At 42.6% G+C, this 72,089-nt stretch overlaps 1 protein-coding gene across 1 annotated transcript; it reads left to right on the top strand.

Annotated features, from left to right (window-relative positions):
* The first annotated feature begins 45,192 nt into the window (after positions 1-45,192).
* Positions 45,193-47,735, top strand: LOC138948383 (ankyrin-3-like). The gene has a single exon (XM_070319914.1). The coding sequence runs from the start codon at positions 45,201-45,203 to the stop codon at positions 47,733-47,735; it is 2,535 nt and encodes an 844-aa protein (XP_070176015.1). The 5' UTR covers positions 45,193-45,200.
* Positions 47,736-72,089: the final 24,354 nt, after the last annotated feature.

Raw genomic sequence — 72,089 nt, 5'->3', positions numbered from 1 at the left:
CGGGTTGCTATTTCATGTGCCTGTTTCCTTGTTTATTTCCGTGTTTTTGTTCCTTGTACGTGCGCGCGATAGCTGTCGCGGTGTATGAGTGCGACTACACGTGCCTTGGCGTGTGTGTGCGAGTGTGCGAGGGCTGTATTTTGTATATTTTTATTTGATACATGTATAAATGTGTCTCCAGGAATATGTTTTGTTTTAATCTTGTGTCGATACTATTTAGTTCTGCCTCGTTATTAGCCATTGAGTATAACTGTTTTATCATCATTGCTTTGTTGTTGTTCTTTAGCCATTTACGTTGAATGACTTGTTATACATTGACATTGATAGTTTTATTCTTCTTCTTCTTCGTCGTTCGCTAGTTAGTTTTTATCATAAGAACCTTTTTAAATTCCTATTTATACATAAATGCATATTTTATATTGTAAAGCAGTATGCATTGTTAGAGGATTTTTTAGTAGCAGTGTTTAAATGTCGAAGCTGCTTTTCCCAGTTTTACCAAAGAGACCGACTGTATATTGTGTTATTGTATTTGTCAGACTTGATTGTACCAAGTCCCTACACATGTTGTAATGCGCTTAGAGCCAAATATTTTTGTTTTTTGTAAGGGATAGGCGCAATATAAATACACTTTATTATTATTATTATTATTATACACACACACACACATGCTCGCGCGCGCGAGCGTGCGCTCGCATATCTACACACAAGCACATGCTATCATTTCATACCTAAAATGAACAGTATCTAATCAAAGTATTAAACTAGTAAAACATCAAAATAATGGTCGAGTATAAACATAAAAAACAAAACACTTAAGAGCATTGATACATTATCCGAGTACACAATGGAAACTAGACATCAGGGGCAGTTTATAGTGTGCTCAAATATGTGTGCAACTGCCTTTTAAAGGCCTTTAATGATGCGGATCGTTTGATTTCTATTGGCAAAGAATTCCACAGAGATGATCCTGAAAAAGCTAAGCTGGATTTATAAAGATCTATACGAGGAATTGGAGGAAGTAAATTTTGAGACCCATACCTCTTCGTAACATGTGTAAAATAGAGAGAGAGAGAGAGAGAGAGAGAGAGAGAGAGAGAGAGAGAGAGAGAGAGAGAGAGAGAGAGAGAGAGAGAGAGAGAGAGAGAGAGAGAGAGGGAGAGAGAGAGAGAGAGGGAGAGAGAGAGAGAGAGAGAGAGGGAGAGAGAGAGAGAGAGAGAGAGAGAGAGATACATTGAGAGCTCGAGAGAGAGACAGAGAATCAAGCAGAGACAGATAGAGAGACAGCACGACATAGAGAGATAGACAGAGAGACAGAGAGCCAGAAAGAGATGGACAGAGATACAGGGAGAGAGAGAGAGAGAGGGAGAGAGAGAGAGACAGAGAGAGACAGAGAGAGAGATAGACAGAGAGAGATAGAAACAGACAGACAGAGGGAGACAGACAGAGACACACAGAGGAAGAGAGAGAGACACCCCCCCCACACACACACACACACCAGATACTAGTAAGTAAACAAAACACATACTTTAAAAGAAGATAGAACAGTGAAATCCCAAGATCTAACAGTTGATTGCACTAGTTGAAGATGAGAGGCGTGTGTGTACAGGTACGAAGTTAGAAGTCTGGCAGACGGGTTTTAACTGAATCAAAACGTTGGCTAGAGTCCAGTCATGTTGGACTGTTGCCAATATTGGACAAGGTACAGGCTATATTTTCCTCAGGAACTCTCGTGACGTGGTGACTAGATTCACAACACAAAGGCAAGTCGGGCGCTTTCTTATTGTTTGTGCGAGGTTACTTGGCTGCATAATTATGAGCGTATTGGGACCCAGAGTGAAGATTACCAAAATAAAACTGGCCTTTGTAGTAATCACTGTCACTACCACTAACACCTTGTCCATCCCCCAACCTGCAGCCTATTGTGGTACACAAACTACAGTTACCTATGTGTTTATAAATGATATTAACAAATCATATTTTTTCCGGATTATTGATTTGACTGCATTATTACGGTAGTTTTTATTTTGTTTGCTTCAATTTTCGAGAGGCTTTACTGGCCCTGCCGAAATTAAAGTCTAACCTGTAATGATCTTGCAACATATATCCGTACCTGATAGAAACTCAACATTACAAAAATCACTTTAGGCGCTAGAAAGGACACAAGCAATCGTAGAACACCCATTTTACACCGGGAACTCCCCCTCTCCCGCTAATCAATAAGACACATCAATATGCCCCCCAAAAGGAAGTGAATCGATTTTACAAGCTTGGTAAGCCTTATGTCAATGTTATTGCGCACTGTTTGCGCCGGCGGTTTCGAGCGTGTGTTAGTAATCGTCATGCCGACCGTGTAAACAAAGGCAAGTACATTGATGCCCTTCTTTGGCCAGGCTTGATATCCCTACACTCTGGACTGAGCTGTGGGCAACGTTAGGAGCACAAGGCGTGTATAGTGACAGCCAGCTCCGTTCTTACATCAACTCTTTTTAAGAAACAATGAGGCAGACAAAGAGGAGATGCAAACAATGGGGATACTCATCCTTATCGGATACCAGCACCTGGAACACTTACTGACTTAACAGACAATTACACAGCCAGGTAGGAACGGGGTGTTTCGTACTTTTTAACCTCTCTCTCTCTCTCTCTCTCTCTCTCTCTCTCTCTCTCTCTCTCTCTCTCTCTCTCTCCCTCTCTCCCTCTCTCTCTCTCTCTGCCTCTCTCTCTCTCTCTCTCTCTCTCTCTCTCTCTCTCTCTCTCTCTCTCTCTCCACAACCGTAATAAGTGTCACAATATAGTAAGGGTCTGTCGTCCAAACTGACAGATCAATCACATTCTCTCTCACACACCCACACCCTCACACCGACACACACACACACACACACACACACGCGCACACACACACACACACACACACGCACACACACACACATACACACACCACCACCCCCCCCCCCCCACAAACACACACACATGCACACTCTCTTTCTCTCCCTCTGTTACGTGTCGACCGCATACTGACATTTATTTGCGGGATGTGTAGACCCATGTCGACAGAAAACCTGTTCTGTTCTAAGTATATTGTATCTCTAATGTTTGTATGTCTCGGGTTTTGAATTCGAAAAGTTTAAGGTCAGATCTGTATCATGTATCTTAAAGGCACAGTAAGCCTCCCGTAAACCATCACAGAGCTCCCCGAGCGTCTAAATACAGTACAAGCATACTTCCATTTGAACGCTCACCGAACGGGAACATCCTGGCTGCTTTCTGTCGAGCGTGAGACATTTTCCAAGAATTTATTTTCGTAGACTTGTTCCGTTAACAACAACGGCGCCTCGTTTTTGCGCTAGACCTAACTTTTAAAATCTAAATAATAAATTGACAGCTTGTTACACAAACATTCTTTAATCATAAAAGAATTCGTTTTTCATCAAGACAAGATCAGAACAATTCGAAGTTGTGAAAGTTTAAAAAAGAAAAGCCCGGAAGCAGGGTCACGCAAGGGTCGTAGCAGACGACGGCCGGTTTATCAGTGCAAATCGCCGTTCCTCTCAACAGTCAAAAGCCATCGCTAGAGTTCTTGTGAACCACAGCCGTTGTTTCGTGCATAAAAAAAACGTGCTATTGTAGATAAGCTCACGTCGAGTCGCATTCAAATGACTAACTATGACGACTGCATTGTGAAAAGGGAAAACTGGATCACACGGGTTCACGATGGCTCAGGGGTAAGATAAACCACGCAAAAATAAATTCTTTGAAAATTGTTCGCTCTTTACGGAGGGCACCTAGGATGTTCTCAATTGGTGAGTGTTTAAATGAAATGGTGTTTGTACTGTGTGTAAAAGCCTGACCGTATCTGTGATGGTTTACGGGAGGCTTACTCTGCCTTTAACCCCTTATTGGTTCATAAAATTATTGTTTCAATGTGCTAAAAAATAAACAGAAATATGGAAATGCAGAATAGTTTGCCTTCCGTCTTTCAAATGTAAAAGCGAACTGTACAAGAAGGGAGCAGTTGGTTTAAACAAAATGTTTTCAGAAAATACAGGGTGCCATGTATAATAATACGATATGAGCATGTGTTACCACACAACAAGCTAAGCTTATACTAAGTGTGGCATCGAGGCTTGAACAATCAATAAATACACAGTTCCAAATGATAACATTATCATGTGGCAAACACATTTCAAACGTATGCGCAATAAGGTGACTTCATTTTTCGAGAAACAAAATTGATTGAAAATGTGGTCAAGCAATGTTTGACTAGGTCTACACTTTTGGATAGCATTTCAACTCGGTAACCTAGCAATTACTTAATCAATGTGTTATGTAATTTTGTGGAATATTTTAATCAAAATTGAAATGAGCTTAAACAATTATCGCTGTCTGTTGTGTATAATTCCTTAACTGCAAACATATATATAGATATGTCATGATTGTTTTCTCAAAAAGAAAGTGTGTAAAACAAATAACAATCGGTTTACGCAAAATATGTCATGTGTCTCGTCAAAATTGGGCCAGCCAAGCCTTGCTAGTCTCGATGATGACTGATCCGGGGGTTGGGGTTGCAGTGCTGCTTTCTACACTTCGTCAAATTGTGTCTTAATGTTTTAATATCGACTGGAAATCGAGACGAGCAAGGCTTGGTGGTTGTGGTGATGTTGGTGTGTGTGTGTGTGTGTGTGTGTGTGTGTGTGTGTGTGTGTGTCTGTGTCTGTGTGTGTGTGCATGCGTGCGTGTGCATGTGTGTGTGTGTGTGTGTGTGTGTGTGTGTGTGTGTGTGTGTGTGTGTGTGTGTGTATGTGTGTGTGTGTGTGTATGTGTGTGTATGTGTGTGTATGTGTGTGTGTGTGTGTGTGTGTGTGTGTGTATGTGTGTGTGTGTGTGTGTGTGTGTGTGTGTGTGTGTGTGTGTGTTTAGAGCGGATTTCAGACAACTACTCGACATATCTTCATGAAACTTTACATACACATTCTTTCAGATAATATTCCCAGAGAATTCTTTTTCCTTTTTTTCGATTACTATTTTTGCTAATGTCATATCCGACTTTTAGTGACAGTTGTGGCGGCACTGTAACGTACTCATTTTTCGATCAAATTCATTGACATTTTGGTCAAGTAGTCTTTGACCAATTCAGACGATGGGATTGCATTTCATTTTTGAAGCTTAAACATTTTGCTCATTTAAAATGTCATTTGAAATTTCACAAACAGATTTAAAAATGATTCATTGTATTCCTTATGTTCTCCTGAATCCAAAAACGTATAAATATGACATATTTAATCTGAAAATGTGCTCAGAATGAAAGAAAATCTTTCTACGTTTGCATGCTCCGCCGAAACAAGCGCAATCCGTCTTGGCCATTGGGCCTCGGCTAGCCAAGCCTTACTACAATCATGTAGTCCTAGTGGTTCAAGCTCAAAACAGCTCTCTTCTTGTCCTGGCTCCATAAACAGATGGCGGTATATCGTGTGTGTGTGTATGTGTGTGTGTGTGTGTGTGTGTGTGTATGTGTGTATGTGTGTGTGTGTGTGTGTGTGTATGTGTGTGTGTGTGTGTGTGTGTGTGTGTGTGTGTGTGTGTGTGTGTGTGTGTGTGTGTGTTAAGAATATTGTTTTGGATAACGTGAACCAATATAAACATCTTGGCGTAATCTTGCAGAATAATTGTAAGTGGAACTTCCAAGTGGGAAGCATCGTAAAAAAGGTCACTTTATTAATTAATTGTTTAAGATATTATACATACAGATTAAATCGTAAAAGCCTGGAAACTATGTATAAATCTTTCGTTCTTCCACATTTTGACCACGCATAAATCCTATAGGACAACTGCACCGAGTACTGGTCAACTGCACTGGAAAAATTACATTTGGAAGCCATTCGGACTATAATCGGTGGTGTGCGCGGCACCAGCCACGAAAAGCTGTATAAAGAAAGCGGATTTTGTAACCTAAAAGAAAGACGGAGCAGACACAAACTGATTGTATATTACAAGATGGTGTATGGCAAATGCCCTCATTACTTATCACATCTCTTGCCACCTTTAACTTCCGATGTTAACCCCTATCATCATAGAAGACCATTAGAAAGAAGAGTCCCCATGTGCAAAACTGAATTATACCATCGATCTTTTATACCATCTACTACCGTCCTGTGGAACACCTTGCCAGACAACATCAAAACAACTAACTCAATCAGCGATTTCAAACGCGATGTAACTGCTCCTGATTATAACGTACCTGCCTATTGTTACTGTGGTAAAAGACTGGAAGAGATTCACCACTGCAGAATGCGCCTAAACATGAGTAATTTGAATTCTGACCTGTGTAAACGCCACTTACAGTGCGCTTGCGGCTACCTGAACGAAACAACTGACCATTATTTGACACATTGTCCTTTGTACGTAGATGCTCTCCTGTCTACAATAAACGCACTTCCTGTAAATTACAGACATGTTGAAATATTGTTAAATGGTAGCGAAAACCTGTCTCTTTGCACCAACAAGCTTATTTTTGAAAGTGTCCAATCGTTTATCCATGAATCTGGTCGTTTTTGTTGATTTGACTCAGTACCCATATTCATGCCAACAACCCTTATTTTATATGCATTTTTCAAATATATATTTAGCGAGCTACTGCTTATTTGCCACAGGATTATGGTTTGTAATGTACTATGTATATTCTTTTGTGTATGCGCTAACCACCGTCATCTTTTATAATTATGTACCTACCGTTCTTTCCTCCCACCTCCACCCTCCCCCCTCTTCCTTCTGCTAGCTTTTTCTTATTCTTTCTGATTTCCTTTAACTCTGCTTTTCATCTAGATAGTTCCACAATTTATAAGTAATGCTTGTCCGACATCATATTTGTGTTATTGTCCTACGTGTCCCTATTGTTTATCGTTGTATTATTGTATCATGTTTGATTTAATAAAACATTATTAAAAAAAAAGAGAGAGAGACTGATGATGATGATGATGAAACTTTATTTTTCAAGGATAGAGGTTTAAGGCTACGCCTTTTCTTACAACCGGTCCTTACTTCTAATACAAATGTCTAATAAATGATAAACAAGTAAAACAACATGACAAATAAACAAATTAAACAAACGTGACAAACCAGCAAACAAACAATCGGACAAATAAGCAAACAAGCAAATAAACACAAACAACACAATGCCAAAGTAAGCATACATAATTTTTTTTTAACATACATATCGAGCCAGCGAAACATGCAACATGTCAATTGAGGTTACATGCAAATGTAAAGTGATCGACGGAAAAATCACACGATACCAACGTTGACACTAATGCTTACAATGATTAGATGGTGTAAATGATGATGATGATGATGATGATGATGATGATGATGATGATGATGGTGATGATGATATGAGAGAGAGAGAGGGAGAGAGAGAGAGAGAGAGAGAGAGAGAGAGAGAGAGAGAGAGAGAGAGAGAGAGAGAGAGAGAGAGAGAGAGAGAGAGAGAGTCAATAATGTTCAATATCATGAGACAATGTGAAGGCTATACTTGGAGAGAGACACAGAGAAGAATTTACTAGAGCATTTGGATGTTTGTCTGATTGAAATGTTGGCCTGCTATCCTCAACTCAACAAAGCTGATCGGAAAAGACCAAATATGACATGACTCGATCTCTGAAAGACTTTTATTCAACCGCTTGCGTACTCTCGATTACTTCAAAATACAAAGGCGTCTCTTTGTGCCAAACGTCGAGACTGTGTGGATTGAGAAGCTTCTCCCTACTTCACAGTCGCAATGATGTGCTTTAGTCTCGGGAGGGGGTGGGAGGTCTTTTCTTCCTGCTTTCCTGCAGTAGCGTTGACTGATCCTAACAGTCATGTATATGTCTGTTCCACTACTTTTGGCCAGGATATTGTGATGTGGACATAATGTTTTGAGAGTTGTTTGTTCCGACAGCAGTCGTGCGAGCTGACATGCTAGACCAGGCTGGTGTCACGTGACCATGACGTCTCCAGGCGCGACAGGACCTTTGGCGCAACAGCGTGATGGAGGCCTGCAGACTCTTTCAGGTAAATAGAGGTTCGAGTAGGCAATTGATTGTGAAGGTCAAGCAGCTCTTTCCTCGAGTAAAGGCCATAATTATGGCATCGCATGAAGATACACTGTTTTGTTCTATGAGTTGTTTCACTTTTTCACCTCGACATTTCTTCACTGAAATGCGTGGCCGAGGGGTGGATCGACATAAGAACATGCTCAAAATAGTGCCCCTATCCTTACTTGCTTCTTCTTCATCAATTTTGTTCTTGCAATTTCAGAACTCTGTTTGTACAATTTGGCGGAACAGAATCTGTCCAAACGCTAGCTCTTTTTGTTGATGTGAACGACACTAAAAGTTTCAAAGCAATCCACCGAGTCAGTGCAGGATGGCATAAGGCAAGATAACTAATCAAAACAGTTCTGGATAGATAATTGATTTGACTTCCTCCCGGTATGTAAAAGTTGTCAAGTTGAGGTTATTCTGATTTTTTGTCGATATTTGAATTGGTACCTTACGTTTTTGCTGGGCTGAATTTGTGTCTATATTTGCATTGGTCCCTTGCGTTTTTTGTTGGGTTGATGAGCGGCGGCCAAGAAATCTTAAATCCAAAAAGTGTGCCTGATCGCAACGCTGAGTGCCTTAAACGGTATGGAAAGTTGAATGAAATGACAAGAAAATGAATGCTTAAGTTGGGGTATGAAAGTTGTTGCAATATTATTTTTGCACAGTTTAGCTTGATATTTTTCTTGTAAATTTCAACTTTATTTTTGACTATTTGTTTTAGCTTATTGGTTTACTTGTACGGAATATTGTTTTTTGTCAGTTTGATTCCCCCTGAACGGCTACTTTTTCTTGGTCTTGAAAGATTATTTCTGAATGTTACAGCGGAAAATGGCTCCACGGGTTTGGATCTCATTTGCTCTCAACTACAAGGAGCTGAAGCTAGCTTCCTGCAGGGTAATGTCCGTCTGTCTGCCTGTCTGCCTTCTTTTTATTGATAGAATGGCGTCGATATACGAGGATATATGTGACCCTTCACCACGAAATGAGTCGCAAGTCACCTCACGCGGTTCTGCGCAAGGCATACTATAAGTCCGGGGGGTGTCTATAGTAACAGTGTGAGGGTCACCTTTGTCACAGGCTTATAACTCGAAAAGTGTTTACTCTTTTCTAAAACGGTTTTCATCACTGGATAGATAATAAGCAACTCTTTAAGAGAATGTAAACATATAAAAATCATGAAAAGGTGACATGCGACTCATTCCGTGGTGGAGGGTCACATATTTCAGTTCAAGTTTTACAACCACTTACTTTGAATTACCCATATATATATACGTACCTGTGGAAAAGTCGTTTCGTGTTTATAGCACTAACAGAAGCCGCCTTTGTCTTGGTCGGCAGCAAAGATGTTGCTCGCCAAGTTTGAACTTTGTAACTTTGCCCGTCTGCAAACATCGTGTCTGCAAATCTGGCCTACGGATTATCTATGGTCCTACAGAAATGTCTCTTTCATTTTGTCACTCTGTCGTGAGATTCGAGACATGTCTGTAATTGAAACAATGGAATCAGGTTTGCACTAAAGCGAAAGAAAAGACTAAAGAAAGAAAGACAGAAAGAAGCAACCATAATGTCGAGTCATGTTAGTTCATTCCGTGGTATGGTTTAGTTGTCCCCCTTCAACAAACAAGGATCTTCCCAGAACAGGGACACTCGAGCCAAGATGCTTCCTGTTTTGATGTTGCATGGACAACCAAAAGCATGTCGGTAAACAAACTTCAAAAGGTGACGGTTGACGAACGGAAGGTACCCAGAATTAAAAGAACAAATATTTATTGACTGTAATAACTTCTTGTCATAATGTCTTAGAATCATTCATGAGACTTGCCAAACATAGCAGGTTGGTGGTGGTAGTGATGATAAAAAGTACCAACCATCCACAGGGATATTGGCCTTAAATCCCATTAACTGGTCAATTTACTTCTTTAGATACGTAAAAACGTGTGCAACGTTTAAAAACAAAGGCATAGAATTAATTGCTGTTCTAATATGAAAGAAAAGAAAGAAGCTATGTTTTCTTTTTCTTCAGCAAACACTGATGTCACCGCAGACAGCGAGAGATCTCAGTGCATTCAAACAGACGATCTGGAGGAGGCATCAGACATCCTTCAAGAGACAGGGCGAGTCATCCTGTGTGGGTTCCCAGGAACTGGCAAGACCACTGTGGGACACGCCCTCTTGAGACGCTGCAGAGAAGAAGGCTTCAAGCCCTACATCCTGTCCAAGCTGGAGGACTGGCACGCCCACATTGGACCAGGGAGGCGGAGCTTTGTCTTGATTGACGACTTGATGGGCGTGGTACGTGTGAACAGACAGCAGTATGAAGAGTGGACAAAGATTCTGCGCAACATGCTTGAACTGATCAAGACAGGAGACTGCAGGGTGGTGGTCACGTTGTATCCCCACGTGCTGCACGAGCTGCAACAACTGGAGACTGACTCTCAGAGCCCTCTGTTGGACACTTCTGCAGTGGTGAGGCTGATGACGGATGATCTGGACACAGAGGTGAAGAGAGAACTGCTTGAGTTTCACCTGAAGCAGCTTCCCCTTCAGCCTTCACAGCAGCAGGAGGTGGTGGAGAGAATTGTGCAGGCAGACACCAGCGGCCCTGCGTTTCTCTGGTGCTGTCGTTACATGGTGGACCATTGGCAGGCTGTAGAGGACCCCGCTACTGTCTTCACGTCACCGGCTGAAGCGAACTCAGTGCTGTTAAAACAGATGTGTCTGCACGAAACACACGGTGACAGCTTTGCAGCAGTGTTTGTGCTTACTATGCTGGGTAAGGGTCGGTTCCTTCACAGGAAAGTGAGAGCACAGGCTGAACTCTTGGAGCATGGGTTTCAAGGACATTGTGACGATCATCTGGCAAAGTATGAAGATTTTCTGCTCGGTTCTGTGCTGGCAAGTCAGGGTCATGGATTTATCAGTCGCGTTATGTATGATGCTGCGGGATTCGCTCTCGGTCGCTCGTTTCGCTTGCCTACACTTCTAAGAGTGTGTGACGTCACCTTCCTCGTGCAGCATGTACGTGTTATCGTGAAAGTAGGGCAGTTGATGAGAGCGAACAAAATCTTGGATATACAGGTTGGGTCAAACTGGTTTGACACTGAGGCCCGTAAAACCCCAGATGTTCTGGAAAACTGTCAATCACTAATAGAACGACTGCACGAAGAAGTCATGAAGGGGAATTTGAGAGAAATTAGCCAACACCCCGCCCTGCAGTGCACTGAGTTTCTGCTTGAAATGGAGAAATACTGCAAGAAGGAAAAACACAGTGAACATCACCTGCTAAGGGCCCTGGATACAGTGTACAACTTACCACTGATTTACTGGTCTGTCCGTAACAAATGTCACGGTCTGAGTGAATGGTGCATAAATAAATTGAACGCTGATCAAGACTTACACCAGACACTGCATGACACCCTGCTGGCGTGTTGTCTCTTCCCGCATTTGGCTCATGAATTGGGACATAAGCCAGCGCAACTGTCATTTCAAGGCCTTTTGGCAGCAGATATCTGTCAGTTTTTTACTGAGAAAAAGGTGTTGTCACGCGAATATATTGCAACACATTTTGTTGAAAAAACTGCAAACTTTCACGGAATGATGACTGGGACAAATAAATCTTGGCAACATTACTACCTGTGTGACACATTTACAGATCTTCCCATTCCATTGGACCTGCTCACAGTACAGATGCCAGATAACAAACCAATGTCAAATGATTCCCCTATAGCCAGTGTTCATGTGTCAAACAACTCAGTCACCGTGCAGGTGAGGGACAGAGGGGACTGGTACCTGGTGCTGAGACTGCTGGCAGACAGGGAGGTGGACGAGACAGACCGTGACGGCAACACGCTGCTTCACATCGCTGCCGACAAGAGAAACCTGGAGGCCATCACACTGGCCGTGAAGAGTGGAGCTTCCTTGACAAAGACAAACAACAAGGGACTGACACCCTACCAGTTGGCACAGCGACGGAGAAAGGAGTTGAACAACGCGACAGACAGAAACAAAATGGCATTCGATCTGTTTTCTGCAATACGTGGCGGTAACGACGTGAGAGTGAAGACACTCCTGTGTCACGGAAGCAGTGTTCATGACAAGGACGATGCAGGAAGAACAGGCCTTTTAGTAGCGTGTGAAGCGGGACAAGGAAACATCGCTGATCTGCTGATTGACCTTGGTGCTGATGTCAATGTCAGCGTAACTTCACAGTGGGACGGTCCTCAAACACCGTTGTTCTTTGCTTGCCATAGGGGTCTTATACGTACAGTTGAGCTGCTCTTGAAACACAACGCCGTCATCGATGCTATAAATAAGTGGAAACAGACAGCCCTTCACTGGGCGTGTGTGTGTAAGTCCCCCACAGCCAGCGCCGACATCACCCGTCTCCTGCTGGACGCTGGGGCTGATGTCAATGCACAGGATAGGTGGGGCAGGACACCGCTACACTACGCGGCATGGAATGGCAATACGGAAACTCTGAGACGGTTGATTCATCATGAAGCTGACCTGAATGCAACAGACAATGAGGGCAGAACGCCCTTACACAGCGCATACACGGCAAGCAGACCTGGTATCATCACCCAGCTGGTAGAAGCAGAAGCGGAGATAGGCCGCATTCACCAGGCAATGGTGCGAGGTGATGTTGACGCCTTGATGACTCTCCTCCAACAGGGAGCTGACGTGAACCAGCACGACACCAGTATGGGCTGTAGTCCGCTGCACGCTGCCTGTCTGAAGGACATCGTTACCTGCCTGACTCAACACGGGGCGAAGGTTAATGATGTGGATGACATGAAGAGAACACCTCTACACTACGTCTGTGCTGCTGGTCAAACACATGTAGCGCGACAACTCATTGACGAAGGAGCCGATGTGAATGCAAGGGACAAGTCTCAGTCAACACCCCTTCACGAAGCTGCTGGTAAGGGAAACATTGAGATAGTTGTCTGTCTGTTAGAACATGGTGCGCAGGTTGATGCAACTGATGATTATGACACCACACCGCTACACACAGCCTGTGAGAATGGTCACACTGAGACAGCGCAGTGTCTCCTGCAGCATGGAGCCAACGTAAACGCTGTATCAACGTTAGGCACACCGCCACACAAAGCCTGTGAGAAGGCACTGAGACAGCGCAGTGTCTCCTGCAGCATGGAGCCAACGTGAACGCTGTATCAGAGTGGAATGAGACACCGCTACACACGGCCTGTAGGAGAGGTCACACTGAGACAGCACAGTATCTCCTGCAGCATGGAGCCAACGTGAACGCTGTATCAAAGAGGAATGGCACACCGCTTGACGTGGCCAGAAAGAACCCACAGCACTGTGACGACTTGGTGACGCTGCTTGTCCAACACGGTGCTGTCAGCAGAGATCAGGTCACAAGGACAACACGAAGTGGCCGACACATGTCTGCTTTGTTTGGTTTCCGTTGACTGGATGACATTTGTTACTCTCTTTTACTGCGTTCAGGGATCAGGTTAGGTTCTAGGTGCTAGGTCCCCCCTTTCCCCGTGCCCTATCCCACCATGTTTTGGAGTCTCCATCCATTAAATCACAAATAACACCAATAAAACATGTGATATTTTTCCCATCGTGTACATTTGTTTCTGTACATTTTAGAGCTATTGATCGACTTTGAATACCTGTTTTATACGACCCCCCGCGGGTTAGGGGGAGTCCCATATTGGTTGGGACGAGACAGAATTTACCCGATGCTCCCCAGCATGTCGTAAGAGGCGACTAACGGATTCTGTTTCTCATTTTACCCTTCACCCTTCGGTTTTTTGGCAAACACAAAAGTGTTTAGGCTTATTTTAAAGTTTGATTTCTCCTCTTTAAGACACAGTTTATTTTTTCTCGATACACAAAGGCATTCGTGAGATATGTGCTTTCAAAAAAGGTATGTGTGTGTGTCAACACAACACAAAATTGCATAACAAATCTGCACGCGAAACTTTCATCAAAAATCGCGCATCAGACACACTCTGTTTATCATAACTTTATTACATGTTTACCAATTGTCTTTACATTTTGCACACTTATTCTTTGATGTGGTATCCATGGCCGGTACTAAAATCAAGCAGATTGAAAGTAAACAGAGAAAATACAGGTATTTGTCTTTTATTATTGTACTAATATTTTTGCCAAAATTTAGCCCATGCGTTATGATAACAGTTCTGATGAGTACAAATAAGATTTTGGTACCAGCCACAGGCAAGACAGTCAAAAGCAGTCATGAAAAAAATCAGACATGCTGATATAAATCCAAAGCCACTATGTTTCTCACAATTATGGCTTTTTTTGATTTTTGCACAATACAAAATACATGTTTATTATAAATGTTTACAAAAAAGCAAAGTTATATCACCAATTAGACTGTACAGATTTATTTTAGAACCCTTCCTGTAGGTCTTGGCCAAATTTGAAATAAAAATACCGAATAGAACCTGAGATACAATTTTTTGCAATTTTGGTACCGGATTTTGGGTGACCCTGCCCCCAGGCACAGTAAGCCTCCCGTAAACCATCACAGATACGGTCAGGCTTTTACACACAGCACAAACACCCTTTCATTTAAACACTCACCGATTGAGAACATCCTAGGTGCCCTCAGTAAAGAGCGAACAATTTTCAAAGAATTTATTTTTGCGTGGTTTATCTTACCCCTGAGCCATCGTGAACCCGTGTGATCTAGTTTCCCTTGTTCACAATGTAGTCGTCAGTTAGTCATTTGAATGCGACTCGATGTGAGCTTATCTACAATAGCACGTTTTTATGCACGAAACAAACGGCTGTGGTTGACAAGAACTCTAGCGATGGATTTTGACTGTTGAGAGGAACGGCGATATGCATAAACCGTCGTCTGCTACGACCCTTGCGTGACCCTGCTTCCGGGCTTTTCTTTTTTCAAACTTTCACAACTTCGAATTGCACTGATCTTGTCTTGATGAAAAAAGAATTCTGTTATGACTAAAGAATTTTGTGTAACAAGCTGTCAATTTATTATTTAGATTTTAAAAGTTAGGTCTAGCGCAAAAACGCACCACGGTCCAAAAACATTCTGATAATCATCGATCCGCGGCTATCGCCAGTTTAAGGGAAGTAACTAATTTTTGACCTGAGTTCAGGATGGGTCCAAAAAGTGTTCGAGACAATCTACAAAATTAATTCTTTAAAAATTGCTCGCTCTTTACGTAGGGCACCTAGGATGTTCCCGTTTGGTGAGCGTTCAAATGGAAGGGTGTTTGTACTGTGTGTAAAAGCCTGACAGTATCTGTGATGGTTTACGGGAGGCTTACTGTCCGGGCGTGATTTCCGGTATTGACTCATTCATAACAGCCGTCCAGCACCAAAACGAGGCGCCATTGTTGTAGAGGACCAAGTCCACAAAAATAAATTCTTTGAAAATTTCTCACGCTCGACAGAAAGCAGCCAGGATGTTCCCGTTCGGTGAGCGTTCAAATGGAAGTATGCTTGTACTGTATGTAGACGCTCGGGGAGCTCTGTGATGGTTTACGGGAGGCTTACTGTGAATTTAAGTGTTTCTTGTATGGAATATAGTCAATTTTTGTAAAGATCTTAGTCAAGCAGTATGAAAGAAATGTTAAGTCCTTTGTACTGGAAACTTGCATTCTCCCAGTAAGGTAATATATTGTACTACGTTGCAAGCCCCTGGAGCAAATTTTTGATTAGTGCTTTTGTGAACAAGAAACAATTGACAAGTGGCTCTATCCCATCTTCCCCCTTCCCTCGTCGCGATATAGCCTTAGTGGTTGAAAACGACGTAAAACACCAAATAAAGAATGTTTTATACGGAGATAATTTCCTTTCACTAATATATGGTCAATTTTACTACCCAACACAGTTAGTTGTCTCTCTGTTCCTCAAAAACAGTTCGTGTTTTGAATTATTAATTAATTTATTTATGCCAACATTTTTATTCTGTATGAAATATCAATAAATATGTTGCTTTTTATATCAGATTAGCATATCGAACACTAATTTGTATTTACAACTGTGACAATTTTACTTTGGGTGCTAAAATACCCCCGCCCCAAGTATGGGACGATGGGCACGAGAGGGAAGGGGTTTTACATCATGACACGCGAGAAATGCACAGTGCACAGAGACACATATTTCTCTTATTTTCAAAACAATTAATCATTGTTGTCCGGAAACAATTCTCCTGCATGATTTTGACCAGATGTTTGTGATTGTGTTTTTCACCTGTTTTTCTACAATGGCGTATTTCGGACCTGGAAGCCAAACACCATGAAACACGCTTCAGTGCACTCTTATGTTGAACATCTGCAAACAAAAGTGTCAGAACAAATCTTGCTCAGCATGTTCAATTTCACCCAACACAGGTATCCACATGTAAAAAGGAGAATCAGTGTCCTGAGTGTTTCAGACATATGTTGCTTTGAGTGGAACTGGCGAGAACATTGGTCATGACACACCCTTTTCATGTGAAATGCCGATGTTTTGTCTTCGATCTTTGCACCGTGCATCAGAGCTTGGTTAGCCAGAGTTCTGCTAGATGATCGAGCCAATCATATCTGACCTCTTCGCCTGGTGAGTGCCAGAATGGAGCTAAGCGGGCAACCAGGCCCTTGACGTGAGGCACCCCGCCGATAGGCTCTGGTAATACCGGGACAGCTTGCCAGGAGTTCCACAGTGGCCTTGTTGACTGCTTCGGTGATTCTGAGCAAATGCCTGATTTCCTGGACTCTGATATCCACAAAAGGCGAAAATAGTCGATCACCATCTCCTTGAACGAACGGCTATGGGGTTAACATCTTGGTCCGTCAGGTCAGCTCGTCCTGTTGTTTTGTCATGAAGGGATGTTAGATTTGCAACAAGACGACGAACTGATTTTGACCAACCTTTTGCTGTCTGCAGTTGATGTACTCATACTGCATTATACACACATGATCTTTACATGGGTAAGTTTGGGGTTGGAGCCGGGGTGTTCTCTCCCGCCTAATAATGATACCACATACTTGTACAGTGAGTGTCAGGATTGCCAGTGGTGCAGTGGTGATGCAAGTGATTAGTTCCAGCCAAGATAGAAAGACACTAGTTCATTTCACTCTAACGCGACTGCAGATCTGCAAGGAAACTTATGGCAGGGGAAATAAGCTTAACTGAAGACGAATAAGTGGAGTAACCGTTCTTCAACGGATTGCTCTCACTGATCTAAACATTTAGGCTTAGATCAGTGATTGCGCTGTTTGTCGTCTGCTAGTCTGCTATTAAGTAGTCTTCGGTTATGTGAAAGTCACATCTATTTCGAGAGTGTGCATCGATCCGTGTAGTGAAATGATCTTTGTTGATTTGGCAACATAACTTCCCTAAATGTGCTTCGAGTGTATCTCCCCGTTAACCATTTAAAAACGTCTTTTAACAAGACCATGTTTCGAAAGCCCAGACGGGGAAGATCCTCGATGGCTCTGCTTTATGAAAAGCTATATTTCACAAACAAAACTACAGATTTGAATTTTGACCCTTTTCCCCCTTTCTGTCACCAGTACTGAAGAACAACTCACTTAGCCTACGTATCACATTTCTTAAAATGCTTATTTCCAGAAAATGGGAAACATTTCAACAACAACAAAAACACACAAAGCCAAAACCGCTATTCATGAAAACGGACGAATTTAATCGAACTAACTGCATGGAGCAACAGGATCAATGATTTGCCACCGATGCAGTGTGTGCAGGGCCCCATGCCTGCGAAGTATGCCTCAATAAATGATCGACGCTTAGTCGTATTTGTGTCTAAATAAATACCCCGTTGTAGCACGCCGGGAACTGACTAATTGTTTGCTTCTTGAAAGGTTCCTTCCACTTCCAACATGCTTAAATCGCCATGCACGTTGACAGACAAGGAAGATAGAAAGTGCTTAGAGCCTTGTTTTAGTGCATGTGAAACCCCCACCCCTCCTGTGCCCATCGTTCGATATATGGGACGGTACTTTATGCATACACTACTTCGCGTGCAATTGTTTTCTACACATTCTGAGAGATATAATTTTAGATAATTGCTGTATCTTTATGTTTCGTTATATTAAGTGTTCTTTACAAAACATGAAAAATAAAAGAACGGCAGCTTTTATCTTTTTGTATTCGCGACTATCACATGTTTTCCACAAAATTGCAAGAAAAGGTCGCCTCCTCTCTCAAACGGAGGGGAGTCTGCAAACCAAACTCACTGATTGGAAACAAGTAGACCCTCTTGATACATTCAGCAGACCAGGGTCTGGAACCTGTGCATTGTTGAGACATAGAGCCTCCGAATAAGGTGCGTCCCATATATGGGACGATGGGGATAAATGGGTTGCCGGCCCCCACCTCTACCCCTCCCTAGCGGCTTATATCACTGAGAAACTGTGGGGGTACTTAGATCAGTTTATGCTCCACATTCTACCACAGCAAGTCAAGATACTGTGATTTTTTCACAGGTTGACAAGTGTTTTTCCTCTGATAAAAATGTCATTGACAGCCTTTCACTTGTCATGATGTAAACGAGAGAAACTTAATATCTGTGATTGTTTTGTTGTTTTATTCCCTTTTATTGGGGGGGGGGGGGGGGATGTGTTAAGTGGGGGAAGGTGGGTATGTGGTCTTGGTCCACGAACTGAACAGATTATCTTGTTGCACTCGGTAGGGAAAAGAGCGCTATTTCAAAAATAGTGATTGTATTCAAACACATAGAGGATATAATATGTAAAAGCAACTTACCCAGTTTTTGTTTTTATGAGCAGTACAAGTTTTAGTTATAAGGCAACATAACAAACAACCATCCAATAGCTGTGAGGGGTGATGATAACAAACAACCATCCAATAGTTGTGAGGGGTGATGATAACAAACAACCATCCAATAGCTGTGAGGGGTGATGATAACAAACAACCATCCAATAGTTGTGAGGGGTGATGATAACAAACAACCATCCAATAGTTGTGAGGGGTGATGATATCAAACAACCATCCAATAGTTGTGAGGGGTGATGATATCAAACAACCATCCAATAGCTGAGAGGGGTGATGATATCAAACAACCATCCAATAGTTGTGATGGGTGATGATATCAAACAGTATAGCGCATTGTCTTCCTATCCCTCTTACCGTGACCACAATGCGTGGTGCTTTACTGGTTTGTTTTACTCTCCTACATTTCATTTCACCATAGGTTAGCACCCGTCCCTCTTACCATGACCACAATGCGTGGTGCTTTGTTGGTTTGTTTTACTCTCCTACATTTCATTTCACCATAGGTTAGCACCCATCCCTCTTACCATGACCACAATGCGTGGTGCTTTGTTGGTTTGTTTTACTCTCCTACATTTCATTTCACCATAGGTTAGCACCCATTCCTCTTACCATGACCACAATGCGTGGTGCTTTGTTGGTCTGTTTTACTCTCCTACATTTCATGTCACCATAGGTTAGCACCCATTCCTCTTACCGTGACCACAATGCGTGGTGCTTTGTTGGTTTGTTTTACTCTCCTACATTTCATTTCACCATAGGTTAGCACCCATTCCTCTTACCGTGACCACAATGCGTGGTGCTTTGTTGGTTTGTTTTACTCTCCTACATTTCATTTCACCATAGGTTAGCACCCATTCCTCTTACCGTGACCACAATGCGTGGTGCTTTGTTGGTCTGTTTTACTCTCCTACATTTCATTTCACCATAGGTTAGCACCCATTCCTCTTACCATGACCACAATGCGACCGGCCCCCGTAGCGCAGTGGTTAGCGCATCGGGCTGTGGGCCGGGAGGTCGTGGGTTCGAATCCCATCAGGGTCATGTGGGTTTTTCGGGCTACGGTCGGCTCCTACCCAGAGTGGAAGTGCTATGGTTCCTATGGGAAGGCTGGGATCACACAGCCGAGTGTCATTCACTTAATGAATGCGACTTTGAGGGTGCTCAGGTTCTGTTTACCTAACCAACATTGCAGGCGCAGCAGTTCTCGGGCCTGGTTGACACCAGGATATAAGCGAAGAGTGCTGCCCTGTCACGTAGTCTCAAACCAAATTGGAAATCCATAGCATCATCATTATAATCATCCTCATCTCATTAATCATCCAAAATTATATAAATTGTCCTTGCTCTTGTGGCCCTTCATGCCCGGAGCTCTCATGGTGACCTTGGTCTCAGTGTTCCTGTTCCATCCTTCCCTGAATAGTACTTCTGCTGTCAGTCTTCAACGTGTGACGTTCTGGGGGGTCGACGGAGGGACGTGGTGGCGGTCTGCTCTCTGGAGGGGACGCTCACTCAGTCTGGCTCCGCGACTTAGCAGTCAATGTCGTTAGTAGGGGGCTTAGTAGGTGGTGGGCTGCGTCCGTTGGCTCGGGACAGACCCACTACTGAACACCGTCGAAGTGACTCAGCAGAAGTGCAGTGTCATCTTCCGAGGGTAGCCTACCGCAGCGACCCGACATCCCTCCCTGGAGCGTCTGTAAAATCGACAAGTCTGGCAGCGGAACGGAATTTCAGATGTGGATGGAGCAGTGAATACAGGGACGGGGCGGCGTGAGAGCACACCGGGACAAGGAACAGGTGTAAGGAAAAAAAAAAAAAAAAAAAAAAAAAAAAAAAAAAAAAAAAAAATGACCACAATGCGTGGTGCTTTGTTGGTCTGTTTTACTCTCCTATATTTCATGTCACCATAGGTTAGCACCCATTCCTCTTACCGTGACCACAATGCGTGGTGCTTTGTTGGTTTGTTTTACTCTCCTACATTTCATGTCACCATAGGTTAGCACCCATCCCTCTTACCATGACCACAATGCGTGGTGCTTTGTTGGTTTGTTTTACTCTCCTACATTTCATGTCACCATAGGTTAGCACCCATTCCTCTTACCATGACCACAATGCGTGGTGCTTTGTTGGTTTGTTTTACTCTCCTACATTTCATTTCACCATAGGTTAGCACCCATTCCTCTTACCATGACCACAATGCGTGGTGCTTTGCTGGTTTGTTTTACTCTCCTACATTTCATTTCACCATAGGTTAGCACCCATTCCTCTTACCGTGACCACAATGCGTGGTGCTTTGCTGGTTTGTTTTACTCTCCTACATTTCATTTCACCATAGGTTAGCACCCATTCCTCTTACCATGACCACAATGCGTGGTGCTTTGCTGGTTTGTTTTACTCTCCTACATTTCATTTCACCATAGGTTAGCACCCATTCCTCTTACCGTGACCGCAATGCGTGGTGCTTTGTTGGTCTGTTTTACTCTCCTACATTTCATTTCACCATAGGTTAGCATCCATTCCTCTTACCGTGACCGCAATGCGTGGTGCTTTGTTGGTCTGTTTTACTCTCCTACATTTCATTTCACCATAGGTTAGCACCCATTCCTCTTACCATGACCACAATGCGTGGTGCTTTGTTGGTCTGTTTTACTCTCCTGCATTTCATTTCACCATAGGTTAGCACCCATTCCTCTTACCGTGACCACAATGCGTGGTGCTTTGCTGGTTTGTTTTACTCTCCTACATTTCATTTCACCATAGGTTAGCACCCATTCCTCTTACCATGACCGCAATGCGTGGTGCTTTGTTGGTCTGTTTTACTCTCCTACATTTCATGTCACCATAGGTTAGCACCCATTCCTCTTACCATGACCACAATGCGTGGTGCTTTGCTGGTCTGTTTTACTCTCCTACATTTCATGTCACCATAGGTTAGCACCCATCCCTCTTACCATGACCACAATGCGTGGTGCTTTGCTGGTCTGTTTTACTCTCCTACATTTCATGTCACCATAGGTTAGCACCCATCCCTCTTACCATGACCACAATGCGTGGTGCTTTGCTGGTTTGTTTTACTCTCATACATTTCATTTCACCATAAGTTAGCACCCATTCCTCTTAACGTGACCACAATGCGTGGTGCTTTGCTGGTTTGTTTTACTCTCCTACATTTAATTTCACCATAGGTTAGCACCCATTCCTCTTACCATGACCACAATGCGTGGTGCTTTGTTGGTTTGTTTTACTCTCCTACATTTCATTTCACCATAGGTTAGCACCCATTCCTCTTACCGTGACCACAATGCGTGGTGCTTTGTTGGTTTGTTTTACTCTCCTACATTTCATTTCACCATAGGTTAGCACCCATTCCTCTTACCATGACCACAATGCGTGGTGCTTTGTTGGTTTGTTTTACTTTCCTACATTTCATTTCACCATAGGTTAGCACCCATCCCTCTTACCATGACCACAATGCGTGGTGCTTTGTTGGTCTGTTTTACTCTCCTACATTTCATTTCACCATAGGTTAGCACCCATTCCTCTTACCGTGACCACAATGCGTGGTGCTTTGCTGGTTTGTTTTACTCTCCTACATTTCATTTCACCATAGGTTAGCACCCATTCCTCTTACCGTGACCGCAATGCGTGGTGCTTTGTTGGTCTGTTTTACTCTCCTACATTTCATTTCACCATAGGTTAGCACCCATTCCTCTTACCGTGACCGCAATGCGTGGTGCTTTGTTGGTCTGTTTTACTCTCCTACATTTCATTTCACCATAGGTTAGCACCCATTCCTCTTACCATGACCACAATGCGTGGTGCTTTGTTGGTCTGTTTTACTCTCCTACATTTCATTTCACCATAGGTTAGCACCCATTCCTCTTACCGTGACCGCAATGCGTGGTGCTTTGTTGGTCTGTTTTACTCTCCTACATTTCATGTCACCATAGGTTAGCACCCATTCCTCTTACCGTGACCACAATGCGTGGTGCTTTGCTGGTTTGTTTTACTCTCCTACATTTCATTTCACCATAAGTTAGCACCCATTCCTCTTACCGTGACCACAATGCGTGGTGCTTTGCTGGTTTGTTTTACTCTCCTACATTTCATTTCACCATAGGTTAGCTCCCATTCCTCTTACCATGACCAAAATGCGTGGTGCTTTGCTGGTTTGTTTTACTCTCCTACATTTCATTTCACCATAGGTTAGCACCCGCTCCTCTTACCGTGACCACAATGCGTGGTGCTTTGCTGGTTTGTTTTACTCTCCTACATTTCATTTCACCATAGGTTAGCACCCATTCCTCTTACCATGACCAAAATGCGTGGTGCTTTGCTGGTTTGTTTTACTCTCCTACATTTCATTTCACCATAGGTTAGCACCCATTCCTCTTACCGTGACCACAATGCGTGGTGCTTTGTTGGTTTGTTTTACTCTCCTACATTTCATGTCACCATAGGTTAGCACCCATTCCTCTTACCGTGACCACAATGCGTGGTGCTTTGCTGGTTTGTTTTACTCTCCTACATTTCATTTCACCATAGGTTAGCACCCATTCCTCTTACCGTGACCACAATGCGTGGTGCTTTACTGGTTTGTTTTACTCTCCTACATTTCATTTCACCATAGGTTAGCACCCATTCCTCTTACCATGACCAAAATGCGTGGTGCTTTGCTGGTTTGTTTTACTCTCCTACATTTCATTTCACCATAGGTTAGCACCCGCTCCTCTTACCGTGACCACAATGCGTGGTGCTTTGCTGGTTTGTTTTACTCTCCTACATTTCATTTCACCATAGGTTAGCACCCATTCCTCTTACCATGACCAAAATGCGTGGTGCTTTGCTATTTTGTTTTACTCTCCTACATTTCATTTCACCATAGGTTAGCACCCATTCCTCTTACCGTGACCACAATGCGTGGTGCTTTGTTGGTTTGTTTTACTCTCCTACATTTCATGTCACCATAGGTTAGCACCCATTCCTCTTACCGTGACCACAATGCGTGGTGCTTTGTTGGTCTGTTTTACTCTCCTACATTTCATTTCACCATAGGTTAGCACCCATTCCTCTTACCATGACCACAATGCGTGGTGCTTTGTTGGTTTGTTTTACTTTCCTACATTTCATTTCACCATAGGTTAGCACCCGCTCCTCTTACCATGACCACAATGCGTGGTGCTTTGTTGGTTTGTTTTACTCTCCTACATTTCATTTCACCATAGGTTAGCACCCATTCCTCTTACCATGACCACAATGCGTGGTGCTTTGCTATTTTGTTTTACTCTCCTACATTTCATGTCACCATAGGTTAGCACCCATTCCTCTTACCATGACCACAATGCGTGGTGCTTTGCTATTTTGTTTTACTCTCCTACATTTCATGTCACCATAGGTTAGCACCCATTCCTCTTACCATGACCACAATGCGTGGTGCTTTGCTATTTTGTTTTACTCTCCTACATTTCATGTCACCATAGGTTAGCACCCATTCCTCTTACCATGACCACAATGCGTGGTGCTTTGTTGGTTTGTTTTACTTTCCTACATTTCATTTCACCATAGGTTAGCACCCGCTCCTCTTACCATGACCACAATGCGTGGTGCTTTGTTGGTTTGTTTTACTCTCCTACATTTCATGTCACCATAGGTTAGCACCCATTCCTCTTACCGTGACCACAATGCGTGGTGCTTTGTTGGTTTGTTTTACTCTCCTACATTTCATGTCACCATAGGTTAGAACCCATTCCTCTTACCATGACCACAATGCGTGGTGCTTTGTTGGTCTGTTTTACTCTCCTACATTTCATGTCACCATAGGTTAGCACCCATTCCTCTTACCATGACCACAATGCGTGGTGCTTTGTTGGTCTGTTTTACTCTCCTACATTTCATGTCACCATAGGTTAGCACCCATTCCTCTTACCATGACCACAATGCGTGGTGCTTTGTTGGTTTGTTTTACTCTCCTACATTTCATGTCACCATAGGTTAGCACCCATTCCTCTTACCATGACCACAATGCGTGGTGCTTTGTTGGTTTGTTTTACTCTCCTACATTTCATTTCACCATAGGTTAGCACCCATTCCTCTTACCGTGACCACAATGCGTGGTGCTTTGTTGGTTTGTTTTACTCTCCTACATTTCATGTCACCATAGGTTAGCACCCATTCCTCTTACCATGACCAACATGCGTGGTGCTTTGTTGGTTTGTTTTACTCTCCTACATTTCATTTCACCATAGGTTAGCACCCATTCCTCTTACCATGACCACAATGCGTGGTGCTTTGTTGGTTTGTTTTACTCTCCTACATTTCATGTCACCATAGGTTAGCACCCATTCCTCTTACCATGACCAACATGCGTGGTGCTTTGTTGGTCTGTTTTACTCTCCTACATTTCATTTCACCATAGGTTAGCACCCATTCCTCTTACCATGACCACAATGCGTGGTGCTTTGTTGGTTTGTTTTACTCTCCTACATTTCATTTCACCATAGGTTAGCACCCATTCCTCTTACCGTGACCACAATGCGTGGTGCTTTGTTGGTTTGTTTTACTCTCCTACATTTCATTTCACCATAGGTTAGCACCCATTCCTCTTACCGTGACCACAATGCGTGGTGCTTTGTTGGTTTGTTTTACTCTCCTACATTTCATTTCACCATAGGTTAGCACCCATTCCTCTTACCGTGACCACAATGCGTGGTGCTTTGTTGGTTTGTTTTACTCTCCTACATTTCATGTCACCATAGGTTAGCACCCATTCCTCTTACCATGACCACAATGCGTGGTGCTTTGTTGGTTTGTTTTACTCTCCTACATTTCATTTCACCATAGGTTAGCACCCATTCCTCTTACCGTGACCACAATGCGTGGTGCTTTGTTGGTTTGTTTTACTCTCCTACATTTCATGTCACCATAGGTTAGCACCCATTCCTCTTACCATGACCACAATGCGTGGTGCTTTGTTGGTTTGTTTTACTCTCCTACATTTCATTTCACCATAGGTTAGCACCCATTCCTCTTACCGTGACCACAATGCGTGGTGCTTTGTTGGTTTGTTTTACTCTCCTACATTTCATTTCACCATAGGTTAGCACCCATTCCTCTTACCATGACCACAATGCGTGGTGCTTTGTTGGTTTGTTTTACTCTCCTACATTTCATTTCACCATAGGTTAGCACCCATTCCTCTTACCGTGACCACAATGCGTGGTGCTTTGTTGGTTTGTTTTACTCTCCTACATTTCATGTCACCATAGGTTAGCACCCATTCCTCTTACCATGACCACAATGCGTGGTGCTTTGCTGGTTTGTTTTACTCTCCTACATTTCATGTCACCATAGGTTAGCACCCATTCCTCTTACCATGACCACAATGCGTGGTGCTTTGTTGGTCTGTTTTACTCTCCTACATTTCATGTCACCATAGGTTAGCACCCATTCCTCTTACCATGACCACAATGCGTGGTGCTTTGTTGGTCTGTTTTACTCTCCTACATTTCATGTCACCATAGGTTAGCACCCATTCCTCTTACCATGACCACAATGCGTGGTGCTTTGCTGGTTTGTTTTACTCTCCTACATTTCATGTCACCATAGGTTAGCACCCATTCCTCTTACCGTGACCACAATGCGTGGTGCTTTGCTGGTTTGTTTTACTCTCCTACATTTCATTTCACCATAGGTTAGCACCCATTCCTCTTACCGTGACCACAATGCGTGGTGCTTTGCTGGTCTGTTTTACTCTCCTACATTTCATTTCACCATAGGTTAGCACCCATTCCTCTTACCGTGACCACAATGCGTGGTGCTTTGCTGGTTTGTTTTACTCTCCTACATTTCATTTCACCATAGGTTAGCACCCATTCCTCTTACCGTGACCACAATGCGTGGTGCTTTGTTGGTTTGTTTTACTCTCCTGCATTTCATTTCACCATAGGTTAGCACCCATTCCTCTTACCGTGACCACAATGCGTGGTGCTTTGTTGGTTTGTTTTACTCTCCTACATTTCATTTCACCATAGGTTAGCACCCATTCCTCTTACCGTGACCACAATGCGTGGTGCTTTGTTGGTTTGTTTTACTCTCCTGCATTTAATTTCACCATAGGTTAGCACCCATTCCTCTTACCGTGACCACAATGCGTGGTGCTTTGTTGGTCTGTTTTACTCTCCTACATTTCATGTCACCATAGGTTAGCACCCATTCCTCTTACCATGACCACAATGCGTGGTGCTTTGTTGGTTTGTTTTACTCTCCTACATTTCATTTCACCATAGGTTAGCACCCATTCCTCTTACCGTGACCACAATGCGTGGTGCTTTGTTGGTTTGTTTTACTCTCCTACATTTCATTTCACCATAGGTTAGCACCCATTCCTCTTACCGTGACCACAATGCGTGGTGCTTTGTTGGTTTGTTTTACTCTCCTACATTTCATGTCACCATAGGTTAGCACCCATCCCACTTAAGTAATAATAATAATAATAATACGAATATTTATAACGCGCACATATCTCACCAACAGGCGACTCAAGGCGCACATACACTCGTTCACACACACGGAGACTTAAAGTCACTAGCACACACACACACCATCAAACATTAAAATATGTACAGTTATTCAGGGTGGGATGGGGTGGGCAGTGTATAATGCATGGATTATTTGGAAAAAAGGAATGTCTTGAGTGCAGATTTGAATGATTCGAGGGACTGTTGTTGGCGGAGGGGGAGAGGTAGTGTGTTCCATTGGCTAGGTGCTTGGAAAGAAAATGAGCGTTGACCTGCTGTTTTGAGTTTGGTGTGGGGGATGTTGAGCTTGAGGGAGTCGGCAGATGATCTGAGTGTTCGTGAAGGGACATAGAGAGAAAGAGAGTCGTGTATTAATGTGTTCATAAGTCGTGGAGGCGGACAAAATAGTGAGAGGGAAGTTATGAATAAGTGATGTACAATGTGTGTTGTTGTGTGTGTGTGTAAACCCAATCAATTGATGCTGTACATGTACATGAAAAGTGCAACGGATTTACATTTTCTTTACGTTATTTTCAAATGTATATATGACATGGTCACCCAAAGTCGGACAGATGTTTACTTCTTTTTAACAAAAATAGAACATGTATAATTGCCAAATATCATTCTTAGAATAAAACGATTTGTCTAATTCATTAACTGTTACCATCGCTGTAACAGTACTGTACGTCTCGTCCGTTTATCTTTAACACACAGAATTAGGCTACATTCGGTGTCGACCACGGAAGCAAGTGTGAACTTTGGGACAGGTGAGATGCAGATACACACGATCCGTGTTCGTGTTTTCTGACACAGTAGTACGACACCCGACTGGTGAACACGTGACTGCACGCTCTGTTGATCTTCTGACTGTATGTTATGCTGTTTGTGATGTAGGTGTGTGAATAACACCTGAGAGGGGAACATCTTAGTTGAAAACACGTGACTGGATAACACCTGACTGATGCACACCTGACTGATGCACACCTGACTGATCAACACGTGACTGAACTGTCTGGTGTTCTTCTGACTGTGGTTTGGGGTGTCACGCGATTTGCTGGAGACGTTGCCAAGATATTTCAGTTGTGAAGTGAAAAGTATTTCTGCATTGAAAAGTCACCATCAGTGGCACATTGTGGCAAGGTGTGATGTTACATGTCTTTGTGATGCATTGTTCTTTTGTAATGAAGTGGTCATGGCAGATTACGATTTTTTTTTACCAGTATTTTGTGTGTAATTGTTCAATTTGATTCAGATGTGTAAAATGTATCAATAACACTGTACAAAAGACGCTTAATTGGAACTGCTTTATATTTAATCTTGTAAAGAGTTTTGTTACCGTTATTTTCTGTAACGTTTTACATTTCTGCAGATATGTGTTATCTATGTGTGTAGCTGGGGTTGTCAGCTTTGTAGACACGCATTGATGTTTTTATTTCGTAACAAGGTTTCTGAAATTGTTCAGGTTTTTGTTGCATGAAGCTCTGTATTAATTGTGCTTTCTTCAATGTGTTGTGTGTTAGCAGATATAGCAACACTGTTTGAACACTTTAAGTCCATTATTATTTCATGTACATGTTAACGAATGTTTACCTGCGGAATTAAACACTACGTTGTCAACTCTAATCAAGGTGAAAAGACGAGCACTTGAAACACATCCTCCCGTATGTTGAATTAAGGGAGGGAACCTACGTGCACGTACCCTTGAGGAAGTAGAGAACATGTGTGTGGTTGCTTCCCTTTGTGTCAAGAGACCTGAACTTTGTGTGTGTGTGATATAAGATAAGACAGTGGAACAAAGTTGTGCACAATGCGAACGAGGTGACACTAAAGGTAGATCTATAGATTCAGAATTTGCTTATTTTGTTGTTGTTGTTGCTGTGTTGTTGTTGTTGTTGATGTGTTGTTGTTGCTGTTGTTGTTTGGGGCTGTTGCTGGTGTTGTAAGATGTCTAATGGCTTGGGATAGTTGTAAGACACCTGTTTTTGTAAAAGAGGCAGGGCAATGACGAGGAGGTGCATGTTGCTTGTCTGTTGATGCGTTTTTAATTGGTTTTGTTATTTGTGTGGTTGTAGTTGTTTTGCTGCTTTTGTTTGTGTTTAGCTGTACACTAACAAAGACTAGCACCTACTTATGAAAGTAAATGACTTTTTTGTGTGCAAAAAAGCAGCAACTAAAACCAACTAAAACAAAAATTACTTGAAAATTATGCATGGACAAATGTATGATGGTTGTTAATGAGTTGGGGGAAATGTTTTATGAACCTTTCCTGGATGTATTATTTGTCAACATTTACATCACTATTGCAGGAGGAAGTTAGGTTGTCATCTGTTGCCTGTTTTACCTGAATACCCCCAATTCCTCCCCCCCCCCTGACTTTGGTCATTAAAAATCTGAAAATTGTAAAACAATATTTTTTTTATAAAACGATCCAAATGTACGTTTATCTTATTCTCCATCATTGTTTGATTCCAAAAACATATAAATATGTTATATTTGGATTAAAAACAAGCTCTGCAAATTAAAAATATCAAAATTATTATCAACATTAAATTTTCGAAATCAATTTAAAAACACTTTCATCTTATTCCTTGTCGGTTCCTGATTCCAAAAATATATAGATATGATATGTTTGGATCAAAAACACGCTCAGAAAGTTAAAACGAAGAGAGGTACAGAAAAGCGTGCTATTCTTCTAAGCGCAACTACTAAACCGCTCTTTTTGTCAATTTCACTGCCTTTGCCATGAGCATGAGCGGTAGACTGACGATGCAACGAGTATACGGTCTTGCTGAAAAATTGCATTGCGTTCAGTTTCATTCTGTGAGTTCGACAGCTACTTGACTAAATGTTGTATTGTCGCCTTACGCGACTTGTATTTTGTTATTCTAACTTTACGTGTTGTCAAGGAAACGCTGCTGGGAACTGCTGTTTGACATTGGTTTTTACTGATGAGAGTTGTTTGTAAATATCCCTGGAGTGATGTCGTTTTGCTTTTTGTGTGTGTTTCGTATAGACCTTATCCAAAATTAAATGCTTTCAACTATATTTGTTTTCTTGCTTGAGCCATGAATTCTTGTCTTGCCATCTTATACTTTTCTAATCAAAATCAAAATGAAAGATCCACGTGAATAACGTTACGTGCATGTACATAGAGGTTACATGCCGAATCTCAGTGATTATTAAAAATAATGGTCGAAGTTTGCGGATCATGAAAAATGCGAGCTTTAGCGAGCTTTTTCATGACCGCGAACTGAGACCATTATTTTTTATAATCACTGAGACGAGGTGTGTAACCTCTTTATTCCTCCTTTCTTCAGTTATTCAAAGAAAAGAGGAGGTTTTTTGCGAAAGTTTGATCGAATCCTATTCACTCAACCAGTCAACCTGCGCAGGCGATCGATTAATGCGCGGTTGTATAGTTCCGTGCAAATCATTCCATTCTGTTAACACTTCTTGACAGTTTTCCTATTTTAAACTAAAATCAAGTACACAGATATGCTGTTATTCTGCTGTGGCGGCAAAGGCAGATAATGTGTGTTCTGAATATGTTTTGGTATCGCTCAGGATAATGTTCTTTCGTCAAATGGGACTAGCAGACGAACTTTTGCACCCGTGTTCCAACGTTAAAAACTGTATGAAGTTCAGTTTTCTGGGGAAAATAGTGTATGAAACCGCTTTATGTTGTTTAAATTGATGAGATGTGTGCATTTGGTTGCGTGTGATCTGTTTATTAAATGAAATATTGTTGAAAACTGACCGTCGGATTGCAGTCTGTTGTCGAAGAAACTGAGTGAAAAGAAGGGGAACAACTCTTGTAGCTAGACAAAGTATGAGTTACTTGCCTTGCGGGAAATTGCTTGTGATGAACGTTTGAGCACGGCAAATCTAGATTCAGAAAACAACTGAACTCATGGATTTTATATGAAGATTCATGTGTTCAGGCCTGTAGTTGTTAATTTAAATGCGGTATGTTTGTATTGTTTGCTCCAGAGATGTATACTTCGTACGTTAGAGCGTTCGGAACTTTTCAGTCGCAAAAAGTAGTACCGAAACAGAACAACTTCTCAACCCATTGCACTATCGAGGATTCAGGCTGTTGCTGGGTCGTTATTTGTTTGGTTGCTGGGTCATTATCGAAAAATAACTACCCCTAGAAGTTTACAGAGGTAAAGAAGCAGAGGGGGGAATAAAACATTGTACGGTATCATACCTGACCAGGTAATATATCATATGACTGAACGTTACTTCTAACTCCAGTAGCGGGTGTATTTCCTTGCAAGTTAACCATCAAGGTATAACCAGGGCTGAAGAGAAAAATGCACAGTTGATGAAGAGACATGACGTAACACATGAGACGTTTTGCTTTGCTTCAAAATCATGGCTTGACAATGGTGTGTATTTTCCTTTTGCTGGAGAATACATAATCGTCGCTTTGTTTCTTATGTAGCTTGTTGAAACTGTTTTTGTTTTGTAGACTAATTTGCTTTTGTCCCAATCACGCTTAGTAGTTTTTTCTTCTTTGCAACATCATTTCTGGGCGTAGTTCGATAGTTCATCACATTCTCAATCCAAGCACCTCGTCCCCAGATCTTTCTCCTTCAGATTTCTTCCTCTGGGGGTACTTGAAGGAAAGGGTTTACCACAACAATCCACAGGCAGACAATACAAGCGCTAAAGGAGAACATTCTTCGTGAAATCAGGACTCCACTCGAGACCTTGGACAGTTATCAACAACTTCAATGTCCCTGTCGCAGCCGTAATCCAGAGACGAGGTGCTTGGATTGAGAATGTGATTAACTATTGAACTACGCCCAGAAATGATGTTGCAAAGAAGAAAAAACTGTGCCTTACTAAACTTTCATGCTTGTGTGAGACATTCCAGGTGAAAAACAATAGGTGGGAGCCCTGTAGCAGAAATGACAGGCACGCAAAACTGTCTACATTCTTTTGGACCACCCTGTATATTGAAACCATAATAATGAATCAATAAAAAAAGGAAGATTCTCAAATAGTTTGTTTTCTTAGTAATCCCCATGTGTGTGTGTGTGTGTGTGTGTGTGCGTGTGTGTGCGTGTGTGTGTGTGTGTGTGTGTGTGTGTGTGTGTGTGTGTGTGTGTGTGTGCGTGTGTGTGCGTGTGTGTGCGTGTGTGTGTGTGTGTGCGTGCGTGTGTGTGTTTGTGTGTGTGTGTGTGTGTACGTGTGTGCTTCAGAACATCAACCTAGTGTACTGGAATTTACCATACCACTATAATTTACTTTACAACAATAGATTCAACCAAACGATATCGACTATCTCTTTACAATTTTACGACATGGCTCTTTGATTTCTCTTTACTTATTGATAATTACTCATGACGAGTATACGACTATGTGAGACCTTTGTGCAGAACGTATGACATTTAAAAAAAAAGAAGAACACGACGGACACGACAATAATAAGAACAAAAACAATTGTGTAAAAAAGCAAAAGACAGAATGCATGATCATCATTCCTTGCGGACAACTGATATAACAGGTATGTCATTACCTGAACTTATAACTGAAAGATTGGAAGACTGGTTTTTCTGTTAACATGTTTTTAACTTCTGTAACGTATACATACACACATTACAACAGCAGCAGACATAGTGTATAACACACATGAATATGTTAAATACATCTTTAAACAAACAAAAACGCGTGAGGCGTAATTACTACATTTAGTCAAGATGTCGAACTCACAGAATGAAACAGAACGCACTACGCACGGAGGTTAGTTCTTGTACTTCGGGTCAACCAAAGTCGATACATTCATTCTTCACTACGGTATTGAGTCTGATTTCGTCGTCCATCTTGAATCGAAAAGCGCTCTTCTGACACAAACAAAAAAAAAGCAACTTCATTGCGAGCTACGGCGAAGCTTCGCATGTCAAAACTTGCGAAGCGAAGTAGGGGTCAGGGTACCACGCCGTAGCTGCGGGTTTTCGGTTTAAAGACTTCGCGAAGCTTCGCCAAGTCGACTTCGAGGTCAGTTAAGGACGGGCTTTACTCTCACGCCGTGGATGGTGGCACGCCTAGTTTTTTCCACCGCAGGAACAACACCCAATTCGTTCCCCCGCAAGACGAACAACATGGTAGGTGTCTCCAAATTAATGCCTTAAAATAGTAGATAACCAGACTTTCTAGTATTGAAGTTTATATCATACTGTTCGGTACTTTATTTTGCATTGGATCAGCTAGTTGTCTTACCATTTACACTCTCGTGTACTACATAAGAGAAGAAATGTCATCAAGACAAGTCAGAAATACTGTCTCCCACGTTAAAAAGGATGAAATAACACAAAGCACGGTCAACAGAAGGGCTTAAATCTTTTTGCTGGTCAAAGTCAAACTACTTGTGGATACTGCTCTTCATTTTTAAGTTTAAGCTTACCTTAGTTTAGACTCACGATCGGTTCAAAGATCAACAGTAAAATTTGACGGGGTAAGATCCCCCGCAGCTTGGTCAAAAATGCGGGGGACCTTATCTGGTGTCTGCGGGGGACCTTACCCACTGAGAATCGAGTACCACAAAATAACGCTAGATTAGAGCAGCTTATCCACGATGCTGGTGCCCAAAAACGCGCATACAAGGCTGCAAGGTATCGAAGACTAAACTGTGAGTATTAAAATAGTGCTTTAAATGGTAGTTCTAATCTAGGTTAATTTGTACGAAATTGAGACCTCTCTGTATAATTTTCACGGACTTCGGCAGAAAATCGAACGCCACTGTTCACGAGTACACAACAAGACATAAATTACATATTATACATATAGCCTAGGCAATTCTGCTTTAGAATATCTATACTTAATAATGTGATTTGCCACAACGTACCTTCACAGGGCAATTCCTTTGCGAGATAACAATTTTGCTTCCGCGTGCGGGGGAACAAATTGGGTGTTGTTCCTGCGGTGGACAAAACTAGGCGTGCCACCATCCACGGCGTGACTCTGTGAATGTTAAAACTTCTCAAGAGATCAGGCCAAAAAAAAAAAGGTCTGTTTACGGTAACATAGGCCAAAAAAATAGGGTCGGTAGGTCGGGATTTTTTTTTTTTTTTTTCTCCAAAAAAACATATTTTTACGTTATTTTGCCAAAAGAACAAGATTTTTTTTTCCCAAATGCCAAAAAAAAGTCTAGGGTCGCGCGAAAAAACTAGGGTCGGTCGGGTTACCGTAAACAGACCTATTTTTTGGGGGGGGCCTCAGTACTATTTTGTAGCTTGCATATTTTCAACAATTTCATGAAGTTCTGCCATGTAAGTGAACAAGAACGCACTTAGATGATCAATTAATTGCTGGCTTGGTTGATTGTTCTCAAACCCAGTGCATATATAAAGCAGTCGTAAACAATTACACTCCTCTGAACGTTTCATTTACGACACAGCAGACGAGTCAGTCGAGCTCAGGGAAGGGTAGGGCAGAAACATCTTTCAGCGATCACAAACAGGTGTTCTTTTTACTGTCAACACGTCACGCCTCGCTGCCTTTCAATGCGGGTGACGTTACCCAGCCAACAGCAAAGATCACTGCAGGCACACACATATTTTGTGACGCACACAAAACAAGAGGCGAAGCCATCAAGGCTCACGTAAGAAATCGACAAACAGTAACACAAACTCAATCACTCCGTCACACACACACACACACACACACACACACACACACACACACACACACACACACACACACACACACACACACACACACACACACACACACACACACACACACACACACACACAGAGAAAGAGCATAGGTGAAACTGTGCAAGAAAGCGAGAGTGACACTAGATCTAGATCTGTCTGTCTGCATGTAGCCTACTTACAGGGACACGACTGCCAACTAGTCTCGGCCCGCTCAAAATAATAATGACCGAGACTTTCAGTACTTCCTTCGCGTGACGTCTAACCCTCTTACGTCATAATGTGACGTCAATGTAAAGTGACGTCTTCAAATGTTAGAGTTTCTACCACAGACATACACACGCACGCACGCACGCACATACGCACGCACACACGCACGCACGCACGCAAAGACAGACAAAGTTACGATCGCATAGGCTACACTTACGTGAGCCAAAAACCAGCAGCCTCGCTTTTTGCACACAAGAAAAGAGACAGTCGGCCAGCAGTGCCCTGCTGTGCTATAATTTGATGCTAAACTTTTTCACGTTTTTTGTAAATATGTGTTGGAAAATTGATTTTGAAGTTGCTATGATTTTTCACAAAAGTTAAAATCATAAAAAGCTTTAATTCAATAACGTTTCACTTTACGTGGACTTAACTGCAAACAGCTGGTGTGGACAATTAATATGTGGGAGTGACTGATAAGAATGGAATGAGTGCGTGTTCAGTACAGCTCTGATGGACAGTAACCAGCTGTAATTCAGTTTGTTAGCACATGCACTTACATGCCTGGCAACTAACTTCCTTGTTGTTTGGGGGGAATACCCTTTTAGTCATCTGTGCTACACCACCCTAAAGTGTAGTCCCACAGACATCACGCACCTGTAAATATTCTGGGAAGGTGAGGCTGGACTGGCCAACTTTCTTCTCTCTTATTCTTCTCCAACCTCTCGAGGAAAAAGTATTATATTTGTTTTCTTCTGTGGCACCTTTACTCTGCACTCTTCGTGGCGTATTGTGTCGTGAAGCAAGTCGTGTATTCATACGCTCCACCCTACCGGGAAGATGCCATCGTTGGAGGTGCTGTTTAGTTTGTCAAAATAAAACTAGCATTCATATCATGCAAAAGACAGATGACCGATGACAATTGCTTTTGCAAGTGCTAATGTTGTAACAGCCAAGGACTATGAAACTCTACGGCGTTGACTATTCTAATAACGGATGACATCACTGACGCTCACAACAATTTAGGTTAACCAAGACTGCAGCGGCCATCAAACAAGGTGAGTGGAGTGGTATGTGTGTGTGTGTGTGTTTGTGTGTGTGTGTGTTTCCCATCAATATTTGTAATATTTTCGTGCTTGGTGTTTTGTTCCTGCGTCAAAGGAAACACCACTGACCGTTTAAACTAAAATAATACGACTATACAAGATGTTAACTAAGACGCACTGCTTCGGAGTAGTTCTATAGTTTGAGTGTGCGGACGTAGCAATGCCTATATTCGACTGTTTTGGACGCACAAGTTCCTGTAGTCGACTGTTGTAGGCGTATAATTGCCTAAAGTCGACAGTTTTGACGTATAATTGCCTATAGTCGACATTTTTGAACGTATAATTGCCTGTGGTCGACGAGTTTGGACATATAATTGCCTATAGTTGACTGTTTTGGACGTATCATTGCCTATAGTAGAATGTTTCGGACGTATCATTGCCTATAGTCGACTGTTTTGGACGCATCTTTGCCAATAGTTGATTGTTTTGGGCGTATCATTGCCTATAGTTGATTGTTTTGGAGGTATCGTTGCCTATAGTTGATTGTTTTGGACGTATCATTGTAAAGAGTAGACTGTTTTTGGACGTATCATTGCCTATAGTTGATTGTTTTGGACGTATCATTGCCTAAAGCCGACTGTTTCGGACGTATCATTGCCAATAGGTGACAGTTTTGGACGTAGTATTGCCTATATTTGACTATTGTGGACATTATACTTGCCTATAGTCGACTGTTTTGGACGTATGATTGCCATTATCGGCTGTTTTGGACGTATCATTGCCTATAGTCGGCTAGTTTGGACGTATTATTCCCTATAGTCGACTGTTTTGGACGTATGATTGCCATTATCGGCTGTTTTGGACGTATCATTGCCTATAGTCGGCTAGTTTGGACGTATCATTCCCTATAGTCGACTGTTTTGGACGTATGATTGCCATTATCGGCTGTTTTGGACGTTCATTGTATCATTAACGCTGTAATTATTTCTTATATTTTGTTATTAGCGCTGCAATACTTGTTATATCTAATCATTAGTGTTGTAAGATCACATTGTAGGCTAGACATGGTAAGGGGATCAATGGCATTCTATAAATTTTATCCATACCTAGCTTCAATGTAAACACTCTCATCTCACAGATCTGCACTAACACGCATCAGCCTAGTTTCCTATGCCGCTTTTTCAATACCCTGTACTATCGCTTTAGGCTTGTGTTTGTGTGTGTGGGTGTGATCGACTGCGCTGTGTGTGCGCGTGTGTGTGTGTGTGTGTGTATATGTGTGTGTGTATGTGTGTGTGCTATGATATAGTGATTTAACATATTATTATTCTCACTATGTACTTAGCTTTAACTTGTGTGAGTGTATGTTTTTCTTTGGATGTTGTTGTTTGTATGATTAATGCATTATGGCATTTATGTATGAACTAGGATACTCTTTATTGTAAACATGTATTGCTTTTACTAAGCTGTTCAGTTTGATGTTAAGCGCGGAGAGCGTGGATTGCGCTATATAAGCTTGTCACTATTATTATTATTATTATTATAGATGTAGTTCGCACCATATTCGTCAAAAGTACGCATTAAAACAACAGTTTTGCAGGGGGGTGGGGTGGGAGAGGGAGGGGCAGAAACCGAAGAAAAACACCATAGCGCACAAGTCATTCGTTGATTATCAAACCACATAAAGTTAGCAAACGACAACAGGTACCGAATAACAAATCACCAAACAACGTGAGGCCACCGTTTGTAATGATAAAAGCGAAAGGGGGTAGTAACGGATATCTGTGAAATCCACATCAACCATATTGTAGAATATAACGTATGAATACTTCATGGCGTGATATGACATCAGCTATGCCTCCAAAAGATGATAGCAACACCGTTCTGTGCCGGGGTATTTTTGTCACCCACTGCTGGATGACAAGAATGGTGGAAAGAACTCAATAAGAGACAGGTCATACTTTCATACTGCCCAACTGTATACTCGTTTACTGTTGCGTCATGTGCCTATTTCTGTTGCCGACTGTCGGATGACTAGAATGGCGGGGAGAGATCTAGAGAGGAGTGCAGAGCAGACAAAGGGCTGCATGCTCCAAGTCGGGTGTTGCTGAGACGAAACCGATGTGGTTGAGTAAACTTTGTATACTTGGCAGTTGCTGTGTGTATAATTTGCTGCACACACATACAAACCCTGTATACAAATAGGACACAGTAGAACTTACAACACATGGGGGTTTGGATGGTGGGAGTGTGCATTTATTGTGGGCTTGGGCCGGGGGGGGGGGGGTGTATATGGTGAAATAATACAGAGTTGACGTGTCATGGGCGCGTTTCAAGACACAACCAAACGTGTAACCACACCACCCGTCATGTTTTCAACATTGCAAAACAACCGTACCCAAGACTGTTCCCATAATTGTAGTTGGTCTCTTTCACACGCTAGATCGGCCTGACTGGGCGCGGCGGATTTAAATGAAATATGTATGACCTGTTAGGTAAGACACAACATACACTTTCTGACGTAAAAAAAGTAAAATATTGGTCAGTTTAATTCACCGTTTCGACGGTTGAAAGTGGAGCATGCTGTTAACAAACACTATGTTTGAGGGTAGGCGTGGTCAAGGGCCGTCGCGATATAACCTTGAATGGTTGAAAACGACGTTAAAGAAAGAAAGAAAGAAAGAAAGTGGTCAAGGTTCTGTGATGTCATGCTCAAATATTGCTCAAATCCAAGAAACACAGTTGTAAACAGAACTAAGACTGATCTTCAAATGCACGTATGTTTCAGACCAGCAATCTGCTGTTAAACATCTTAGCTACACCACTCGGCAAACAAATCCTGACCTTGTTGTGCTCAGTGTATGAGGGAAGGGCGATCTCACGTAAAAACGCAAGTCGCATTGACCAAACATCGTGTTATTATATTTCTGTCAAGTACGTTTGAATTCAAAACAGCGAGGATCGTTTGCTCTGAAACTCCAACGTCGATATACCGAGAAGAAAAAAAAACATAAAGAAAAAAAACCATCTCTGGCTTGAAGTGTCATATTTAGGACACGTACTGATAGGAACAATTAACGTATAATTTACCGAGCCGTGCACCCAAACAAACCGTAACGTTAGATCTCGCGACGCAGCATTATCTGACCATAATTTTTATTGTCTTACTACCAGGATGCCTTGACGCAGACAAACGTGAGAGGGAACGTTCGTCTGAACCAATCAGAAGCCTCTTGCAACCGTGGCGACACCAAGCGCCCGTAAAGATGACGCCATCGTGCCATGCCTTCGTGACGTCACATCACCGACAACTATTGATTGTAACAGGGTGTCACCATGGTGATATCAGAGATGGTATGACTCACACTCAAGGCGCTGAAGGATACGACATGAAGCGGGCAGGGTGAGCAAGGTCGGTATTGCAAAAACAAGAATCGTGCTCTCATACAATACAATGGTGCTGCATGTAGTGATGGTGGCAATAATATAATCACTATACAGAAGCACGAAAAACTGTAAGACATAAATTCATATTCACCACTTTATGTTGTTATAAGGCACCTTCCTTCATGTAGCAACAGGTATGTAAATTTATCAGCACATGGCTGTTCAGACTTTTGGTTCACACGATAAAGGAACATCCTTCCACTTTGACACACACCAACACTCAACACCCTGGCGGGTTTCTATGGAGAGTGTGAAGATGTTCCTGAATGCATATTACAGATGACACAGATGTCCGTTAAGGCCCGTCCAGACACTCCCGGCCGACCCTGTCCACATTTGACTTATGCTCAAAACGGCGCACCGCGTCGTGCTATGATCGCGAAGCGTTATTTGCAGAAGAATAGCGCGTGTTCTAATTTCTATGACACAGACATAGAACGACGGAAATTTGACCAATCAGAGCAAACCAGAGCGATGACGTCAGCTGCTCGCGGCGCGGCAGTCGAATGCAACTGAACCTTCTTGTCAGCTGACCCGCTCCACTGATACCGCGTTGTGAAAAAAAATCGTCGATGTGTGGCCACTCGGCAAATTCTGCGCGACGCACAAAACGGACTGCGGCGCATAGAGCGTAAAACGGCGGCCAAGTCTGGACAGGGCTTTACATAATAAGGCTGAAGGCTGAAGAGTGTTGCTGTGGTCAAGTGGAAGCTAGGATGCTCTGCCCCATGTAAACGTCTGGGCAGATCTGTGGCGATGTGCAAGATGGTCCATACGGGAGCAAAATCAATGCTTCTTTCAGTTAATCGATGCACTTAGGGGATATTTTTAATCTTGGAAAGTATAAACGAGAAATGAATGGTAGAGTTTTAAAAACACAGTAAAAGCTAACACACCTTTTTCAGACGGACAAGAGATAAATCCTAGTCAGGATGGCAGAGCAACAAGAGGGCGCTGTCGGCAGGCAGTATGGTCTGTCATCGCTCTGTCACGCGCATGACCTTGGAGGTAAGTTGACCCTATGTAGGCTATTATAATAATGATAATGTTCACATGATATATCCCATAATGTCTCTTTTTTTCGTAATGGTCTGATCGTGCCTTATTGACATTAAAGGATTATGCGTACCCACAGTCACAAGAAAAATGAAGTGATGACAGAGAAAAACGGTTGAATAAATGTTTTACAAATGTAAATTGAATTGTGATGTTTGATACATTTTCAACATTAAACCAGGTGACACTGACCCTCTGACACAGAACTAAATGCAACATTAAACCAGGTGAAACTGACCCTCTGACACAGAACTAAATGCAATATTGAACCCTACCTATTTACGGTATGGGGGGGGGGGGGGGTCAATGTTCACTTCTATTCATGACATTTCCCGTATGGCAAACAAAAAGTTCAAGACTTGATTTCATTTTACACACAAACGTTTTTACTTGGTGGAATACAATATCAGCCACTGTCAGAGGACTGTTTAGACACTCGCATTTTGAAAAAGGTGCACTGATTACTTATAACCTATTTGCAGCGTGATGAACCAAAGGGTGTTAACGCGTAAGCAAACCTCTCGGAGAGCGTGGTATAATGTGTAATTATCCAATGACCCGCTTCTTCGTCTCTTTATGCAGCATACATCCAAGGTTGTGTGTTAATTAAGAATCACTAGTGTTTGATACGTGCCAAGGTAAACATTTAGATTCCTGCTTATCTATCAGCTCTTTTCAATTTACAGGAGGAATGGATTTGTGGAACATCGGGGAAGTTCTGGGATCCTTGCAACAGAATTCAGAGACGACGTTTATGCAAGGTAAATACGTGTCTCCCTCCATGTTCGTCTGTCTGCTTGACTGCCTGGTCACAGCTGATAGGCTCTCACCACATGAAACATCACAACTTTAAACTTTCTATGAATGTTTTTTCTTCTTATAAATTCATGATTGATTTTAAAAATTCAGCTTGTGCAAGTGGTTATTTAAATTGTTGACCAGGGTTTGTTTATAAATCTATAATTGAATTTGACCAGAAGTACATCCTAACTACATGTGATTTCAAAAATCAGCTTGTGCAAGTGGTAATTTGAATTGTTGGCCAAGGTTTGTTTATCAATCCAAAATGGAATTTGACAAGAAGTTCATTCTAACTACATGTAGTAGATAAGATCATATACCTATGATTTGATAGGATCCAGGTGTCAACAATGCATGTCACTTTACAACAGTGACCTTTCCGCTGGCTGTGCTTTGGATCAGTGCATGGAAACAACATCTGTAAACTATAGTCTAATTAACAGACATCCGTGCTTGGATAACGTCATTCAATTCCCGAAGGACCCCTTCTCTACGATAATGCAGTAAATCAGGTATCGACATGGCGTGGATCATACACAATCAACTCTTATTGGGGTCATGCCAATACGTCCCAGTACCATTGTGTCCCAGTACCATTGCGTCCCAAAAAAATGCCGTCTCATTGCGTCCCATTAAGCAATCCCATTGGGTCCCAATACCATTGGGTCCCAGTGCCATTGCGTCCCGTACCATTGCGTCCCAACAAAATTGCGTGTCGATAGGTCCCAAGAAAATTGCATCTCGATACGTCCCATAAAGGAATCCCATTACGTCCCCGTACCATTACGTCCCAACACAATTGTTACTTGAGCAATGCTTGAACGCTGCGGTGGGCAGTGTGTGTGTGTGTGTGTGTGTGTGTGTGTGTGTGTGTGTGTGTGTGTGTGTGTGTGTGTGTGTGTGTGTGTTATGTACGTATGTATGTAGGTGTCTGTGTCTACATTTGTGCGTGTATGGGTTTCGCTATCTGTGTGTCTTCTGCCTCCGAACACACACGCTACAGAGCTCGACTCAATGTGCGCAGTTTCGTATAAAAATTATCTTCCAATTTCCCCACTGTGTTTTATAAAATAATCATATTATGAAAGCACATACATTCTTATCTTAGTTGTTATGTATTCATTGTTAGCAAACATCGGCATCACGCAATTATTGTTATTTATAGATCACAGGCACTTGATGTAAAGTAGGTCACACACGTGTAAATGTTGTGCCCAGTTTTTGTTTCTGTCTCTGTTATTATTTTAGTTAGCAGGTCTATACTACTTATTTGCATGTGTGATATATCTGTAGGCCTAGGCCTATACTAGTGATTACTGTGTGTGATACATGAAATGTGATATGAATGCTGTTTTTATATGTTATACTCTTACTTTCTGCCTATGTCTTAATCCCAAGCGCAAGACAAATTCTTCTATGTGAAAATTGAAGCCAATAAAATTTGAGTTGAGTTGAGTTGAGTTGAGTGTCTATGTGCTGAAGGTTCGATGACTGGACAGTCAGTCTAGCTTTTCTCAGAAACGGGTTTAAACATCGTCTACTCAGTAAATAAGCCTACAGTCATGTCATGCTCGATTACATACAGTGGAATACAAAGCGGTGTACTGTACTGTTTCGGTATTTTTCTTTGTGTCGAGCACCGCTAAAGCACATATTAATTTTACACTTCGGTTTAGGTTAGCGTGCTTCAGTTCATTTTAAAAGAAAGAACATGGTTACCTCAGAAAACCTGTAAGGAAAGCAAGGAGCGCCTCAAAACAAACAAACTGACATGCAATATCCTTTGCAGTTTCTGATTATATCGTGAAGGATTTTTTTTCTCCCATGAACAAACATTTATCTATTTATTTATTTATTTTTATTTTTTTCCACTTCACCTCATCTCGACTAACCGGTACACATCTTTTTATTTTATTTTTATTTGTGAAATACTGCTATGTACCGACACAATTTTTATTACAAATCGTGTTGAACGCGTTTTGTAATAAAAATTGTGTAATCCGAACACGATTTGTAATAAATTTATTACAAAACGCACTTTTATTACAAAACGTGTCGCTACACTGCTACAGTAACATCTCAGAAATTAAATTCACTAGTATTGGGACCTAATGGTACGGGGACGCAATGGCACGTAATTGTATTGGGACGTAATGGTACTGGGACGCAATGGTACTGGGACCCAATGGTATTGGGACGCAATGGTACTGGGACGCAATGGTACTGGGACGTAATGGTACTGGGACGTAATGGTATTGGGACGTAATGGTATTGGGACGTATTGGCATGTTCCCCTCTTATTGTATGTGTGAAACCCTCCCCTGAGTATGATTCTTACACGATCCACATGTTCTGGACTATGCACTCAAAAGCATGGTTGTATGAAAGGTACACAAGAACACATGTGCCACATCAGAAAAAGTTAAACTAAAAATGTGACATCTTCATCACAAATGTAAATTTTGACTCATCGTCCTTCACGAATTAATTCTATTTCAGCCAGCAGCGAAGTCGTTGCCCACAGCAACAGATCTTAGTGCATGCAAACAGACGATCTGGAGGCATCGAATTAGTTGCTGTTCTAATATAAAATAAAATAAAGAAGCTATGTTTTCTTCTTCTTCAGCAAACACTCACGTCACCGCAGACAGCGAGAGATCACGATGCATTCAAACACACGATCTGGAGGAGGCATCAGACATCCTTCAAGACACAGGGCGAGTCATCCTGTGTGGGTTCCCAGGAACTGGCAAGACCACTGTGGGACATGCCCTCTTGAGACGCTGCAGAGAGGAAGGCTTCAAGCCCTACATCCTGTCCAAGCTGGAGGACTGGCACGCCCACATTGGGCCAGGGAGGCGGAGCTTTGTGCTGATTGACGACTTGATGGGCGTGGTGCGTGTAAATAGACAGCAGTATGAAGAGTGGACAAAGATTCTGCGCAACATGCTTGAACTGATCAAGTCAGGAGACTGCAGGGTGGTGGTCACGTTGTATCCCCACGTGCTGCACGAGCTGCAACAACTGGAGACTGACGCTCAGAGCCCTCTGTTGGACAGTTCTGCAGTGGTGAGGCTGATGAAGGAGGATCTGGACACAGAGGTGAAGAGAGAACTGCTTGATTTCCACCTGAAGCAGCTTCCTCTTCAGCCTTCACAGCAGCTGAAGGTGGTGGAGAGAATTGTGCAGGCAGACACCAGCGGCCCTGCATTTCTCTGGTGCTGTCGTTACCTGGTGGACCATTGGCAGGCTGTAGAGGACCCCGCTAATGTCTTCACGTCACCGGCTGAAGCGAACTCAGTGCTGTTAAAACAGATGTGTCTGCACGAAACACACGGTGACAGCTTTGCGGCAGTGTTTGTGCTTACTATGCTCGGAAAGGGTCAGTTCCTTGAAACAAAGGTGAGAGCGCAGGTTGAGCTCTTTGAGCACGGGTTTAAAGGTTTTTTTGACGATCATTTGGCAAAGTATGAAGATATTCTGCTGGGTTCTGTGCTGGCAAGTCAGGGTCATAGATTTATCAGTCGGGTAATGTACGATGCTGCGGGTCTAGCTCTCGGTCGCTCGTTTCGCTTGCCTACATTAATAAGAGTGTGTGACGTCACCTTCCTTATGCAAAACTTACTTGTTAACGCGACAGAAGGACATTTGGACAACACTGAGAAGGTCCTGACAATACAAGTTGGATCTAGATCTTTTGTCTCTGTGGCCTGTAAAAACAAAACGCTCCTCCGTCAGTCACTGATAGAAAGACTACACGAAGAAATCACCAAGGGCAATTTGAGAGAAATCAGCCAACATCCCGCTTTGCAGTGTCCTGAATTTCTGCTTAGAATGGAGAAATATTGTGAGAGAGAAAAACACAGAGAACACCACCTGCTAAGGGCCCTGGACCCAGTGTTCAACCTACCTCTGATTTACTGGTCCCTCCGTAACAAATGTCACGGTCTGAGTGAATGGTGCATCAATAAAATGAACGCTGATCAAGACTTATACCAGACACTGCATAACACCCTGCTTGCGTGTTGTCTCTTCCCGCATTTGGCTCATGAATTGGGACATAAGCCAGAGCAACTGTCATTTCAAGGCCTTTTGGCAGCAGCTATCTTTCAGTTTTTTACCGAGAAAAAGGTGTTGTCACGCGAATATATTGCAAAGCATTTTGTTGAAAAAACTGCAAACTTTCACGGAATGATGACTGGAACAAATAAATCTTGGCAACAGTTGTACTACCTGTGTGACACAGATCTTCCCATTCCATTGAACCTGATCACAGTACAGATGTCAGACAAGAAACCAATGTCAAATGATTCACCTATGGCCAGTGTCCATGTGTCAAACAACACAGTGACGGTGCAGGTGAGGGACAGAGGGGACTGGTACCTGGCGCTGAGACTGCTGGCTGACAGGGAGGTGGACGAGACAGACCGTGACGGCAACACGCTGCTTCACATCGCTGCCGACAAGGGAAACCTGGAGGCCACCACACTGGCCGTGAAGAGTGGAGCTTCCTTGACAAAGACAAACAACAAGGGCCTCACACCCTACCAGCTGGCACAGCGACGGAGAAAGGAGTTGAACAACGCGACAGACAGAGATAAAATGGCATTCGATCTGTTTTCTGCAATACGTGGCGGTAACGACGTGACCGTGAAGACACTCCTGTGTCACGGAAGCGGTGTTCACGACAAGGACGATAAAGGAAGAACAGGTCTTTTAGTAGCGTGTAAAGCGGGACAGGGAAATATCGCGGATCTGCTGATTGACCTTGGTGCTGATGTCAATGTCAGCGTAACTTCACAGTGGGACGGTCCTCAAACACCGTTGTTCTTTGCTTGCCATAGGGGTCTTATACGTACAGTTGAGCTGCTCTTGAAACACAACGCCGTCATCGATGCTATAAATGTGTGGAAAGAGACAGCCCTTCACTGTGCGTGTCGGTGTAAGTCCCCCACAGCCAGCGCCGACATCACCCGTCTCCTGCTGAACGCTGGGGCTGATGTAAATGCACAGGATAGGTTGGGCAGGACACCGCTACACTACGCGGCATGGAATGGCAACACAGAAACTCTGAGACGGTTGATTCATCATGAAGCTGACCTGAATGCAACAGACAATGAGGGCAGAACGCCCTTACGCCGCGCATACACGGCAAGCAGACCTGGTATCATCATCACCCAGCTGGTAGAAGCAGGAGCGGAGACAGGCCGTGTTCACCAGGCAGTAGTGCGTGGTGATGTTGACGCCTTGATGACCCTCCTCCAACAGGGAGCTGACGTGAACCAGCTCGACACCAGTATGGGCTGTAGTCCGCTGCACGCTGCCTGTCTGATGGGGCGCACTGACATCGTTACCTGGCTGACTCAACACGGGGCGCATGTGAATGCTGTGGATGACAGGAAGAGAACACCTCTACACATTGTCTGTGCTGCTGGCCAAACACATGTAGCGCGACAACTCATTGACGAAGGAGCCGATGTGAATGCAAGGGACAAGTCTCACTCAACACCCCTTCACGTAGCTGCTAATAAGGGAAACATTGAGATCGTTGTCTGTCTGTTAGAACATGGTGCTCAGGTTGATGCAACTGCTGATTATGAAATCACACCGCTACACACAGCCTATAGGAATGGTCACACTGAGACAGCTCAGTGTCTCCTGCAGCATAAAGCCGACGTGAACGCTGTATCAGAGAGGAATGGCACACCGCTACACGCAGCCTGTGAGAATGGTCACACTCAGACAGCTCAGTATCTCCTGCAGCATGGAGCCAACGTGAACGCTGTATCAGAGAGGGATGGCACACCGCTACACACAGCCTGTGAGAATGGTCACACTGAGACAGCGCAGTGTCTCCTGCAGCATGGAGCCGACGTGAACGCTGTATCAGAGATGTATGGCACACCCCTACACACAGCCTGTGAGAATGGTCACACTGAGACAGCGCAGTGTCTCCTGCAGCATGGAGCCAACGTGAACGCTGTAACAGAGTGGAATGGCACACCGCTTGACGTGACCAGAAATTTCGCACGGCACTGTGACGGCATGGTGACGCTGCTTGTCCAACACGGTGCTGTGAGCGAAGATCAGGTCACATTAACAACACGAAGTGGCCGACACATGTCTGCTTTGTTTGGTTTCCGTTGACTTGATAACATTTGTTATTTTCTTTAACTGCGTTCAGGGATCAAGTTAGGTTCTAGGTGCTAGTTCCCCCTTTCCCCCGTGCCCTATCCCACCATGTTTTGGAGTCTCTATCCATTAAATCACAAATGAACGCCACTGAAACATGTGATATGTGTCCCATCGTGTACATTTGTTTCTGTACAGTTTGGAGCTATTGATCGACTTTGAATACCTGTTTTATACGACCCCCCGCGGGTTAGGGGGAGTCCCATATTGGTTGGGACGAGAAAGAATCTACCCGATGCTCCCCAGCATGTCGTAAGAGGCGACTAACGGATTCTGCTTCTCCTTTTACCCTTGTTAAGTGTTTCTTGTATAGAATATAGTCAATGTGTGTAAAGATTTTAGTCAAGCAGTATGTAAGAAAGGTTAAGTCCTTTGTACTGGAAACTTGCATTCTCCCAGTAAGGTAATATATTGTACTACGTTGCAAGCCCCTGGAGCAATTTTTTTATTAGTGCTTTTGTGAACAAGAAACAATTAACAAGTGGCTCTATCCCATCCCCCCCCCCCCCTTTCCCCGTCGCGATATAACCTTGAACGGTTGAAAACGACGTTAAACGCCAAATAAATAAAGAAAGAAAGTTTTACATCATGATACCTAAGAAGTGCACAGTGCACAGAGCCACATATTTATCTTATTTTCAAAACAATTAATCATTGTTAGCCGGAAACAATTCTCCTGCATGATTTTGACCAGATGTTTGTGATTTAGTTTTTCACCTGTTTTTCTACAATGGCGTATTTCGGACCTGGGAGGCAAACAACATGAAGCACGCTTCAGTGCACTCTTATGTAGAACATCTGCAAACAACATGAAACACGCTTCAGTGCACTCTTATGTAGAACATCTGCAAACAACATGAAACACGCTTCAGTGCACTCTTATGTAGAACATCTGCAAACAACATGAAACACGCTTCAGTGCACTCTTATGTAGAACATCTGCGAACAACATGAAGCACGCCTCAGTGCACTCTTATGTAGAACATCTGCAAACAACATGACTGAACACGCTTCAGTGCACTCTTATGTAGAACATCTGCAAACAACATGAAACACGCTTCAGTGCACTCTTATGTAGAACATCTGCGAACAACATGAAGCACGCTTCAGTGCACTCTTATGTAGAACATCTGCAAACAACATGAAACACGCTTCAGTGCACTCTTATGTAGAACATCTGCAAACAACATGAAACACGCTTCAGTGCACTCTTATGTAGAACATCTGCAAACAACATGAAGCACGCTTCAGTGCACTCTTATGTAGAACATCTGCAAACAAAAGTGTCACAACAAATCTTGCTCAGCATGTTCAATTTCACCCAACACAGGTATCCACATGTAAACAGGAGAATCAGTGTCCTGAGTGTTTCAGACATATGTTGCTTTGAGTGAAACTGGCGAGAACATTGTACATGACACACCAACTTGTCATGTGAAATGCCGATGTTTTGTCTTCGACCTTTGCACCGTGCATCAGAGCTTGGTAAGCCAGAGTTCCGCTAGATGATCGAGCCAATCATATCTGATCTCTACGCCTGGTGAGTGCCAGATGGGAGCTAAGCGGGCAACCAGGCCCTTGACGTGAGGCACATCACCAATAAACTATTGTTATACCGGAACAGCTTACCAGCTCTACAGTGGCCTTGTTGGCTTCTTCTGTGATTCTGAGCAAAGGCCTGATTTCCTGGACTCTGATATCCACAACAGGCGAAAATAGTCGATCACCATCTCCTTGAACGAACGGCTATGGGGTATTTGTTAGCATCTTGGTCCGTCAGGTCAGCTCGTCCTGTTGTTTTGTCATGAAGGGATGTTAGATTTGCACCAGACGACGAACTGATTTTGACCAACCTTTTGCTGTCTGCAGTTGATGTACTCATACTGCATTAGACACACATGATCTTTACATGGGTAATGTTGGGATTGGAGCCGGGGTGTGCTCTCCCGCATAATAATGCTACCACACATTTGTACAGTGGCTGTCAGGATTGCCAGTGGTGCAGTGGCGATGCAAGTGAATAGTTCTAGCCAAGCATACAGGCTCAAGCACACACATGCACAACCGACAAAGACAATTAGGTCGATAAGGACTCGAATACAAAGTTTCACGAGACAAGTTTATATGTATAAAAATGAAGACATAAAATGTAACATCACACGAAACAAACAGATAACAAGTAACAATGTAAAATAGTAGAAACCAATGTAATTTTTGCCTGGAATAAGAAAGGGGGTACGGCGAAAGGATATTAACTTAACTTTGTTCCCTCGGGACTGTTTTATCTCTGCAGGGCGAAAGTCAGGCTTGTAGCAAGGTCTGTTCATTTTTGTTCGACGGGTTCCCCCGAGAACGGCCATGACGAAGAAGACGAAGACAATTCGAGTGCCCCAGGTATAGATGAAGACGAGGACGAAGACGAAGACAAAGATGGAAATGAAACCTAAGGTAGAAATGAAGATAAAAAGCCTGCAACAAAAATGTCCTGCAGTCAGTGCCGTACAACAATAATGTTAACATCCCCCGAACCCGTGCCTCCCCCCTTCTTTACAAATACACTACTTTTCTTTTAAATCCCTCTCTTCCAGCCAAACACAATGGACTAGAAAAGCCACATGAACATTGTTGCACGATATATTCGACCAGAACGTTGTAGAGAACAATTTCATAAAACCAAACAACCCCGTTTCGGCTTAGCGTTAATTCATAGCGGTTAATAATCATGACTCGTTCTAACATCATGTTTACAAGTCAAAACATACCATCCAAGTATCTAATTTCTTAAAACGCTTATTTCCAGAAAATGGGAAAATTTTCAACAACAACAAAAACCCACACAAATAGTGATTGTATTCAAACAAATAGAGGATATAATAAAAATTGTGTAAAAGCGACTTTCCCAGTTTTTGTTGTGACGAGCAGTACAAGTGTAAGTGACAAGGCAACATTAACACAACTATCCAACATGTGTGAGGCGTGATGATGTCAAGCAGTAGCTCAGTGTCTGCCCATTATTCCCACATGCTCTTTCCCTCTGATCATGATCAAAATGCGTGGTGCTTTGCTTGTTTGTTTTACTTTCCTAAATGTCATATCACATCATTTTCACCATAGGTTAGCACCCATCCTAGTTAAGTGTGCTCCTGTACTCATAAGTTGTGGAAGCGGACAGAGAGTGAGACAGCTGTAGAGTTAGAAAAAGAAGTTAAGTATAGTTCTTGTATAAGTATGTGGTCTTTTTTCTGTAAACCCAATCAATTGATGCTGTACACAGTAAATGCAAATGACTTATATTTTCCTTATGTTATTTTGAATGGCATATATTACATGGCCACCTGATGTCGGACATATGTTTATTTATTTTTTAACAATGCTGTACGTTTCTTCCGTTTACCTTTAATACACACAGTCGGTGTCGACCACGGAATTAAGTGTGACATTTGGGAGAGGTGAGATGCAGATCTATGCATCGTGTTCGTTGTTTTCTGACACACCAGTACAACACCTGACTGCTGAATACGTGACTGCACGTTGTGTTGATCTTCTGACTGTATGTTATGCTGATTGTGGTGTAGGTGTGTGAATGACACCTGAAAGGTGAACACCTAACAGGTAAACACTTGACTGTACCTTATGTTGATCTTCTGATTGTATGCTATGCTGATTGTGGTGTAGGTGTGTGAATGACACCTGAGAGGTGCACACCTAACAGGTAAACACTTAACTGTACCTTATGTTGATCTTCTGACTGTATGCTATGCTGATTGTGGTGTAGGTGTGTGAATGGCACCCGAGAGGTGCACACCTAACAGGTAAACACTTGACTGTACCTTATGTTGATCTTCTGACTGTATGTTATGCTGATTGTGGTGTAGGTGTCTGAATAACACCTGAGAGGGGAACATCTTAGTGGTAAACACTTGACTGGATAACACCTGACTGATGCACACCTGACTGATACATACATGACTGCACTTGCTGTAAATGTTCTTCTGACTGTGGTTGGGGTGTCACGCGATTTGCTGGAGACGTTGCCAAGATATTTCAGTTGTGCATTGACAAGTATTTCTGCATTGAAAAGAAACCATCAGAGGCACACAGTTGTGAGGTTTGATGTTACATGTCTTTGTAGGGCATTGTTCTTTTGTAATGAAGTAGTCATGGCAGATAACGATTATTTTGTTTTATTGTACCAGTATTTTGTGTGTAATTGTTCAATTTAAATCAGGTAGGCAAAATGTATCTATAACAGTGTACAAAAGACGCTTAATTGGAACAGTTTTATATTTAATCTTGTAAATAGTCTTGTTTTAATTTTTGTGTGCAACGTCTTACCATTGTGCAGATAAGTGTTACTACATAATAAATGGACATTGTAGTAGTTGTTGTTGTTGTTGTTGTTTTGTTGTTGTTTTGTTGTTGGTGGTGGTGGGGTTGGAGGTAGTGGTGGTATTTACCTGGGGTTGTTGTCAGCTTTGTTGACACGCATTGATGTTTTTGTTTCGTAACAAGGTTTTTGAAATTGTTCAGGTTTTTTTTTTTGCATGAAGCTCTGCATTCATTTTTTTCTCTTCAATGTCGTGTGCGTTCGCAAATATAGCAACATTGTTTGAACACTTTAAGTCCATTATTATTTCATATACATGTTAACGAATGTTTAGCTGTGGAATTAAACACTACGTTGTCAACTCTAAGGGGACGACGGTCAAGGTGAAAAGACGAGCACTTGAAACACATCCTCCCGTGTGTTGAATTAAGGGAGGGAACCTACGTGCACGTACCCTTGAGGAAGTAGAGAACATGTGTGGTTGCTTCCCTTTCTGTCAAAAGACCTGAACTTTTTGTGTGTGTGATATAAGATATAACAGTGGAACAAAGTTGTTATGGGGGCGAGGACGCCCCCATTCTATACGGATAGTTTCGAGGTTGACCATGGGCAGCGCCATTTTGTTGTGAAATACGTCATCAGTTTGTGTACACAGGAAGTTGTGACATCCGTCACCCTATGGGAGGGGTGACGTCAAAATTGTTCATCTGTAGAAAGTTGTGAAATCCGTCACCCTATGGGAGGGGTGACGTCAAAATTGGTCATCACAGAGTTTGTGTAACACAGGAAGTTGTGAAATACGTCACCCTATGGGAGGGGTGACGTCAAAATTGTTCAACAAAAACATGATATGTCGCATTGTGCAGGGTCAACTGCAACAAACTCAAACCGAGCCATTCATACCTAGCTGTATTTGAGTGACTTATATACCCGACATTTTTATTTCTTATTTTTAGCACAGGTGTAGGAAAAATCATGAACCAAAATGTTATTTATTTTCTAATTTAACATTTTTTTTACAAATATGACCATGGTCTTTTAAACATACAGTGACATTAAACATTGTTATGTTAAAAAAAAGAAAAAAGAAAAAAGCTTTTGTGCACAAATCAGAAAATACATTGTACATTTTACCTACAGGCCAAACCGTGAGTGTCTGTGGCAAAGCCCGACCCAGGAAATTGCACTGATTTTATATTTAGATCAAAGGGAAATTGTCAAGAACAGGCGCTTGCATTTGGATGTGTCCAATGATAGTAGGTTTGGTTGTGATCAATCAGAATAATGTAGGAATAAAAATGTATGACAGTTTAGTATGATGACATGTAATTCACATATGCTGAAATATGATATTATACATCATGTAATATTATTATGGCTGTTGCCATGACCATGAAACCCAACAAAGGTTTAATGTAATGTAATTCAAAATACCAAAACCGAGCACCTATTAATCTCGTCTTTGCGCGTGAAGATTGAGGCCGTCTGCCAGTAGCGGTTAGGTCATACAGTGGAACCCCTCTCTAGCGACCTTTAAAATGTTGACAAAAATCGGTCCTTGTGGAGGGGGGTCCTTACAGAGGGAGGGGGGCGGAGTCAGGGGGCCACAAAGAAAGTCAGATTTAAAAAAAAAAAGAAAACAGAGAAGTTTGAGTTGCTGACGACCGTTCCCTCTGAAAGCAAACTGCTTCGATTTCATGTTTGTCCTTGGTGTCCACCAGTTCTGGTGCATGTACTACCCTGGCCAAGTTTCCTCTCAAGACATCAAAGAGACCGCCCCAGTATACTCTACAGCCTCTGGGCGAACCACCTCTCATAGCTAAAACTGGGTCAATGACCCCTGGGAAGAAGGTCAGTGTCTATAAAATTTTACTCCTAGGCCTGCGGCCAGGGGGGGGGGAGTATACCGGTACTATTTGAGAATCAGACCAAATGAGAATTGAACCATTTGAGAACATCCTTTTTTTTCAATCACTACATCGAAGGCCTGCGGCCCGGGGTTCACATGGGTTGGTTTGTTTGTTTGTTTCAAACCCACACCCATATACACACATTTCCCATTTAAACCATTTGTCGGCCCCCTGTCGATATTTATCGACTAAGTTCCTTGTGTACAATGCGAACGAGGTGACACTAAAGGTAGATTCAGAAATTGCTTTTGTTGTTGTTGTTGTTGTTGTTGTTGTTGTTGTTGTTGTTTGAGGCTGTTTCTGGTGGTGTTGTTGCTATCGTTGTAAGATGTCTGATGGCTTGGACTTGTTGTAAGACACCTGTTTGTGTTAGAGAGGCAGGGCAATGATGATGAGGTCCATATTGTTTGGCTGTTTATAAGTTTTACATTGGTTTCGTTATTGTTTTGGTTGTAGTTGTTTTGTTAGTTTGGTGGCGTATGTTGCTTTTGTTTGTGTTTAACCGTTCACTAACAAAGACTAATACCTGCTTAAGAAAGTAAATGACTTATCCCAGCGAAGCTGGAGGTATCCCACATACTTAGGGAGGCCCACTGTCGTAAGCGTAAATAGTGCACAGAAGGCATTTTTTAGAGTGCTGTAAACAGCTTCAAAATTAAGCAATGTTCTTATAGTTCAAGTTTGAAATGTAAAAGTACTTATAGAATTGCTGTGCAAAGTTTGAAGCCTGTTAGAATTATACATTTGGAGGTATTGGACTGTAAAGTCAGGCAAATATGCGATTTTTTCACAATTGGGAAGTTATGTACAGGGCGACAAATTAAAAAAAGCAAAAAGAAATGACCTTTTCGGTTTTATTTTATAAAACAGATTGCAGCAACCACAAATGTAACACAGTTGAACCAATAAATGCAATAAAAAGGGTTTTATAGCCGATTGCAAATGATGTTGCTGTGAAGAATCTAAGATGATTGCTGTGATTTCAACCTGCAGTGTTGGGAAATTACAAATGTTAAACAATAATAAATAAATGAGAAAGAAGATTCGGATATAGTGGGGTTTTTTTGTTACCTGCGTGTGTGTGTGTGTGTGGGGGGGGTGGTTGTGTGTGTGTGTGTGTGTGTGTGTGTGTGTATGCGTGAGTGTGTGTATGTTTGTGTGTGTGAGTGATTATGTGTGTGTGAGGGGGGTGATTCAGAACCTCAAACTAGTGTACTGGAGAGAAGTGAAGATGAAACAGAACACTGGAGGCTTGAGAGTTAAATTGTGCTGACTGAAAACTCCTGATAACTAATAGCCATGTTGAGCTTCAATGCTCTAGCTATACCAGGGAGTCGTCTTCCTCTGTGACACTTTTTTCAGGGTGGTGGGAGCGTGGGTATCGAGAATTGCTCCCCTTGATCACGACGTGTCCATCAACACCACTTACTTTTTTCAACGCAAACGTGCTGGCGTCTGTTTTTTTTCTCGCAGAGACCCTCCACATAACAATATTCATACGCGAAGCTAGTACCCTTTCCTGCATTAATTACTAACAAATCAAAAACAAAACAAAAAGCCTACATTTTCATTTGTAGTTTTTTGTATTGTCCAAAAGGGTTAGTTAGATACTGATTTTGCTGCTAACATTAATCCACGATTATTCTGTTCGAGAGTTACTTGCCTGGAACCTTAATTACACGGTGACCTCTTTCCGGATACTGCGTGTCGGATACGCTTTCAGGTTGAATATTAACCGCTACATGTAAATGTATTGCTCCAACGGCTAACTTTTGATAATAAACAAATGCCGAAACATGTTAGCAGTACTTGGACTAATGAGATTGTCTCAGAATGACTTGAAATAAACTGCACGCGTGACTGTGAATGTACGACAGGGGCTTTGGCAACCAGAATTGTCCACCTTCATTCTGTGTATTTTTTTTCTCAAGATGAAGTTTGTATGTTTTTGATAAAGCTCTAATATTAACTCAGTGTTTTAGTTGAGCGAGTGTACATGTAACGCTTGAATGGCAATTCGTCACTTATATTCACAAATTAATTAAAGTGTTCCAAATTAATAAGTTTTAGAAAGGCGTCAAATTATGTTTGCAGATGAATTCGTATTATTTTTGTAACCAATAATGGAAAGCAACGAATACAAGACTTGGTTACCATGGAATACGCTCCAGTAACTATGAAATACGCAGCGTATTCACCTACTCAGTTAACAGAGACAACGAAGCAGGTCATGGGACAAACTCAGACACTTAATTGACTGCATTCTTGACACTATGGCATCATAACGTGATGCGACCGGCAATAGTCTAGCTGAGACCTCAAACCAAACAGTGACATTTTAACTTAGTGAGGTCACTGAGTTGTTTTCTTGATGGCTCAGAGATCAATCTTCTTCAGCAAATATGTTGAAACCCAACAGTGTGTGCCATTCTAGAGGCTCTAGATTAACATGAACTAAAAACTAAAATCACGCTTTTTATTACCATAGACTCTCCTGGCTACTCAGGGGAGTCACACACACACACACACACACACACACACACACACACACACACACACACACACACACACACACACACACACACACACACAAACAACATCTCGCAAAACACACACCAGATGCTGACTAAAAAAGTGGCTATGTCTTCCCTGGCGTTTGAAGAAGTACTCATTGTTTACATAGCACTCTTGACCTGGTCCTCGTGCGATTGTACTCCGAAACAACCCGTTAGCTTTCGAGCAGCAGCATCGACACCCCTACTACGTTGTGGTCCGACTAGTATAACACTGGTGGGTGGGAAGAGCACACAGTTTGTGGTAATTCACAAGAACAAATATTACAAGAGCGCGACCCCCAAAAAATCACACGGACTTGCTGATCAAGAGGACATTGAGGGTTTTAAATACACAACGCTTCAGTTCAAACGCACGGTGGTTATGCTGCATTCAGAGCATACGCATTACACGACACTCGTTCCAACTTGATTCACCGTGGCTTGCTTTTGTCAGAAGAGGATCGATCACGGCGTGCAGTCTGGCTGAAAGCTCGCTGCATTTTGTGGGGTCGCAAAACGGGAGGTTATGGTCGCCGGGACATTATCAGGGCCAGCAGTCTGATATCAAATGCAAATTAGTTCCTTGTCACGTGCATTACGTGCATTAACCTTTTGTTATGCTGCATATAGTGCTGAACAGCACGGAATAGTTAGGTAAGAGAGAGGTAGACAGTATGACTAAATTCAGACAAAAAGAGAGAGAGACAAAGCGAGCGAGACACACACCCAGGCAGAGAGAGAGAGAGAGAGAGAGAGAGAGAGACAGACAGACAGAGATAGAGAGAGACAGAGAATCAAGCAGAGACAGATAGAAAGACAGCACGACATAGAGAGATAGACAGAGAGACAGACATCCAGACAGAGATGGAGTGAGATATATGGAGGGAGAGAGAGAGAGAGAGAGAGAGAGAGAGAGAGAGAGAGAGAGAGAGAGAGAGAGAGAGAGAGAGAGAGAGAGAGACTGACACTGACAATGACAATGACAATGACAATAAAAAATTCTTTATTGTCGAGGGTAACAGAATAAGCATTGGTATACTTTTTTGTATCTGGCCCTCGCCCTAAAGAGGGACTAAATCTACTATAATAACTACTACTACATACTTACATAATTAGTAAAACAGTATAAGTTTATGTGCATAAGTGCATTATATGAAACATTCTAGTTTATAAATGTTCATGACAAGGTGCAAAGCAAAAATTTGCAAATCAATTAGAGTCAGAATACTATGCAATAGTACAACAACTCTGCAAGACAATGGATATTATGCAGAGCATCATAATTTTGTGAACAAAACAATAAATCAAAGGTGAGTGACAGTGTCCCAAAGGACATAACAATCAAGAATATACTATTTTCATTAAATGGGATATATATTTGTTTTTGAAAGAATCTGTGCTGGTAGCTTCCCGTAAGGCATTTGGAAGAGCGTTCCAGAGACGGCCACCTGAATAAACTAGACTAGACTTAAATAAGTCTATCCTAGGAAGAGGAGTGTTAAATTTCATAAGGTGGTGTGAATTCTTCAAAGAGAACTTTGAACAAATGGTTTGGGGTAGAGTTTCTGATATAATTTTATGCATAAAGATTCCTTTGTTAAAAAGCAGTCTTGACTTTAGAGGTAAGATCCCTGAATGTATGTAGTCTAACTCTGTGAGGGTAGTGTTCTTTAGTAATGCTACTTTTAGCGCTCTTCTATGTAATCTGCTGAGTGGTTTTAAGGAATTTTCACTTGCGGAGTCCCATAGAGTGGATGCATAATCAATAACAGATTGAATATGAGCAATGAAGAATAACTTTCTGGTGTGGCAGTTCAGGAAGTGTTTAATTCTAGATAAGAGATACACTTTCTTTGACACCACTTTACTAAGTTGCTCTATGTGGGTTGACCAAGACAAGTTGTTATCGATATTACCACCCAGCAGTTTGTGATGGTCGACTTTTTCCACTATTTCACCATCTATCATTAAAGCAGGACCAGCTGAACAAATATTTTGGCGTTTTTGTCTTGTTGTTATGACCATATATGTGGTTTTCTTTGGGTTAAGAGACATATGGTTTAGTTCAGTCCACTCTGTCAACTGGTTTAAACTCCTTTGAAGTGATTCTGATAAGCGAGTTACATTTGTGTTGCTGGAGTGAATTGTTGTGTCATCTGCAAAAAGTTCACATACATTTTGAATATGTAGGGGGAGGTCATTAATGTATATAGAGAAGAGGAGGGGTCCTAAAACTGATCCTTGCGGTACACCGTATTTTACTTCCTGCATGCTCGACGCCGAGGCGTTTGTTAGTACGGTGTGTTGCCTGCCGGTGAGAAATGAAATAATAAGTTTGACAGTTTCGATTCCGACGCCACACAATGCACATTTTCTCAGTAATAACGTGTGATCAATAACGTCAAAGGCTTTAGCAAAATCAACAAAAATGGCACCACAGAATTCATTGTCGTTTATTTTCTCTAGCCATTGATCAACAAGGGAAACTAAGGCAGTATGGCAGGAATGGTTAGCTCTAAAACCCGATTGTTTAGGGTGAAGTAAATTGTTTTGGTTAAGATGCGTTAGAATATGTTTGTTAATGTGTTTTTCAAGTGGTTTTGATAAAACAGACAATATTGAAATTGGCCTATAGTTTGATGGGTCTTTTTTGTCACCTGATTTAAACAGAGGAATGACTTTAGCCTGTTTCAGGGCGGCTGGGAAATAATTTTTGTCAAAACAAAGATTATAAAGGTAAGTGAGTGTTTCAGAAATTACAGGGGCTGACAATTTAAGAATCCTACCATCAAGGCCGTCGATTCCCCGGGAGCCTGTTTGCTGAGAGAGAGAGAGAGAGAGAGAGAGAGAGAGAGAGAGAGAGAGAGAGAGAGAGAGACAGACAGAGAGAGAGAGGGAGAGAGAGAGAGAGAGACAGACAGAGACACACAGAGAGACACAGATGAAGAGAGAGAGACACCCCTCCCCCCACACACACAACAGATAATAGTAAGTAAACAAAACACAGACTTTAAAAGAAGATAGAACAGTGAAATCCCAAGATCTAACATTTGATAGCACTAGTTCAAGATGAGAGGCGTGTGTGTACAGGTACGAAGTTAGAGGTCTGGCAGACGGGTTTTCACTGAATCAAAACGTTGGCTAGAGTCTAGTCATGTTGGACTGTTGCCAATATTGGACAAGGTACAGGCTATATGAACGCTGTATCAGAGTGGAATAAGACACCGCTACACACCCACACACACACACACACACATACACACACCACACACACACACACACACACAAACACACACACACACACACACACTCACACACACACACACACACACACATACGCAGAGGCAGATCGAATTCACAGTTATGATCCGCGTTGGTACATGACAGGCTAAAGATACAAAGGACTGATTGTATGACGAAGGCCGCTATTCTCCCCGCTTACCCCTCTTTGAATTGAAGTTTGTTTTGACGCTGGTATTCTGTGGTGTGTCAAAGAGCGCCATGACGACTCCTGAGTTGAAAAGGCAGTGCACAATAACACTGTTCTGGGTAATGCAAGTTATAGGCAGAGAGAGGAACGCACACGATGCATTTCTAGTGTCAGGATGTTCCTTCGCTCTGGTCGGAGGTGTACGCAATGTGTAAAGGACAAGGCATTAAGTCCGTGACAGCATAGCTGACCGTACGCGGAAACAGCAATGGCAGTATCAGGATAATATGAAGCCGAAGAGGAGACGCAAGCTGCGGTGATTGTCATCGTTGTCAGTTGTCAACATCCGAAACTCCATTCACAATCAACACAGTCAGGTAAGGCAGGACTGTTGAACATGTACATGCTGCAGTACATCATTCTCCTGGTCTCTCTCTTCGAGTCTTTCGAAAATGGTCACACAGGGGCGGACGAGGGGGGGAGGCACAGGGGGCACGTGCCCCCCCCCCCCCGAAAAAAAAAGAAGAAGAAAAAAAAAAGATGTTTCTATGCTGATTCTATGACCATTATTTTCTAAGTTCAAATGGCACCAGATGGCACCATTTTGCTTCTTTGGGTAAAAATTTGTTCTGGGGGGGCATGCCCCCGGACCCCCCTAACAAATTCGGGCGCTTCGCGCCCATCACATTCACTTTCGATTCAAAGTGCCCCCCCCCCCCCCCTTGCAAAGCAACTGATCCGCCCCTGTCACACTAATACAGATCTCGCTCACTCTTTCTGTGTCTTTTTCCCTGTCAACCCCTCTCTCTCTCTCATTCTCTCTCACTGTCTGTCTGTCTCTCCCTTTCCCCTTTCCCCCTCTCTCTCTCTGTCTCACTCTGTCTCACTCTCTCACTTTCCTCATGCAGTCCACTGAAATATTGATTGTACCTCACGCTGCACATGTACGTCTCTGTGCAGCGTCTTTTCCTGAGGCACATCCCTTTCTTCTGCCATATTCTGTTGGCGTTGTTGTTGTGCTCAAACAATAACATTGATTAATTCCTACAAACCAAAGATTGGTCAACAAATAGATACAGAATACCCCTCCCCCTAAAAGAGAGAAAAAGAAATACGTTAGGACTTATACACGTGCACATTTTGTTCATACGAACCTAAGGGTACATGCCTTCTCGTTCAAACGAACGTGTTTATCCCAATATATAGCTATTCTGATGGACACGTGGGGGAATTCGGGGGCTGTGATTGGATGGTCGCACACATCCCTTTTCCGATCATCAAAGCATAACGCTACGAAAGTTGGCCATTTTTGCCGATATCCAAACGATATCGGCAATAACAAAGACGCATGGTTCCGGTTTCTTCCACGTGTATAAAGTACACGCATACCTCGCCAGGCTTGTGTCTGTGGCTAGTCGACAGACGATGCAATTTGCTTTGTGTGTGTTTTTGTTGTTGCTTACTGTACATGACATACATTACGTGTAAAATCCAGTTCTTTAACAGGCAGCAAACCTTGCAAATTTCCAGAAGCTGCAATCTGAAGCGACCTATCTCTGATTTTTGCAGACGATCTCTCCAATGTTTAACACAAAATCAGCAAACTCTCCTGTCACATAGAACGTCCATTGTGTAGTGCAATGTTGAAATGAAGTTACCGGTCTGAAACATTTCGTCGTTTCTTCTGAGACAATCCTTGTTCTCTTATCATCTACAGATTTACCGCAGTCTTCACCACGCGAATTCCCAACAGAAGTCAGACTTTCGAACATACAATCTACGTAGGCAAGCATGATACGTCATGACGTCATATTATTCCTAACATATTGACGTAATGGTAAGCATCCGGTTATCTTGAGTTTTCTCCGTAATACATGTCCGTGGGTTTTTCAATGTTCGGTTATTTCCGTGGCTTCATGCAGAAAGGGAACCGTCGTCTGCAATCAACGACATGGACCATTCTGGTCCTTGTTGCTGACAAAAACATGATTTTAACACAGAATTTAATGTCAGAATAGCTATATAAACGCTATTGTGTTTTCATCGTAGCAATAGGGTCCGATATTTAGACTCGAACAAGTATAATGCGACTCGTCTTCGACTCGTCGGCATTATACTTGTCTCGTCTAAATATCGGGCCCTATTGCTACGCTGAAAACACAATAGCTGTTAATGTCCAGGTTAGGTAACATGTAAAAAAAAAAAAGCGTGTTTCTGTTTCTACATCGGGGACTTGTACCATCAGACAGGATGTATCATGTGCAAAAAAGTAATTTGAATTTTGTATTTTAATATGAGTAATTTTTGACGAAATTATAAGAGATTGTTACTTACATTATGCATGTTTTTAGATGATAATCCCACATTTTTTTTAAATTTCCGAATAATTTATTTGATGACGTCATATTTGGCTTCGCGAAAAGTAATGCGGCACTGTGGTGACCTTATTTAGATTGAACTGTTCGTCAAACTTGCTTTTACTCATTCCGGACTGAGGATGTTATGTCAGCCTGTCTCCGTCTTCGGTTTTCGGCGAGCCAAGCCTGAACGGTTATATGTATGAATGCTTCAGGATTTTCAAAGTGTATTTTAAGTTTCATACAGTCAGATTCAGTTTGTTTGATTTTTAAAGTGCTTAATAAACTATTTGTACAGATTGACAAAAATGTCGCTTACGCAATAAACTCACCAAACAACTGCCAGTCTACACAGTAACAAGTCAGACTCTTGCTTTTTAAAGAAAATTGTCATTCACAAATATGTCAAGTTTTGACTAAATGTTTTAACATAGAGGGGGAATCGAGACGAGGGTCGTGGTGTGTGTGTGTGTGTGTGTGTGTGTGTGTCTGTGCGTGTGTGTGTGTGTAGAGCGATTCAGACTTAACTACTGGACCGATCTTTATGAAATTTTACATGAGAGTTCCTGAGAATGATATCCCGGACGTTTTTTTTCATTTTTTCGATAAATGTCTTTGATGACGTCATATCCGGCTTTTTGTAAAAGTTGAGGCGGCACTGTCACACCCTCATTTTTTAATCAAATTGATTGAAATTTTGACCAAGTAATCTTCGACAATTATAAAACGATCAAAACGTACGTTCATCTTATTCTTCATCATTTCCTGATTCCAAAAACATATAAATATGTTATATTTGAATTAAAAACAAGCTCTGAAAATTAAAAATATAAAAATTATGATCAAAATTAAATTTTCGAAATCATTTTAAAAACACTTTCATCTTATTCCTTGTCGGTTCCTGATTCCAAAAACATATAGATATGATATGTTTGGATTAAAAACACGCTCAGAAAGTTAAAACGAAGAAAGGTACAGAAAAGCGTGCTATCCTTCTCAGCGCAACTACTACCCCGCTCTTCTTGTCAATTTCACTGCCTTTGCCACGAGCGGTGGACTGACGATGCTACGAGTATACGGTCTTGCTGAAAAATTGCATTGCGTTCAGTTTCATTCTGTGAGTTCGACAGCTTGACTAAATGTTGTATTTTCGCCTTACGCGACTTGTTAGACCATGTTAAAACCAGGACAGGTCTGTGACAGTTTACACAATGGGTGACGCAGGAAGGAGTGGCTCTGTTACACCAGTCAGTAAAGCTCGAGTTGACGTGGAGTGAATTTTGACTGAGTAGACATGACGAGAACACAATCTGATGACACACAAGCTGTCTCGCTTCAGAGAGGGAATTCTGTAAAAGCCAATACCGACTTTCAATATTTGGTTGTATTGAGCTGAAAGGCCCGGGCAAAAGGGGTTGAACACTAACTTCTTTTCCACAAACTGAGATAATTCATCTGAGTCATGTCAAATGTGTGTTGCTGTACAAATAAGTTGGCCCCGGTCTAGTCATATGGACTTTACCCAGTTTTCAACAACGCACCACCAGCAGAATTATACAAACCTCACAATGGTTTGCCTTATTTCTCAAGTTGTTTAAGAAAATGTATCAATCCGAATGTTTGACTGGACTGCTGACTTTTCATTCTATTTCCTAAACCCCATCGAAGGACACAAGCTCAAATGACATAATATTGCATCACGAAGCTCCTGGGCACTTTCATGAAGGAACTTACATCAACCAGATGTTTGCTCATCCATGATTGTGATTGATCAGTTAGTTTTGACGACAGATCATTACTATATTGGGACACTTATAAGATTAGAGAGAGAGAGAGAGAGAGAGAGAGAGAGAGAGAGAGAGAGAGAGAGAGAGAGAGAGCGAGAGTGTCACGTTTCACAGATCTTTCTTTCTTTATTTGGTGTTTAACGTCGTTTTCAACCACGAAGGTTATATCGCGACGAGTTTCACAGATCACAAAAGGTGATTATGTACGGTTAGTTACTGCTAACTAACTAACCACACCACGATCCACTCTCGCAGTCATACAAATAGATAGAATCAACAAAAGTATAAGTTCCAGACGCCTGTTTATATACAATCTCGCCACCTCCCTCGAAACTTCACTCCAAAAGATGTTTTTACGTTCAAAACGTAACAATAGGTCACTGATACAAATGCCAGTTAAAGTTTAGAAAATGATAACACTCTGATCCCGTGTATAGATAGGAAAGTTAGCCGATTATGCAAACGCGCTGGTTAAATGCAGGTGTCACACACCCCACGTTGTCACCACTCAATTATAATCACAAACATAAAGGATGACTCGGTGGTAAGAAGGGCGCAATGACATGGTGCACTTAGCTTTTTGCCACTGAGTGGGCGACCCGTGAATAGTCTATCTCCACAACTGCTCCGTTGAATGAAGTGCCTATTGGCGTTGAACGAAGCAGGGATTAGTGGAGACATCAGACGCCTCACTCAGTCGCTGAAGGTCCTCCCCGTAGTTACTATAAATGGTTAGAAATGTAGAATGATGGGACAACAACAGCGACAGCAATCCACCAGAACACCAGGTTACAGCATATAGAAGTCCCGGCTACCGCATACCCGCAACACTGCAGACATATGTAGATAGGTAAGAAGATAGGTAGGAAGCCTGCAACAAAAAGCATTGGTGCACTAAACATGCCACGCTACCCTTCACACTCCACCTTTAAACATGTCACCTTTACATATTTCATCAAGCACGTGTCCTGCACAAACAAACTTTTAAAACAACAAATATATTTTCCTTCCTTCTCTCCATATCTGCAAAAAAACAAATACAGATTATTATTTTAGCGTCCCGAAGAGCAAATTATGCGCTAACCTGAAAAGAACAACAGAGAGAATTTCATTCCACAAACACAGACTCGTAAAAGGCGTCAAATAACGATGTATTACCTCAACAGCCTAATGTAAGTAGCTCTCCTTCAAGCGAGCCTGCTTCCTTTGTATGGCTTTCGTCCGTCGACGAATTTTCTGACACACCTCCCTTGCGCTGAATTCCTTTATGCGTTGGAAAATTCCCCCGCTCAGCCAAGAGTCACACCTGACGACCTTGTTGTCAAAATAACATGAAGACGGCGAAAAGTGTTCCCTTCTTGTCGTTCCCAAAAAGCCCTACTGTACTTGCAGAACGGCACGTTGTCATGAAATGGTCTATCACCAACGTGTTGTAAACCAACATACTTCTGGGAACAAGCAAACTGTCCTTCTCTCTCTGGCCGCTCAAAATGTTGAAGTGCCCAGTTTCATGTCCTCACAAAACAACCTTGAAAATATCACGTGACTCCGCGTGTCACATATTCAGTTCAGTCATAGCCGATTTTGCCCAGACAGCAAAATCACCCACGTGGAACCCCTGCAGAACGAAATCCCCGTGCTGCGCTATGCTTTGTCAGCGGTTTCATACCGTCACCCCGACTCAAGCACAGGCGCTTTCCATCACAATTGGATATAGGCACCCGACAGAGTGTTCCTTCCTCCGTCCATGTCACTACATCGTGACATATAGGTTCGCATATGGTATCGCACACTGAATGACAATGTTGCGCGTTATCGCTTGTGATCCTGTGGGTTTTTTATGAACGTTATTTTGAGTACCTGCTTCCTCGTGAAGGCGCACACAACTGCACTGGGGGAAAGAATCAATGGCAAAACAAAAGTCATTCATCGAAAACTGTTTTTCTGTCAAGAGCTGCAACTGACGCGTCAAGAAATCCAACTTTTTCTCCTTGTCTGTCAGCTGAACAGTCTGAAGACGGACCTTGCAGAAGTGTCACCACCTGTTTCAGCACCTGGTTCGGGGGGATGTCATAGTTGACTGAGACGCGCACAGCTTCATGGAACTGGGAATAGGATCTGAGACCATTGTTTAGATTCAGGATCTTGCCCAGTGGCAAACTGATACCATTCTTGAAAGCACTGAGGGTCAAAGGAGAGCACAGCGTCGCTATGTTGTCAACAATGACGGAAATATGAGATTCATGGAAGTTTTCTGACATGAAAACACAAACAAACCTGTCACTTGATCTTGTAATTATCCCATTCTTGTGCTGTTTCTGCAAGTCTTTCTCGGGATTGAATGAGGCCAGTGTAGAGATGGTATCCTTTTGAAGAAAGTGCCTCAATTGTTTGTCTTCATCTTTTGCCGGACGAGGTGAAGGTTTGGGCGTGGGCAGGCACGATGTCGGCACATTAAAAACACAAGGAGGTATCGCACGCCGTGTGGCGCCACCAGGCAATTTCACCATAGGAGGATTGAGTCCCCAATGTTTTTCACAGATGAAGAACTTCGCTGGATCCACTGCAAAGTTAGTGTTCACGTAGAGGGAGCACAACCAGCCACTTCTGTCTCTCAGACACGTCTCTTGGCAGTCTAAACACACGGCACTTATTCTTCTCGTTGTAAGTTCCTTCGCAGTTCACTACACCACACTTATTTGGCATTTTGAAGGCATAGAAACAGCAAAACACTTAGTAAACAATAACTTTCAACTCAGAATCGCCGCCATCATAGTAGACCAATGTACTCATGTCCGGTTCTAGCCTTGTGACAAACAAAATAGTGCATAATTTGCACCACCTCAACTGAATTTAAAATGTTCGCAAGGGAAGAATCTAATATATAAATGCTCCCAGTGTTATATGTATAGGTTACAACACGAGTGGTTTTTTATATGGCTTGTATTTCAGTCAAGACCCAGCGGATGAATATCATCGGGAGACACGAGCCTTTGGCGAGTGGCTCTCGATTGATATTCCCGCTGGGTCTTGACTGAAATACAAGCCATATAAAAAACCACGAGTGTTGTAATCTGTATATCCCATTCTACCATCAAACACAAAGTGTAGACTACTAGCGGCACTGTTGCGATCTGTGGAGTGTGAAACAGTGTTTTCAGCGAGACTTGGCCTTTTTGCAACCTTAAACTAAGTGACCGTCGCTGAAAAAATAAAACGAATGAGTGCATCTATAAGTACGCGGTAACACTACTTTCAGACCGTTTAAAAGCTTTAAGTAAAGGTTCATAAGTTGCAAGAAAGTAATGAAGTCGTATAGAAATCCATTTAGTTGAAGCGCACAATTCTTTTGCGTTTCAGGTCGGCGGAACGGGGAAACCGGTTTGGCCCCCATTTGGCTTACTCGACTCGATTCAGAATCGATTCCACGTTGTTTTTTTCGAACGCATTATTATACAATTAGTCTTATTGACAGAGAAGCAAATTTTAGGGAACACATATGTAGATTTAACCATTTGCTCCCTATTTGAAATGTATCTACATGATAAACTGTTTTGCGAGTGTGTTTGCATGAACCTAAACTGGTATGGGTGCGAGGAAAACAGGACCCAAGTCTGTCACCGCCGCTTGATTGCATTTTGAAAGAATATGACTGGATTACGGAAAAATACACACATGTTAAGTTCTTAGATACCTTCATCGCCAATGTGGACTTACTGCAGAGCCAGGCAAAAGAGTAGACTTGCTCGCAAAACACGTGAAACAGCTGATGATAGCGAAGCCCAACCGTGCCAGGTAAGGACGGTCTGACAGATTCTCAAAAGTCGTCTGCTAACGAAGCAAGGGGAGGGTACTCGTGTTTTTGTTTTGGTTCGCTAGCATCTGGTTATCTTGTAAGTTGAATGTTCGTTTTTTCCCACCTGCATTGCTTTCATAATGAAAGAAACGTTTGCTTATTGCATCTCATATATCAGATCAGTTCTGAGATTCATTTTTGCGTGCAACTGATATGGTTTTCTGAGCCGTGCAATACGATTTTGGAACTTCATACAAATGTGTCACATTGTTCGGCGCGAGGTCAAAGGTCGGGAGCAAAGTAGTTCTTCGCCCAAATCGGAATCTGCACTAGCATATATTTTTTGGAGTCCATGATGTATTTATTGAGCTATAAAAATACAACATATATACCCATAGTTGCATTACAGAGACAAAGAAGGGAGGTCATGGGATATATCTATATATCCCATGACCTCCCTTCTTTGTCTCTGTTACTTCAGTATGGGTATATATGTTGTATTTTTATAGCTCAATAAATACATCATGGACTCCAAAAAATATATGATAGTGCAGATTCCGATTTGGGCAAAGGACTACTTTCCTCCCGACCTTTGACCTCGCGCCGAACAATGTGACACATTTGTATGAAGTTCTAAAATCGTATTGCACGGCTCAGAAAACCATATCAGTTGCACGCAAAAATGAATCTCAGAACTGATCTGATGTATGAGATGCAATAAGCAAAAGTTTCTTTCATTATGAAAGCAATGCAGGTCGAAAAAAACGAACATTCAACTTACAAGATAACCAGATGCTAGCGAACCAAAACAAAAACACGAGTACCCTCCCCTTGCATCGTTAGCAGACGACTTTTGAGAATCTGTCGGTAGTGTGTTTTGGTGTGCGCCTTCAGCTATCAAACATCGGCTGTTTCACGTGTTTTGCGAGCAAGTCTACTCTTTTGCCTGGCTCTGCAGTAAGTCCACATATTTTTCCGTAATCCAGTCATATTCCTTCAAAATCATGGCGATCTTAACTACAGGCCTTGACAGCGCGCGACTGGGGGCCCTGACTGGAGGCCTACTGTGTTTTTGTGAATAATTGTAAGTTTTAACATTATTTCTTAAATCAACATAACAGGAAAGTTTAGAGACTTATTTTTAATGCTTTAGTAATTATCTGTTGTTATAAATAGTGTTAAAATTAAGTTTATTTCGATGTCATGCTGTGGCCGCACAACTATATTATGTATACAAGCATGTTTTCATCTGTACCACTGCTTGTAAATTTCTGGGCGTAGTTCAATCACACACTTTCTTTATAGATCTATCAGAGGTATTGAAGGCTTACCTGAGTAGAAGCACTAGGACACTGACAGCTTCAAACATTTCAGCGCAGGCTCTTTGGTCGATCGTGGGGTTGAGGCACAACAAAAGTTTCTGAGAAAAATGTTTGAGATGATTCTGGCATGCCTTTCCTCCATCTGGAACTGGAGTTCATCCGACACTGTCATGGCAATCTTCATGAAGGAACGTTGGCACACTGACGCTTTCACCACGTTGAACAGAACGTAACAAAAGATTGTCCATTGACATGCACGATCGGACGGAATGTTCAATCCACCTCTGTCCAAAGAGTCAGTGTATTTCCCAAACTGTTGGAAGTAGAAAGTTGTCTGGTCCAACTGGCTCAGTTCATCCTCCTCTGGGTCTTTTCTGGTGATGTAGCCCGCGATGTAGACAAGCACGGACTTGGTCTCAGGGGGGACTGAAGCTTCCAGTTCCTCGAGGTTATCCATAGTCTGGCATGCCCTCTCGTCAGACTCAAAAGCAAAGTTGCACTGAGAACAGGCATGCCCTGGCACCACATTATCCATCACAGTCTTGTCAGTCTTGAGAGCTAATAGCAGCTTCGCTCGGTCGATGTTGGACTTCTCTATGATCTGCTGCACGGTGATGAAGTATGTGCCGCCTGACCCCTGGCGCAGCTTACTGAATTCCTTCTCCAGGGGGTCAGTAGAAAACTGGCCAAGCAGCACATACTCGTGAGAAGTGGAGAGAAGATGACGGCAGAGACTTACAAGCCCATTGCAGGTGTGGTAGATGGCTTGTGCGGTGTCACGCGTCAGTTGTTTTTGCCTCCTCCCCTGGTTCCCAGCCATTTGTTGCGCCATGTCCCCAAACTTGAGCAGCATGTCTAATCTAGGGTCGCCGGGGTCAGACACAGCCGCTTGGAGAGCATCGTTCTGCCGAATATCCTTGCCCTTGGACTTCACGTTAACAAGCTTCCACCATGTCAGAACCTTCATGATGAAGCTTGCTGTGGCCTCAACACCGGTAAACTTGCCCATCCCTGGATGTTTCAGGAGTGCTTGGTGGGTCTTCTCACTGAACACCTAGACATAGATAGATTATTTAGGATTACAGATCTGTCTCTCAGGTTCAGCTTACTAAACTTACAGCACCTCCCTCTCCCAAAAGAGGATCACACACACACACACACACACACACACACACACACACACACACACACACACACACACACACACAGTCACAAAGGAATATATAATTGTATCCTATTCATTCATTTCATTCTTTCCTGTCTACCATCCCCCCACCCATCACAAAGAGAGAGAGAGAGAGAGAGAGAGAGAGAGAGAGAGAGAGAGAGAGAGGGAGAGAGAGAGAGATGCGAACTTAGTTATAATATATATCTAATAATTATGTGTAAAAGAGAGAGAGAGAGAGAGAAAGAGAGAGAGAGAGAGAGAGAGAGCGAGAGAGAGAGAAAGAGAGAGAGAGAGAGAAAGAGAGAGAGAGAAAGAGAGAAAGAAAGATAGATACCTTCAGACATGTTGACACTTTCTGTCGTTCGATGGGTTTGGGGGATACAGCCACTTCATCCAAGTCTGATAACTTCACCAGGGACTCAGCCTCCAGCTTGTATAGCTCCACAAGGTGATGCCACTTCGCCGTCTTCTTCTCTCCATCATCATCCTCAAATATCAACTCCCATGTAGGCTCTGTCAGCCAATTGTTCCTAATGTTTTTCAAAATGTGGACGAAGTCGTACAGGAGGAACAGGCCTGTTTGAGTTTCCCAGGGCTTTTGGGGGTCTGCACCAAGCTTTTTGAACAAGGCCTGGTTGTTTCGGTTCCCGTCACAAATTATGGCCTTCACATGACCACCAGATTGCTGAATGGAGTCGCGAGAAAGTGTGACTTGCTCGTGCAGGAACGTGGAGTTCAACTTGGAAATGGGCAAGATCCGCGACAGAAAATTTGGCCCACCGAACATGCACGACACCATGATGCCTAACACGGTCTTGGCTAGACAGTGTGGGTTGTCTGCACTTCTGCCAAAGACTTGTCCACCATGATAGAGCATCATTTTTTTTACATACACTTCATCCTGAAGAAGCACACATAGTCTTTGCCGCTCCTCCAAGGACTTGAAAACTGCACTGGAAAATGCGGACTCATCGAGCTTAGCAACCTTTGATGTGATGCGCGTTAGTGTCCGCACTGAGGGGAATTGGAAGTCGTGCCGGAGTCTCTCATACAAGCAGCGTGATGTCGCAAAATATGTGAATGCTCTGATTATCATGTCTGGGGTATACACTGGCTTGCCAATTTGCTGGGTCCCCATGGCTTGCAACTGTTCTTGGATAACCTTCTTCTTGTTGTCCAGCTCAAGAGAATTCAAAAACCGAATGTTCTCTTCAAATGCTGACCATGTCTGCAATGTTGTGATCTTGTTGGCAGAAAGAGTAGTAGCTGTACACCGGACACCCAGGTGGAAATTCACAAAAGTCAGATCCTGTGAAATCCTCACAACAAACAGGGGAACACCATTCACCATTTTCTTTGACTGAACATGCACAACACTATCATCCATGAATGCAAAAACGGGAACAAGGAGATCCCTCTTGGGAGACTTGCTGGCCAGCAATATGCTCTGCAAGTCACAAAATGTGACGCTGTCACTATTGAGAAAACACGCCAGCTGGTCGGCTTCTGTGTTTCTCAGCGAACTTGAAGTGCGCTTCGTGGGGCGAGGAGAAGGTGCAGGGGTCGGTATTTGACTGGACGGTACATTTGGCCAAACAGAGGGTGGATGTTTCGGTCTTTGTTTACCGTTTTTGCTGATCGTTTCGAACCCAGGAGG

Source organism: Littorina saxatilis, linkage group LG15, assembly GCF_037325665.1.
Source record: "Littorina saxatilis isolate snail1 linkage group LG15, US_GU_Lsax_2.0, whole genome shotgun sequence".
Classification (NCBI taxonomy): Eukaryota; Metazoa; Mollusca; class Gastropoda; order Littorinimorpha; family Littorinidae; genus Littorina; species Littorina saxatilis.
This window is presented reverse-complemented; position numbering and strand designations above follow the sequence as displayed.

Bases quoted from the DNA above. Each gene is read 5' to 3' on its own strand.
- LOC138948383 (XM_070319914.1), top strand. From the start codon at position 45,201: ATGCAAAACTTACTTGTTAACGCGACAGAAGGACATTTGGACAACACT.